The sequence below is a fragment of the Herpailurus yagouaroundi genome, unplaced genomic scaffold, assembly GCF_014898765.1.
Source record: "Herpailurus yagouaroundi ecotype Mexico unplaced genomic scaffold, PumYag 160, whole genome shotgun sequence".
Classification (NCBI taxonomy): Eukaryota; Metazoa; Chordata; class Mammalia; order Carnivora; family Felidae; genus Herpailurus; species Herpailurus yagouaroundi.
The window spans coordinates 36,671,697-36,743,286 of record NW_024412401.1 but is presented as its reverse complement, the minus strand read 5'-3'; the positions used below and the strand labels follow the sequence as shown (position 1 = coordinate 36,743,286).

Here is a 71,590-nt window from a genome sequence, read left to right as displayed (position 1 = left end):
CCCTATTCATTAAGTATCTGGCAGAAGTATAAGTTGCTTTTTCTTTCTTGAAAAAAAATTTTTTTAGTTTATTTATTTATTTTGAGAGAGTGAGAGAACACAAGCAGGTTAATAACAGAGAGAGTGGGAGAGAGAGAATCCCAGGCAGGCTCTGCACTGTCAGCACAGAGCCCAATGCGGGGCTTGAACTCATGAACCGTGAGCTCATGACCTGAGCCAAAATCAGGAGTCGTCGCTCAAGTGACTGAGCCATCCAAACTCCCCGCCTTTTAATTATTTCTTTTCTTCCTCTTCTTTCTGTTTTTTTTTTCTCCTCCTCCTCCTCCTTTTAAACTTGAAGACACATTCCTGGTACTCTTCCCCCGTCCAGTCAGGTACTTGCTTTTATGCTAACTTTGTCGCTGTTAGAACATTCCTTTGCCATTATTCCAAGAGTTCCCTTTGCTTCTCTCTTGTGTACCATCCCATTTCCACATCTTTCTTGTTCTTTGCTTCCTTCCTCATTTTATGACTCTCTTCTACCAGAAACTTCCCAATAAAGGATTTGTGGAAATGAAAATGTTCAACTTTTCCTATGTGAAACAGTGTTCATCCTATTCCTACATTTGATTGGCTGTATTTTGTAAACTCTAGGTTAAAAATGACTTTCAGACTTTTGAAGTTATTTTGCCATCATTTTTTAGCTTCTAATGTTTCTGTTTAAGAATGCCATCTGATTGGGGCACCTGGGTGGCTCAGTCAGTTGAGCACTTGACTTTGCCTTGGGGCATGATCTCACTGTTTGTGGGTTTAAACCCCCCCTGTTGGGCTCTGTGCCAACACTCAGAGCCTGGAGGCTGCTTTGGATTCTGTGTCTTCCTCTCTCTCTGCCCCTCCCCTGCTCCCGCTCTGTGTCTCTCTCACTCTCAAAAATAAACATTAAAAAATTAAAAAAAAATGCCATCCTATTTTGCATGTGACATTTTTTTCTTGTTTCCTTTTTTTAAAAAAAATTTTAATCCAAGGTAGTTAATCCAAGGTAGTGTAATAATGATTTCAGGAATAGAATTTAATGACTCATCACTTACATATGACACCAGTGCTCATCCCAACAAGTGCCCTCTTTAATTCCCATCACCCATTTAGTCCATCCCCCTCACCCACCTCCCCTCCAGCAGCCCTCAGAAAACCCCTCCAGAAAACCCTTGTTTTCTGTATTTAAGAGTCTCTTATGGCTTGTCTCCCTCTCTGTTTTTATCTTATTTTTACTTCCCTTACTGTATGTTCATCTGTTTTGTTTCTTAAATTCCACATATGAATGAAATCATGTGATATTTGTCTTTCTGTGATTGACTCATTTCGTTTAGCATAATACACTCTAGTTGTATCCACATTGTTGCGAATGGCAAGATTTCATTCTTTTTGACACACAAGTAATATTCCATATATATATGCACATATAGACATACATATACTACATCTTCTTTATCCATTCATTAGTCAATGGACATTTGGACTGTTTCCATAGTTTGGCTATTGTTGATAATGCTGCTTTAAACATTGGGGGAGGGTGTGTGTGCCCCTTCAAAACAACATTTTTGTATCCTTTGGATAAATACCTAGTAGTGCAATTGCTGGGTTGTAGGGTAGTTCTATTTTTAATTTTTTGAGGAACCTCCATACTGTTTTCCAGAGTGGCTGCACCAGTTTGCATTCCCACCAGCAGTGCAAAAGAGATCCTCTTTCTCTGCATCCTCGCCAATATCTGTTGTTACCTGAGTTGTTAATGTTAGCTATTCTGACAGGTGTGAGGTGGTAGCTCATTGTGGTTGTGATTTGTATTTCCCTTATGAGGAGTAATGTTGAGCATCTCTTTGTGTGTCTGGTAGCTATCTGGATGTCTTCTTTGGAGAAGTGTCTATTCATGTCTTTGCCTGTTTCTTCACTGGATTACTTGTTTTTTGGGTGTTGAGTTTGAGAAGTTCTTTGTAGATTTTGGATACTAACCCTTTATCTGATATGCCATTTGCAAATATCTTCTCCCATTCTGTTTGTTGCCTTTTAGTTTTGTTGATTGTTTCCTTCGCTGTGCAGAAGCTTTTTATCTTGATGAGGTCCCAGTAATTCATTTTTGCTTTTATTTCCCTTGCCTTTAGAGATGTGATGAGTAGGAAGTTGCTGTGGCTGAGGTCAAAGAGGTTGTTGCCTGTTTTCTCCTCTAGGATTTGATGGCTTCCTGTGTTTATGTCTTCAATCCATTTTGAGTTTTTTTTTTTTTCAACGTTTATTTATTTTTGGGTCAGAGAGAGACAGAGCATGAACAGGAGAGGGGCAGAGAGAGAGGGAGACACAGAATCGGAAACAGGCTCCAGGCTCTGAGCCATCAGCCCAGAGCCCGACGCAGGGCTCGAACTCACGGACTGCGAGATCGTGACCTGTCTGAAGTCGGACGCTTAACCGACTGCGCCACCCAGGCGCCCCGAGTTTATTTTTTGTGTATGGTATAAGAAAATAGTCCAGGTTCATTCTTCTGCATGTTGCTGTCTATTTTTCCCAACACCATTTGTTGAAGAGACTGTCTTATTTCCATTGTATATTCTTTTCTGCTTTGTCAAAGATTAGCTGGCCATACATTTGTGGGTTCATTTCTGGGTTCTCTTATTCTGTTCCATTGATCTATCTGTGTGTCTCTTTTTGTGCCAGTACGATAATGTCTTGACGATTACAGCTTTGTCATACAGCTAAATCCTAATTGTGGTGCCTCCAGCTTTGGTTTTCTTTTTCAACATTACTTTGACTATTCAGGGTCTTTTCTGGTTCCACGCAGATTTTAGAATTGTTTGTTCTAGCCCTGTAAAGAATGCTGGTGTTACTTTGATAGGGATTGCATTGAATATGTAGATTTCTTTGGGCAGTATCGACATTTTAACAATATTTGTTCTTCCAATCCATGAGCATGGATTGTTTTTCCATTTTTTTGTGTCTTCAATTTCTTTCATAAGCTTTCTTCTATAGTTTTCACTGTATAGATTTTTCGCCTCTTTGGTTAGGTTTATTCCTAGGTATTTTATGGTTTTTGGTGTCATTATAAATGGGACTGATTCCTTGATTTCTCTTTCTGCTTTGTTACTGATGTATAGAAATGTAACTGATTTCTGTACATTGATTTTATATCCTGTGACTTTGCTGAATTCATGGGTCAGTTTTAGCAGCTTTTTGGTGGAATCTATTGGGTTTCCCATATAGAGTATCATGTCATCTGCAAAGAGTGAAAGTTTGACCTCCTCCTGGCCGATTTGGATGCCTTTTATTTCTTTGTGTTGTCTGATTGCTGAGGCTAAGACTTCCAATACTATGTTGAATAACAGTGGTGAGAGTGGACATCCCTGTCTTGTTCCTGACCTTAGGGGGAAGCTCTCAGTTTTTCCCCATTGAGGATGATATTAACTATGGGTCTTTTGTATATGGCCTTTATGATCTTAAGGTATATTCCTTCTATTCCTACTTTCTTAAGGGTTTTGATCAAGAAAGGGTGCTATAGTTTTTCAAATGACATTTTTTTTATATAACTCTTAGATTCTTTTTCTCCAATGTTCTCATTTAAGTGTGGTATTCCTTGATTTTGGTTTCTTCCGTTCACTGTCCTATAAATCCATTGTTATCACTTTATTTTATTTTATTTTATTTTATTTTTTTTAATTTTTTTTTCAACGTTTATTTATTTTTGGGACAGAGAGAGACAGAGCATGAACGGGGGAGGGGCGGAGAGAGAGGGAGACACAGAATCGGAAACAGGCTCCAGGCTCTGAGCCATCAGCCCAGAGCCTGACGCGGGGCTCGAACTCCCGGACCGCGAGATCGTGACCTGGCTGAAGTCGGACGCCCAACCGACTGCGCCACCTAGGCGCCCCTTATTTTATTTTTTTAACTTAAAAATTTTTTTAAATGTTTATTTATAAAAAATTTTTTTAATGTTTATTCATTTTTGAAAGACAGAGACAGAGCACAAGCAGGAGTGGGGCAGAGAGAGAAGGGGACACAGAATCTGAAGCAGGCTCCAGGCTCTGAGCTGTCAGCACAGAGCCCAACGTGCGGCTCGAACTCACAAACTGCAAGATCATGACCTGAGCTGAAGTCGGATGCTCAACTGACTGAGCCACCCAGGTGCCCCTAAATGTTTGTTTATTTTTGAGAGAGAGAGAGAGAGAGAGAGAAAGCAGGGGAGGGGCAGAGAGAGAGGGGGACAGAGGATCCCAAGTGGGCTCTGCGCTGACAGCAGACAGCCCAACATGGGCTCATACTCACAAACCATGAGATCATGACCTGAGCTGAAGTTGGACACTTAACTGACTGAGCCACCCAGGTGCCCCATTGTATCATTTTACATTCTACCAACAACGTATGGAAATTATTCTGGTGTGTGTTGTTGTCAGGTGTTTAGTTTTGATTTTGTTCTTGCCATTCTCGTTAGTGTATAGAAATAGGTCATTGTAGTTTTCATTTTAAAATGTAAACAAACAGGGGCTCCTGGGTGGCTCAGTCAGTTGAGCATCCAGCTTCGGCTCAGGTCATGGTCTCACAGTTGGTGAGTTTGAGTCCCATGTCAGGCTCTGTGCTGACAGCTCAGAGCCTGGAGCCTGTTTCGGATTCTGTGTCTCCCTCTCTCTCTCTTCCTCCCCCGCTCGTGCTCTGTCTCTCTCAAAAATAAATAAACATTAAAAAGAATTTTTAAACGTGAACAACAAAAATATCAAAATGTCATTTAGGTTCACTTCCTCCCCGTACGAAAAAGAGTAGTAATATCCTTTTTGGTTGAGGAATTTGGAAACGAGACTTTTATATATTGTTGCTAAAGTATCTATCTGTGCAGGCCTTTTGGATGGGAATTATCTATTAAATAAATCTTCACTTCCTGTCTACTATGCCAGGCACTGTCCTAAGCACTAAGTAAAATGGGGGATAAGACAAAGTCAGTCTTAATGAGAAAAACAGATGATAAAATAAAACACAAGATCTTCTATATCGTCGTCACTGCTAAGAATGGTATGCCACAAAGTAAAGATTGGAGGTTGGCAAACCATGATGGCAGGGTCATAGAAGGCCCTTCAAGAAGGTGATATATAAGCAATTTGGATTCTTAACTAAAAGTAAAATGTGTTTACCTCTTTTTTTTTTTTTTTTTTAATTTACATCCAAATTAGTTACCATATAGTGCAACAATGATTTCAGGAGTAGATTCCTTAGTGCCCCTTATCCATTTAGCCCATCCCCCCTCCCACAACCCCTCCGGTAACCCTGAGTTTGTTCTCCATATTTATGAGTCTCTTCTGTTTTGTCCCCATCCCTGTTTTTGTATTATTTTTGTTTCTCTTCCCTTATGTTCATCTGTTTTCTCTCTTAAAGTCCTCACATGAGTGAAGTCATATGATTTTTGTCTTTCTCTAATTTCACTTAGCATAATACCCTCCAGTTCCATCCACATAGTTGTAAATGGCAAGATTTCATTCTTTTTGATTGCCAGAATATGTATGTATACATACACACACGTATATACACATATATATACACGTATATATGTGTGTGTGTGTGTGTATATATATATATATATATATATATATATATACACACATACACACATACATACATACACACACACCACATTTTCTTTATCCATTCATCCATCGATGGACATTTGGGCTCTTTCCATACTGTGGCTATTGTCGATAGTGCTGCTGTAAACATGGGGATGCAGGTGTCCCTTCAAAACAGCACACCTGTACCCCTTGGATAAATGCCTAGTAGTGTAATTGCTGGGTTATAGGGTAGTTCTATTTTTAGTTTTTTGAGGCACCTCCATACTGTTTTCCAGAGTGGATGCACCAGCTTGCATTCCCACCAACAGTGCAAAAGGGTTCCCCTTTCTCTGCATCCTAGCCAACATCTGTTGTTGCCTGAGTTGTTAATGTTAGCCATTCTGACAGGTGTGAGGTGGTATCTCATTGTGGTTTTGATTTGTATTTCCCTGATGATGTGTGATGTTGAGCATGTTTTCATGTGTCGGTTGGCCATCTGGATGTCTTCGATATGTTTACCTCTTGATCAAGAGATTTCTCCTGTAGAAATCCAGATTACAGAAATATACACACCTACACACATACACACAAGTGTGCAAGGGTTTCACAAGTGTTTCCTCTCTTGTCCCACTGCAGTGCATTCTAGTTCACAGCAGCCAGGGGTCACCTCTGAAAACTCAAATCCCATCATATCACTTCCCTGCTTATAAAACCCTTCAATGACTTGTACTTGAGGTAAAATCTAAACTCCTCGTCTTATAAAACCCATTCCCTATTTCTAGCTTAATTTTGTTTCATACCCTTTACCCCCTCTCTTTAGCATCCAGCCACCCTGGTCTGTTTTTTCTTCTTCACATAAGCTAAGCCTTTGCACTTACTCCTCCCTCTGTCTGAAAGCTGTTGCCTACATACTTCCTGTGTTTGGCACATTCTCAGCCTTCTGGTCTCAGCCCAGGACTTGACCTGAGTCGTCTTCTTGACCACATGGTGGCTGGTGTTCCATCAACTTGGTTAAACCGAGAACCAGATTACTCAGCAATGCTTCCTTTATATAGTTCCAGTTAGAGTTGGCCAAAAGAAGAGCTTGCATGACATTTGGAAGGCAGTAGTAAAGCAATGGCCATTACTCTCTGAAGTTCATTATAGTCAGATGAGGTGGTGGACAGATAGATGCAGACACACCCAGCTTGTACTTGACCTCCCTACCCTTGCTGTACTTCTGCCATTTTTGGCATGGAATAACCTGGGAATTGCTGAAATGTTTTAAAATAAAGTATACTTTAAGTAAAACAGGCCTTTGTAGTGCAGCTGTGATCACCCATCCTTTGGGAAAAAACACCAGAGAAACATCAATTTGTTGTTAGATGGTGAAATTTGCCAAGTCCTATAGAGATCATTCAGTGCTTCCTAATGGGGGTGCTATTGATATGTTGGATGAAATAGTTCTGTGGGGGACCAGCCTAGGTATGGCAGAAGGGTTAGCATCCCTGGATTCTGGTCACCAAATGTCAGTAGCACTCTCCAGTTACTGTAAAAAACAAAAATGTCACACTCCTCCCCTGTTTCCAAAACCTCCCAGGACTAGTGCCCTCCATAGTTATGAACTACTGAATCTTTGCATTTTTATCCCAGGTAAAGGGAGGCCAGAGAGGGGGAAGAACTTGCCTAAGTCACAGACAAGACATATATAAAATAATCAGAGAAGATTTATTGATAACTTGCTACACGGAGCCCAGGCATTCTACTAGAAGCTGGCTGGGGTGGGGAAGGAGAAGAACACAAAGAAATACAAAACGTGGTCTCTAGCCTCAGAAGAGAGGAAGAGAGTGCAAAGACTAATTTTTATTAGGAACTTATTGCATTCTAGCACTTTCAAACCTTTTCTGTTATCTTTGCAACAATTCTTTGAGGAAACCAAAGGCTCACAGGGCTTAATTGTAGTCAGAATTTGAACCCAGTTTTTTTATAACTCCAAAGTCACTATTATCTTTTCAATGGAAAGATGGCCTTCTGGGTAACCTGGAGCCATATGTACATAATTACTTGCTGAATTTCAATGGGTGGATCTGGAGGCAACTATCACTGGATTCTTGGTTTGCTTACCTACAGGGAGTCCTCATGTTGTGGTAGAAACTTTAAATTAGAAAAGAAGGTAAAGGCTTATGTTTTCACCCCTGCTCCTACTCTAAGTGGGAAGAGAACTCTGGACTTCTTTTGAGAAGACTACTTATTTCTAGATATTAGGATGGTGTGCCAGACATAAAGATGTATTACTCAGATTCTCCTTCCAAGAAAGTGCTCATGGCTGAGCTGTGAGAGTGAGGTTAGCTAATAGCCTCCACTGTTAACTCATTCAGATTTGCCTCAGTTCTTGAGCTAAGGTACTGGTCTTCTTGGGGTGGCCCAGCCAATGACTGAGCACTACTGTGGTACAGGTCCTATCTGTGTCTGCCTAATGCAGGATGCTTCTAACATGCTTCAGAGCTTCCCACTGGCCTGACAGAGACGTTGTCAGCTCTATGTCATCTTTTCCTAATCCTTCCATAGTCTTGCTGCCTCCTTTTTCCTTTCACAAATGTTATTCCCTGATAAGCCTTTTATACCACTAAATCTGTTTCAGCATCTGCTTTTTGAGGACCCAGCTACCACAGATGGATTGTAGTTAGCTCCAAACAACCTTTCATCAGTGAAGGGAGTGGATATTTTAGAACTGGATTTGAGCTGGTACCGGCAGAATGGGTGCTGGGAACCAAGAAATACTTCTACTCTGGCACATGAATTAAATAAACTTGTGTTTCTTCCTATTCTTCTTGGCACTGGTAATGTCTTGGTAATGTCAATAACATGGCTTGAATGTTCCCACTGGCTTTCTCAATGAGTGATTTGTTCAATTAGTGAAGAGTGTGACTGAAGACAAGGTCACTAAGTCCATTTCCAGCCAGCCAGTTGGCGTGAGTCAAGTTGCTGGGCTATAAATTGACGGTTATCTATTTATATATGGATTCCATAAGCCCCAGTCATTTGTGGGCTTGTATGCCAATCATTTCTCAACCACCTGGCAGACTGTCCCCCTTCCTTTGGGTCACTTATAAAATGCCCTATATTTGGCATTGAGTGAGGAAGTCTTAATGTGGTTAGTGACCAAGTTAACTTAACTTGAAGCCATGAATGGAAAAGAATAGTTTTTGCTTTTTGGTATGGAAGTATCTCCTAATTCCTTATGAGAAGAACAATATCTCCAAATCATCAATCCAACCATTCATCTTTCAAATATTTGTTTACTAAAAAGAGTTGTTACTTGTCCTTCACTTGATCAGGCTCTTGGCAGCTACAACTACAGAACTGTATTTTTGAGGAATCTACACGCAGCTTCTTCAGTAGTAACTACAAAGCAGACGCCTCTGAGGGTCTAAAGCATTACTGTTTCCTGTTCCATTGGTCCTTCATGTCAGAAACATTAAGCTTTGACCTGTGCAGTGAAGTCATGAGAGTAGGGAGTCTGGAGTCAGACAGTCTTGGGTTCAAATATGGGTTCTCCCACAGACTGGCTGTGTGATCTTGGTTGGTTTACTTAACCTCTCAAGTCTTAGTTCATACCTCTGTGAAACAGGAAACCTATCATATAGAGGTATTATGAGGCTTATATGAAAGACTATTTGTAAAGCACTTAATCTAGTATGGAGCTCTTTATTTCTGACATTAAAATATTATTTTTACATATCAGGCCCTTGGACAGAGGATACTTGTACTGCTGTATCCTCATTGTAACTATTTGCCTTAGTAAGTGGATTCTGGCACAGTCCAATCCTTGAACTTTTAAAAGTGACTTTGAACAAGGCCTTCTTTCTTTGATTACCAAATTGTTCCCAAGTTTGATGAACTCTAAAAGCTTTAAATATAACAGTTGCTGATGCAACTTGACTGTAATGTAGCAGTTTGGATTCAGGTGTCATGTTTGAAATGTGGCTATATGATTGCATATTAGCTCTCTGGTCTTAAGAGGTTGGTAGATATTTGGGGCCTAGGAAGTTCAGCCCTGGAATAACTGGCTACCCTTAACAAGAATGAGGACCATCTCAGCTGATCCCATAGAAGAGAAGGTGCAAAGGTCAGCTCCCCAGGACAGCAGCAGAGGCCATGAGGTACACTTAGTCCATCTGCTGCTGTTGTGCTGACTGAGACCGGCTCATCAGAAGTGCTGTTTGTCCGCTAGCAGAGAGGAAGGAGTCCATTTCCTTGGGGCTCATCGGCTAGCAAACCAAGTGAATTCTCACCCCTTTCTCCACAAAACCTTTACTTCCCAGAGACCCTCTCTACCCCTCTTCACTGGACTGGGAGAGGGCTGAAGTCTTTTAAAGCGTGTGTTCCTTAGATGAAGCTTCAGTCATCTGGAGGGAAAAAATTCTGGCTCTGTACCTGAAATTAAGTGATTGGTTTTTAATTGAATCACATTATGTTTTTTTTCTCCTTTTATTCATCTTCATTACTATTGGCTTCTCTGTTTTTATATATGTCTATATGTGTGTGTGCATATATATACATTTTATACACACGTGTGTGTGTGTATATATATATATATATATTTTTTTTTTTTTTTTTGCCAGTATTTTCTCCCAGTCTGTGGCTTGTCTTTGGTCTTCATTACAGTAGGCTTCTGTTTTTATGTGTGTGTGTGTGTGTAAATATATATATGTATATATATTTGCCAGTATTTTCTCCTGGTCTGTGGCTTGTCTTTCATTCTTTTTAAAGAATGACTTTTAAAGAACAGAACTATTTGATTTTGATGATATCCAATTTATGACTCATGCTTTTGGTATTGTATCTAGGATATCTTTGCCTAACGTAGGGTCACAGAGGTTTTCTTCTCTGTTTTTGAAAAGTTTTGTAGGAGCACCTGGGTGGCTCAGTTGGTTAAGTGTCCGACCTTGGCTCAGGTCACCATGTACGGTTTGTGGGTTCAAGCCTCATGTCAGGCTCTGCGCTGACAGCTCAGAGCCTGGAGCCTGCTTCAGATTCTGTCTCTCTCTCTCTCTCTGCCCCTCCCCTGCTTGTGCTCTCAAAAATAGACATTAAAAAAAGTTTTGTAGCTTTAGATTTTTCAATTTGTGTCTATGATCCATTTTGAGTTAATTTTTGTATACAACATAAGGATTGAACTCCCCAGCATCATTTGTTGAGAATATATCCTTTGTCAAAAATCAGTCATTAATACAACACTGTCTTTATTATGGTAGCTTTATTTTAAAAATCTTGAAATAGAACAATGTTTATCTGCCAACTTGTTCATCAATTTCAAATTTATTTTAGCTATTCTAGACCCTTTGCATTTTCAAATTTTTAAAATATATTTGCCAATTTCTCACAAAAAATGACTACAGGGATATTGATTTTTGGTTAATCAAACGGAGGGAATAAAGTACACAGACTTTGCCACCAATTGAAGGTCAGTTCTCCCATCTCAAGGGATAGAAAACCCATAACCAGCCCATAATGGCTAAAATTATATAGACCTCAAAATACCAGTGCCTGGATATCAGTTGAACATAAATTAGGAATGGCCACACAGGAGCTGGCAAGACTTTTTAAAGCGAGCCACAGAGTGAATGCCACAACCCCTAGGTTCACTGCTCTCTACCCAGCTCCTTCTTTGATACCAACCTCTTTCTGTTTGGGGGAAGTGAAAAAGGGGACAAGGCACAAGGCAGAAATGAACCATAACTTTAACAAGCCCCTTTCTAACTTTCAAGACCTATGCTAAGTCCCACCTTCTCCAGAAATAATTCTCTGACCCTACCAGCCCAATATGTGCTAAACATGATGAGGGTTCTTTCTATACACATCTCATTGAATCCCTTTAGTAATCTATGAGGCATGTATAAGGAAACTAAGTATCACAGGAAGTTAAATCTGTCCTCATGGCTTCAAAATGACAGAAATAGGAAGGAAGCCCAGATCTACATAACTCCAAAGTCATGCTCCCTCTTTTTTTAAATGTTCATTTATTTATTGGGGGGGTGGGTGGGGAGGGGGAGAGAGAGAGAATGAATGAATCCTAACCAAGCTCCATGATGTCAGTGCAGAGCCAGAACTCATGAACTGTGAGATCATGACCGGAGTCGAAATCAAGAGTCAGATGCTTAACCAACTGAGCCACTCAGGCACCCCCAAAGCCGTGCTCTTAAGCCCTTTCTACGTGATACCACCTCTCTAGTGTCACTCCTTTTCTGACCTACAATGGTATGGACTTAATCCCACTCAGTTGGGTTATTTCATATGCTTGTAGTGTTAAGTTTTTATTGATTATATGAAGTATTTCCCCAACTCCATTGATAGTTACTTGAAGCAAGGGATGATATCTTGTACTTCTCCATTTCTCTTATGGGGCATATGGTATAGTGAGGTATACTCAGTGATTAAACACTTGTCCATTCATTGTGGGGAAAGAAAAAAACGTAGTGATTGAGTTCAGAGAATAAGGAAAAGAAATTTAAATATACTGAATAGAAGCCATATTTCATTATTTTATTCAAACCTGTTTTGCATCAACTCTATTTTACTGCTTTGTGGAAGGTACTATCTTTGGTAGAGGCAGTGTCTTTGCTTCTGAAATTAGTAAAATTGAAGTGATGCACCCAATTCTGCACACCATCTGAACAATGGAACATAGATTTCCTACACATTCCCTTTCCAAGTTTTATTCCATTCCTGCCTCACATAATTGGCTGATTCCAAGCCAGATCCACAGTTAAATCTGGTTCCAAAAGGCAGGGTTTTTTCCACCATTTTTCTTGAGTGTGTGTTTTGAGAAATTTAAGGTCATTAAGTAGATCTAAAAGAGAGGAGATTGCCAAGTTTCAAAAGGGCAAGAACAGTCTTTGGCCTCACACCAGTGAATGATATACCGTTTCGTGGAGTGGGAGGAGGGAAGGTGGTGTCCAATGGACGAAAAAACTGGACCCAGAACAGATATAAAAACAGAGGAGCCAGGGACTGGAGCCACCATCAGGGAGAGACTCGCTCCCAGTGACTGTAGGGAAGACCGTGCTATTTCCTGCCAAGATGAAGCTGCTGTTGCTGTGTCTAGGGCTGACTCTAGTCTGTGCCCATGAGGAAGAAAATGTTGTGAGAAGCAACATCGATATTTCAAAGGTAGAGTCTGTAGAGTATAGTAGCGTCTGCCCTTGTGGGGTAGCGTGGAGGATTCTGAAGTAACGTGGCCCTACCAGAGAACAGGAGTTCCTTGATGTATTAGACCAAAGGGGTGGTTTCAGACTTTTGACTAAGAGCAATTGTACCGTATTAAAAGAGAACACTTGGGGACCTCTGTTCTTGCTTTAGGGATGGTGGAAAGAGCCCTAGATGTAGTACCAATTGACCTGAGTTCTACTTCCATCTTCACATCATTATTATGAGTCCTGGCACACAGGCCAGGTTCAAGGAGACAAGTATTCCTATGGAGTTCCCTCTCCCCTTTATCTTACCCAATCATGTTACTGATTTATTGCAGATTTCAGGAGAGTGGTATTCCATTCTCTTGGCCTCAGATGTTAAGGAAAAGATAGAAGAAAATGGTAGCATGAGGGTTTTTGTCGAACACATCAAAGCCCTGGACAACTCTTCTCTGGCCTTTGTATTGCATACAAAGTAAGTGTGGTCTTTGTCACTTGGGAGAGGAAACATGGGAGTCTGAATATGGTGTTGGAATTCTGTGTGTGTGAGGGTACACATACCTTCTGGGTTTGTATTAAGAGTCCATTATCTGACACTGATCCAGGACCTGAAGAACCTGGGCCTTTTCTAGATTCAAAGATAAGAATTATGACAGAAACAAATTCAAATAGGAGTAGAGGAAGTACGGACGGGGTAGAGGGTATCAGAATCATAAGTAATGTAACAGTACAGCATAAGTTTGGAGCACAGGACTTGGAATTGACAGCCTGTCTCTCTCTTGAATGTCTTATGTATGACCAAGAAACTTCATCTGTTTCCACCCCAATTTTCCCTTGGGTAAAGAGGATGATAATTCTCTTTAATGGTTTTTTTTGCAAGGACCATGTGAGGTAATGTGAGAGGCTGGCACATGGTGAACACTAAGCTAATTATCTAGACAGGTAGTTGTAGTGATAATAGTGGGAGGTAGTGGCAGAGTGACAGTAATGGAAGTAGTTGACTCATTCTTAAAGTATCACAAAGTAAAATAATGTAAATAAAAGCTCTTTGGAAACTGTACCCCAAAAATGTTCAACAGTGAAGTGGAATCAGAAACGCAAATTATAGGTAGAGTGTGAGGGAGCTGGGGCATCAATATCTCTTGGACATCAGCTTATTCTGTTTTACAGAGAGAATGGAAAGTGTACTGAAATATTTCTGGTTGCTGACAAAACAAAGGATGGTGTATATAGTGTTATGTGTAAGTATATTAAAAAGTCTTTCTAAATTCTACTTCCACTCCAAGAATTTAATAAACACCAATATCTTCAAGATCTTGACCAATTCCTGATCAGTAGCTTATGTACATTATATAATGAGGGGCCATCTAATAGCCAAATCCTGAATCTGGAAGAACCTTGGGTAAAAAAAGTCAATGCCTGGCACATAATACCATCAGATAAAGAAGGTAGTTTGCTTATATGTACCTCCAGCAAGAAAATTGACAAAATAAGTGGTGGGACAGCTTCTCATTCCCTGCCTACTTTCTGATGATGTCTGCTGGTCATTGCTATAGCACATCATCGCTCAGGATATAGAGCACTGGGTATGTAATGCCAGTGGGCCTATAGAGAGGATAGACACATAGTTGGCAGAAATGGTCAAGGGAGGTGGGTGAGTCTCAGGGAGGATGATAGAGCATAAGTTGCTGCTATGGCTGAATTTTTCTACTAGTAGTCAAATACCAGTATCCCTTGGATGTCGCCTCATGAAGCCCAGGGAGATGTAAATGAAGGCATTAAGTATTACTCTATTACTCTCTATATCTTCCAGGATATGCACTTGAATTTGTTTCGTGGTTGAAAATAAGTAAAGGGGTTTCCTTACTTCCTGTGGATCTAACAAGCTCTGACCTATCAAGCTCTGAGAGGCCAGCACACGGTGGCACAAGTTCTGAACTGTGTTCTGTTTCCTCCACAGATGATGGATACAATGTATTTAGCATAGTTGAAACGGTCTATGATGAGTATATCCTGTTACATCTTCTGAATTTTGACAAGAGACCATTCCAACTGGTAGAGTTCTATGGTACGGTATTTTCATGCTGCCACTCATCTTGGGGTGGGGAAGGAGGGGAAGGAAGGTAAACCTGGAGACAAAGTGGTCCTCCCAATTTTTATCCTGGAATGTCTCTCCTCCTCTGAAGACAGATGCTCACCTTTGGTAATCTGTCTTCCTGCCAGAACCATATCCTAAAGATGTCAAATTCAAGACAGGTTATAACTCATCCCCAAGACTTCTGCCTAAGCACCCAATCAGTGCTGTCCATTTTCCATCCATCTGGAGCCACCCCCTTATGAGCCTCAGTGACAAATACATAAGACACAGCAGTTACTGTCACTCTCCCCACAGCCCGAGAACCAGATGTGAGTCAAAAACTCAAGGAAAAGTTTGTGAAATACTGCCAAGAACATGGGATTGTTAAAGAAAACATACTTGACCTGACTGAAGTTGGTAAGTATTGTTATTTTCTAGTTTTCTCTTCTTAAATTCCCATGTTACTGAAGGGGGAAAAAACAATAACAACAACAACAACAAAAAAAAAGAGAAGGCAGTACCCCCAATTAGTCCCCTTTGCCTTAACCTAGAGAATCATTTGGTTTCTCTCTGGCAAATAAACTGGGTTCGGTGTTTGTATGTGTTCTGTCTCTACAGATCGCTGTTTACAGGCCCGAGGAAGTGAAGCGGCCCAGGACTCCAGGTTGGTGATCTCTGATGGAAAGGGGGTGGCCCTGGGATCAGTGCCTTCCAAAAGCATTAGGAGTTTGTGTCCAAAGATGACAATAAAAATAATTTGGTAAGGAAGCTTGTGAGGAGAGCTTGAGATGTGGAATTGGAGGAGCTGGGTTCAGGACTCATTCCTACCATGAACTTTTGAACAAATGACCTAAGCATTTACCAAGGGAATAATGATGTCTACCCTGCAGAGTTACCATGTGGACATAATGCTGGCAAAAGACATCAGTAATTGATGACATGCTAAAAATCTTTAAGACTTAAAATTTGAAATGGAGAAAGGGTAATAGGACACGAGTATGAAACTCACATCCATTTCTGTGTTTATGGTTGGTCTTCCAAGCCCAGAAGGCATTTCACCCTCCCAATTTACAACAAACATTTCTTCCTTTGATCTTTGTACATCCTTAACTTTTCACCTGGGAATAGAGCTGTCTGAACTTCCAGTTGTCTTTTAAGCTGGAAAACAGACACTGAATCTTCTCATCAGTTTCCTACCTTAGATTTATTGTGGAGCTTCATTCAGATAATGTAGCTTGCGTAAAGCAGACATTTAATAAAAGGTAGCTATGGCTTTGCCGTTATCTCTCAATTTATCTAAAACTCTTCAAAACTTCTAGTGCTGAAGGTGGCAGAACAAGCCTCGGATCCTTCATTGCTTTCTTTTTTTCATAGATTCAGTTTGGGGACAATAAATATGAGATCAGCAGTAGAAAAAAGGGGGGGCATTTATTCATTGCCCTCCCTCCCCTATTCTGGCAAATAACATGTTACAATACAGCTTGACATCTACTATTCACCATTTGTCTCTATAACAGAAGTTCTTTTTGCTTCAATTCAATCCAAGGAATGCTTAATAAGTTTCTGTGTTCTCTTTTTCATTTGCTTATTTAGTGTTGAGTGAATGCTTCCTTACCTGAGCTCCAGGATCTTCCCTTCTGTGGTCCCCACACCATCTAGTGACAAGTGCTGTGACCTGATTTCCATCATAATCACATAGGAAAGCATTATCTCTGCATCTTCAGAATCTTCCTTAATTGTCTAGGAAAACATCAACCAACCAAGATTTCAAGATTTTCTCCAAATTTTCCAGCTGTCTTTCCCATACCCAGGAGAACTCTGTCATGAATAAGAACTTCCTATACCTGGTCAATAAATGATTAGCCTTGCAGTCTTGTGGTTTGTGTATATGGGAGTGTGGGGCCGACAAAAAGCAAATGGGGGGACCTCCTTGGCTCTGCACCCATAATCCTTCTCTAGCTTCTCAGAATCTTTCCTGAGTTTCTCCCTCTGCAGTAATTCTCTGTCCCCATGAGTGCTGGTTGCCCTTTGATTTGCCTGTTTCTTGGTGATCTGATAAGATAAACTTTCCCATAATTTGCCCCGTCTTAGAATTTTCTTTCTCCATGGACTGTTGCTGAGGCTGGTACCAGCTCAACATGTTTCAGGACATGTCCCCATATTTTAGCTTCTCTGTGTCATCCGTCCTATTAGATGGTTAGTGTCCTTCCATACTCTTGGAAAAGTTCCTTCAATCACCACTGTTATCTGTTGTGAACATATTAAGTGAGATCCCATTAAGTGTGAGCAATACCTACCTTCAATAATCTGGGCTTGGTACAGTCAGGAGGCATCAAGGAGGCAAAATGCTATCAGCCTCTTCTTTTGGGAGCTTACAGGGAAAGGGAAAAGGAAAGTAATGATCTTCCACTTACAATCCTTTTGCAACAGTGTAAAACTTATACATGGGTGTTGGGGCAGAGCAAGACCTGGGTGGGAGTTGTCATACAAAAAGAATGACTCAGTCATTATGAATGTACGGTTAATTAGGGAGAGCTTTATAGGCATGTGACCCTCCCCACATCTTACTCTGCCTCCAGGTCAGAAGAATAAGTTAGGTTCAGACTTAATTGCTCCAGACTTAAGCATTTGGTCTTACTGGCTGAAATATGTCAGTAGACTTTGTAGAAAGTCAACCTGTCATGCATGCGAAGATCCTTTTTTTTTTTGTTTAATTGAAGTGTGGTTGACAGACAATGCTGTTATTAGTATCAGGTATACAACACAGTGATTAAACAAGTCTACCAAAATGGAGTAGCCATCTCCCCGATGCCAGAACTCAAGAAAATCTAGGACCCCTCATTTTTAAATGTTAGCACTTAAGGGATAGAACAGCTGTTACCCAGAGGGGCATGGCCCAACATAACCCTGAGGAGTGCTTAAGACATTGCCAACAATAACAGTGCAAGGAGGGCCACAGTGATGATCGATGAGGGAAGATGGCTGGGTGTACCACATGTCAGTCAAGAGGGAAGCACAAAAAGACCCTCTGTTCCTAGGTCAAGATGGCAGCTGGAGCTCACACTGAAACTCTTACCTGTACTTCCCAACTCCCACAAAGTTATTTTCATCCATGAGTGGTTGCTAAAATAGGTGTTTCTGTTGGGGTATGCGATGAGGGGTCACACCGCCTATTCCACCATCTTGCTGATGTCAACCCAGATTAGCTCACCAAAAAGACACAGAGAGAAGGACATTGAGTTTTCAAACCTGTTTTCTAGAGTATCAAATGAATCCGGCATCAGATGAAATTTATGGTGGAAGCAGCCATCGCAGGGAGCTATGCTATTGTTTCTTCGTACACTGTTCAGGAACTGGAGGGCCAATCTCCTTGGGAATTTTCCACCATCATATTTAAATTCTTAGTTGTTTTTTAATAGTTTCTTATCTCATTGCCCATCAGCACATTCTTGGGTCTGAAAACAAATTGAGCTGATTAAAGGAAGGGAAATACATCTACTGCAACAAGCACCACACAATAATACTCCAAATGCAGGCAAATGTGAATTAAGATTACTCTGTAGATCATATGTACCACGTTTCCTTCCAAGAGTTAAAAGTATATGCGAGGAAACTCTGCTTGTGCATCAAATGCAGTGAGGACTCTTCTTTGGCATTCAGCTGGACAGGAGAAATGGGTCCCAGATTGATTTTCTGTTCACTGTAACAAATCACTACAAATTTAGTGGCTTCAAACCGCACAAGTTTTGGAGGTCAGAAGACTGACACAGGACCCACTGGGCCAAAACCAAGTGAACCCCAAGTCTGTCAATTTATTCAGATAATCTTCTATGTCCTTCCTTAGAGTTTTTACGTTTTCTCCTCAGTAATGTTTTTTATTTATTTTTGAGAAAGAGTGAGCAAGCAGGGGAGGAACAGAGGGAGACAGAGGATCCCAAGCAGGCTCTGTGCTGACAACAGAGAGCCTGATGTGGGGCTCGAACTCACGAATTGTGTGATCATGCCGTGAGCCAGTCAGAGGCTTAACCGACTGAGCCACCCAGGCGCCCTTCTCCTTAGTAATTTTCTAATTTTCTTGTGTGTTCTTGGTTGTTGGTTCCCATATACTTTCACTGTTTGTTTTGTTTTCTGGGTTTTTTAACCATTAGTTATTATCATGAGTTTTTGCTGGTATAGAGAAATGTTATTGATTTTTGTAAGTTGATCTCTTTAGCAACCTTGATGGCATTTTTTTATTACAATAAAATCAATCTAATACTTTGTGGATTCTGTTGGTTTTATAGATATGGTCATATTATCTGCAAATACATGTTAATGTAGGTCTTCCAATCCTTACATGTCTCTTTCTCTTTTTTCTCTTTTCTCCCTGTAACATTAGCCAGAACCTCAGGAATACTTTAAACATTGAAACCACACTTTCTTTACTAGGGGTTGGCAAACTGTAGCCCACAGGCCAATCCTTCCCTCTGCCTATTTTTGGATAGCCCGTGAGCCAAGAACATTTGCAATCTATGTGATATTAGAAACAGTACTTTTCAACCCCAATTAAGCAAAATGTTATTCCCTCCTCCAATTCCATTATTCTAATAGACCTATATTAAAATAAATTATACTCAATATATTTTAAATTTCATCAGAAATATGAAAATATGTTTTCTGTGTTATTATATTGGTACCTACATAATATTTTTGATTTTCACCTCTTGGCCTGCAAAGCCTAAAATATTTATTATGTGGTCTTTTAGAGAAAGAAGTTTGCCGGTCCTCTTTTCTATACATGGCCTCTTCCCCCCCCCCCCAAAATAAACAGGTTTGCCAAACTGAACCCCTCAGAGTGCTTTCAGTAAGATGGGCATTCGATTATACATGACTGTAGGATGAAAGAGATATTTATAAGCTGTCCCATTACTGCTCTTCTTCAAATATCATGACTTACTTAAACCTGAATGGAGGAAATTTAGATAAATGTCAAATAAACTCCCAGAGTAAATATCAAACTAGGACACCCTGAGGTTATTTGGGGATTTCAAGGACAAGGATAAAGATTCCAAATCTCTATTCTTGGCTTAGAGGACTTTGTCATTTGATTTCTCCTGTCCCAGAACTTTAGTTGAAACTGTCTGTTCCTGGAAGCAAGCCCATTAAGATACTAGCTGTTGTTAAAAATTAGCATTTCAGAAACACTGTTCTGTTGGTTTCAAGAAATTTATGATGGATATGTTTTGGTTATTAGAATAGACAATTTTGGTAAAGAAAGAGGGCTGGAGTGCCAGATTGTTCAGGAGAGCCTGGCCAGGAAATAAGACCTGGTCAACAGCACAGACAACGATTATCCAGTGCCAGGATTCCCACAACCTAACATAGCTACCTTCATTCTCCATGTTTCTGTCAAGGCTGAATTAGTTACGCACATAATTTTTTTTAATTTTTTTTTACGTTTATTTATTTTTGAGACAGAGACAGAGCATGAACGGGGGAGGGTCAGAGAGAGGGAGACACAGAATCTGAAACAGGCTCCAGGCTCTGAGCCGTCAGCCCAGAGCCCTCGAACACGGGACTCGAACTCACGGACTGTGAGATCGTGACCTGAGCCGAAGTCGGCCGCTCAACCGACTGAGCCACCCAGGCGCCCCAGTTATGCACATAATTTTTTGCATTTTCTAGAGATTTATGTCAATGCTGTCACCGGTATGTATGCTTCTTTTGTTCTGGCTAATTTCAGCTGGCGTAATTATTTTGAGGCTCATTGATTTTGTGCTCGTCAGTAGTCTGTTCCTTTTTATTGCTGAATAGTGTCCTGTTTTACAATGTACTAAAATTTTTAATCTAGTCATCTGTTACTGGACACTTGGCTTTAATAACTAAAGCACAATGAACATTCACGTATAAGTCTATCTATGGACATGCTTCTTTTGGGTCATACCTAGGAGTGGAATAGCTGGGCCATTTACTAGGTGTGTGTTTAAGTTTTTAAAGAAATTGACAGACTAGAGTGGCTGCATCATTTTACGTTTCCATCAGCAGTGTATGAGATTTCCAGTTCTTCCATATCCTCACCAACACCTGGTATTTTAACGTTTATTTTTGAGAGAGACAGAACGCTAGTGGGGAAGGGCCAGAGAGAGAGGGAGACACAGAATCCGAAGTAGGCTTCAGGCTCTGAGCTGTCAGCATAGAGCCTGACACAGGGCTAGATCTCACGAACTGTGTGACTCTGACCTGAAGTCAGAAATTTAGCCAACTGGGCCACCCAGGCGCCCCCACTTGGTATTTTAGGTAGGAAAAATTAATAATGTGTTACACAGAACCCCAAACTTCCCAACATTCCCTAAAATCCAAGGAAAACACATGAAGTGCCTGTATGGAAATGAAACTGGTAACCAGAGGGTTAACAGATGTACTAAGTACCTTTGCAACTTATTACCCAGACCTTTTTTTTTTTTTCTCCTTTGCCTTTAAATATCTCTGACTACAGGAAAGAATATCCAATGGAAAGAAGATGGTCTCTTTAGCAAGTGGTGCTGGGAGAACCGGATAGCAACATGAAGGGGAATGAAACTGGACCACTCTCTTACACCATATACAAAAATAAACTCAAAATGGATGAAAGACCTAAATGTGAGACAGGAACCATCAAAACCCTAGAAGACAAAACAGGCAACAATCTTTTTGACCTCAGCTGCAGCAATTTCTTACTCCACATGTCTCCCAAGGCAAGGAATATAAAAGCAAAAATGAACTATTGGGACCTCATCAAGATAAAAAGCTTCTGCACAGCAAAGGAAACAGTCAGCAAAACTAAAAGGCAACCAACGGAATGAGAGAAGATGTTTGCAAATGACATACCGGATAAAGGGTTAGTATTCAAAATCTATAAAGAACTTACCAAACTCAACACCTAAAAAAAATAATCCAGTGAAGAAATGGGTACAAGACATGAATAGACACTTTTCCAAAGAAGACATCCAGATGGCCAACAGACACATGAAAAGATGCTCAACAGCACTCACCATCAGAAATACAAATCAAAACCACAATGAGATACCACCTCACATTGGTCAGAATGGCTAAAATGAACAACCCAGGCAACAACAGATGGTGGTGAGGATGTGGAGAAATGGGAACCCTCTTGCACTGTTGGTGGGAATGCAAACTGGTACATCCACTCCGGAAAACAGTGTGGAGTTTCCTCAAAAAATTAAAAATAGAATTACCCTACAACCCAGCAATAGCACTACTAGGAATTATCTAAAGGATACAGGAGTGCTGATTCATAGGGGCCCATGTACCCCAATGTTTATAGCAGCACTTTCAACAATAGTCAAATTATGGAAAGAGCCCAAATGTCCATCAACTGATGAACGGATAAAGAAGATGTGGTTTATAGACACAATGGAATATCACTTGGCAACGAGAAAGAATGAAATCTTGCCATTTGCAACAGTGTGGATGGAACTGGAGGGTATTATGCTAAGTGAAAGAAACCAGTCAGAGAAAGACATGTTTTCACTCCTATGTGGAATTTGAGAAACTTAACAGAAGACCATGGGAGAAGGGAAGGGAAAAAATAGTCTCAAAGAAAGAGGGAGGCAAACCATAAGAGACTCTTAAATGCAGAGAACAAACTGAGGGTTGATGGGGCGGGGGGGGGTGGTGCGGGGAGGGGATACAGGGGAAAATGGATGACGGGCATTGAGGAGGGAATTTGTTGGGATGAGCACTGGGTGTTGTATGTAAGTGATGAATCATGGGAATCTACTCTCGAAGCCAAGAGTACGCTGTATATACTGTATGTTTGCTAGCTTGACAATAAATTATACTTAAAAATAAAAAAATATTAACTAGCTAGCTATCCCTGACTGTCCTGCTTCTGGGAGACAGATTTGAGGCTTGTTCTCCCATCTCCTCATTTGACTGCCTTGGTATCCCACAGTCTGGCTTTGCTGTGTGTCAGGCTCACAAAGCCAGGGTCAGTTACAAATTAGGCAAGCCCCAGCCACACGCTCTTTGCCTGTGGTTCATGGGTCCCCAGCTGTAACACAAGTCCCATGAGGAAGGCAAGCAGCTGCCTAGGCTCTTTGTCCTAGGGACTGTCCCCAGGACTCCACCCTGACAGAGGGCCACCGACCTTCTTTGATGCTTAATTTAATTCTTGTGGCAAAGAAACCTGTTTCTGGGTCTTTTTTAGTTTCCATTTGGCGAGTACCCCGTGAGGGTAAGTTCTCCTTCCTCCCATGTGGGTTGGCTCTCTTACCCTCTTTTTTCTTGCTCCTTAATGGAGCAAGAAGGGGTTAACTAGAAAGCCATTTGGTTCAATTGATGAAACCCTGACTTTCAGAGAGGAACACATGAATGCTCACAGAGGTACTCTAAGCTTTGGTTTGTTGCCACAGCTTTTGGTATCTTTAGATAAAACCAGCCATGTTCTAACTAGAAAACGGGAAATGACAATTCATTTCCTGCCTGCAGCCCCTTTGGGCTGTATTTTCCAAAACTGGGCAATTTTTTTTTATAACATTGTTTGACAGAAATATTCATTTGACTCTGGAGAAAAATGGCCAATAATGGATGTATAAATTACACCATCTTGTGATTTTGTAAAAGGGAGATATTTGGAAATTGGGCCTTTAAGATTTTGTTTGCACCTGATTTGCATATTTGTATGTGGTCATGTACGTTGTCAGTGTGAGATATTTTCTCTAACCTTCGGTGGTATTGCTGAGATCAGCTTGTAAAAAGAGATTTATTTCCTTGGTTTAAAGGCAAGCACTTGTAAGAATTAGCCATTGAGGCATGCTCTCCAGACTCTTAATTTGACTGCCCTTTCTTTCTGCATCCTTGAAGTCTCCAGGGTTGGCTTTGCTGCCCGTCGGGCAGATGAACGTGGGTTCAGTTACAAAACCAGTAAATTGTAATATTGGCATGTAAAAAGCTTAAAACATTGCTTCATCATCACCAGAAATGAACGTGGTTGCTTTGTATTCAGTAAGACTGGGATGCTTTTCCTAGAACATCAAAGATGTGTATCCCTTTTGTTGATTCTGAAGTTCTACCAATTGTATTTGGAATATAATTCAATCTTTCCCCACAGATTAAAAATGTGGGTTTTTTTTTTTTTTTTTTTTTGCTTTTTCTCATATTTTAGTTTACAGTGTAATGATTTCAGGAACAGAATTTAGTGATTCATCACTTACATATAACACCCAGAGCTCATCCCAACAAGTGCCCTCCTTGATGCCCCTTGTCCATTTAGCCCATCCCCCCACCCAACACCCCTCTAGCAACCCTCAGTTTGTTCTCTGCATTTAAGAGTCTCTTATGGTTTGCCTCCCTGTTTTTATCTTATTTTTACTTGCCTTTCCTTATGTTCATCTGTTTATTAAATTCCACAAGTGAAATCATGATATTTCTCTTTATTTTGCTTAGTTCCATCCATGTTATTGCAAATGGCAAGATCTCATTCTTTTGATCACGGAGTAATATTCCCTTGTATATATCTATACCACATCTTCTTTACCCATTCATCAGTTGGACATTTGGGCTGTTGATAGCACTGCTATAAACATTGGAGTGCATGTGCCCCTTCAAAACAGCATTTTTTAGCCTTTGGATAAATACCTAGTAGTGCAATTTCGCCTTCTACCCTTCTGTCTTCCCAGTCGGACACCCAGGCACATGAAAAAATCCAGATGTAAGTGATCACGACACATACGGAAATGCCATTGAAGATTGGCTGCTCCCCTCCCCAATGTTCACTCCTCATTTCTATATTGTCTTGGCTTCTGGCAAGTTTTCCTATGAAAAATCATAATGGTTCACTGACTGGCATAGTTAAGCCAACAGGAGTCAAGACCAGATCCATTCAATTTGTACTCTAACAATATCAGAATCTGCAATATTGTCCTCAGGTATACCCCAGGGTTCCAGCTGAAGCAAGCCCACGAAGCCATTAGTGTCCATCTACACAAGTGGCTCTTTCTTTAGGTTTCTGTAGCAACTAAAGCATTAATCCACAAGGTACAGGATGTATTAACAATTGCAGTTACCTTGGCCCCCAAGGGGGAAGTCTAGGGTAATTTCCTCATCCATAACAACCCAAGCCAGAGAATTAAGGCTGACCTGGGTGCCCACTAGGACCAAGGAGGTGCCTCCTTAAACACTTCCAGGTGACCTCTTCAGGTGTAAGCCACTGTTTTAGGAGAGAGAAAAGCTGATGTGTAGCTTCCACATAAGCCATACAATCCCAGGAGAGAATATAGTGCCCTTGGAAGAGTTTAGTTTTGGGAAGTTCCCTGAACTAGGATCTACGTTCTGCAGAAAGCGCAGGTTGACAGCAGCTCCAACATGGCCTCCTAGCCGATGGAAAGTCTTTGGGTCTCCGGCTCATCCATTTGGAAGGTCTTAAGACCGTTTAGTTTGTCCCAGTGCTAGCTGGGTCACATCTATCTACGTCATAGAATGGTCAGAGCCATCTGACCGAGGAGGGCAGACTCAGCCAGTAAATTTCTTTCACCCATTTGGGAGGGACCTACCGTGGACTTTCCCCTACAACACAGCTGAGGACAGTTCTGAAAGACAGGTCATTAATGCCCTTCCTCCCCCCACCTGAGCTGCTTTGTTGTTCCCCGCCACCCAGTTCTTCTGTCCCATGCCAGTGGCTATAGCCACTTTCTGTCCAGTCATCCCTTACTCATTCGAGCTTTTCATCAAGAATCAGGTGAGAGACAGACCTTTTTATAAAACTTGATACTTAAGTTGGAATCCCTTGGGCATCCCTTTCAGGGAAGAGGCTGATAAACAACCTGAAGTACTATCAGGGGCGAGACAGGCCCTGACTGCCACAGGTGGGGGTGGTCAAAGGGCTGCTGAAATCCATCTGTAAAGCAGGAGAAGGGGAAACCTCCCTTGCAATATGGCCATCTCCACTGTGGGACAAGCAGGTCAACTTACGGCTCAAGTCACAGGCTGACATGCAACAGTAGCCTCTGCATCAAGAGCAGAGTTAGGTTCGATCAGACAGTTGATCCCAGTAGGTCTCAGATGCCTGGGCATAAGCCAGTTCTGAGTGACCCAGACAGTTCAATCAGCAAGCGTAACATCTTTGATTGTTCTTCCACTTGGAGAAGTACAGCCTGCCCAGCCAGCCAGGCCATTGACAACAGGCCACACGTCTGTGTTCTGCCCAATGGGGTGACCACATCTACTTCTACTGCAGGGCTGGCTCTGAGGGGGAACAGCTATACCAGCTCAGTGGACACTGCTAGGTTTCAACTTCTCTAAAGCTTTATCAAGCCAGTGAGTGGTAGGCTCAGAAGATGGCCCCACTGGGCTAGGGTCTTTGGCTCCAGCTGGGGACAAACGGGGTGTATGCAGTAACTGAAGCTTCCATAAGGAATTGTGTGCTTTTCCCCCCAAGAAAAGACAAGATACTGCTGGGGTCAAGACGGCAATGTTCTTGAATAGAGGAGGCCATTTCTTGACAAGACTTTTGGGCTTTTTCTCCCTTGTTAGTCTCAGAGTCCAAGTTAACCAACCCCAGAATGGCAATTTGAGAACTGAGCATCACAAGGCCTTCACAGATCAATTATTCCAACTCACTAAGAGCTAAGAGCAGCTTTCCAAAAGGAGTCCCTCTGATGTGGCTACAAGTCTTAAAACCCCAAGGGCAAGTCCAGGTAAAATCTGTCTCCCTTTGTTAAAGGCTCTAATCTGCAGAGTCAAACTTGTTCGGTCTCAAATGCTTGAAGAATCTAAGGTGTTAGGGGTCCTTTGTTTGTGGGGTTAGGATGTAGAAGTTAGGGCAAAGATAGCCCCTTTTCCCCTTTGAGTGCTAGAGAGATGGAATATCCTGAACCCACCCATACGAACAGAAGAAATTTTACTTGGCACCCAGCCCCTCGGATTTTTTCAGGTTTGTCAACCACCCCTGCTGACAGAAGTGTGTAACACTGGTCAGGGCCATGGAGACAGAGGTCTTGTTGGTTGGCAGTCAGAAGCCTATGTAGCGAGAACTTCGGACATCAGAGGGTAGAGGCTCCCATGATGAATTCTGACCCGCATACTGGCAGCAAATGGCAGTGGAGTTAGTCCTACTAAGCCCTTTTCCATATAGAGCTCTTCCCCTAGCAGGCTAATCCCCTCTGGAATGGGGAAAGGCAAGCATATAACAACTCTTACAGGATGCAGCAAAAGTGGTTCTAAGAGGGACGTTTATAGCAATACAGGTCTACCTCAAGAAAAATTGCGACCTAACCTTACACCTACATCTGAAGGGCTGGGGGGGGGGGGGGGGGGACACACACACAACCATAGGCCAATATCTCACAAATATAGATGCGAAAATCCTCAAAATTTAAGCAAACCAAATCCAAGTAAACATTTAAAAAATCCTACAGCACGATCAAGTGGGATTTATTCCTGGGATGCAAGACTGGTTCAGTTTTCACTTAACATGATACATTACATCAATAAGACAAAGCATGAAAACCACATGATCAAATAGATGCAGAAAAGGCATTTGACAAAGTATAACATGTATTCACGTTAAAAACTCTGCCAAGTTTAGAGAAAACATACCTCAACATAACAAAGGCCATGTATGAAAAACCCACAGTGAACATCATACTCAATAGTGAAAAACAGTTTTCCCCTAAGGTCAGGAATAAGACAAGGAGGTCTACTTTTATTCAACATAGTGCTGTAAGTCCTAGCCATAGCAGTCAGACAACGTAAATCAAAGGCATCCAAATTAGCAAAGAAATAAAACTACTTGTAGATGACCTACTGTATGTAAAAAACCTTAAAGCTCCAACAAAAACCATTAGAACTGATTATTGTATTCTGTAAAGTCACAGGATATAAAATCAGTATACAGGGGCACCTGGCTGGCTCAGTCAGTAGTACATGCAACTCTTGATCTTGGGGTGGTGAATTTGAGCCCCATATGGGAGGTAGGAGGAGTTTAAAGAAAAACAATTTTAAACATCAGCGTACAGAAATTTGTATTCGTCTCCACTAATAACGAAGCAGCAGAAAGTGAAATTAAGCAGACAATCCCATTCATGGGGTGCCTGAGTGGCTCAGTTAAGCATCCAACTTCATCTCAGGTCATGATCACACAGTTTGGGAGTTAGAGCCTTGCATTGGGCTCTGACAGCTCAGAGCTGAGCTTGCTTCAGAGTCTGGGTCTCCTATGTGCCCCTCCCCCGCTCATACTCTCAAAAATAAGCATTAAAAGATGTACAAAGAAAACCATCCCATTCACAACTGCACCAAAGACAGTAAATTATTGAATAAACTTATCCAAAGAGGTGAAAGACCTGTACTCCAAAAGCTAACAGATGAAATTCAAGATGCAAAGAAATGGAAAGACATTCCATACTTGAGTTGAAAGAATATCATTAAGAGGTCTATACTACACAAAACAATCTGCAGATTTAATACAATCCCTGTCAAAAATACCAACAGAATTTTTCACAAAACTAGAACAATCCTGAAGTATATGGAAACCCTAAGATTTGTATGGAACCATAGAAGACCTCAAGTAGCCAAAGAAATCTTGGAAAAGAAAAACCAAACGAGAAGTGTCAATTCCAGATTAAGTTATAGATTATAAAACAGTAATAATTAGAACAGTATGGAACTGGCACAAAAGTAAACAGATCAATGGAATAGGGCAGAAAAACCTAGAAATAACCCACAATTCAATTAATCTTTAATAAGGAGGTATGAACATACAATGGGAAAAAGTCTCAAATGGTACTGGGAAACTGGACAGCTACATGCAAAAGAATGAAACTGGACCACTCTTTCACCATGAACAAGAACTCAGTAACGGATTAAAGACCTAAGTGGGAGACCTAAAACCACAAAAATCCTTGAGAGCACAGGCAGTAATTTGACATCAGCTACAGCAATATTTTTCTAGATCAGTCTCCTAAGGCAAAAACAAAAATACAACACGACTATTGTGACTACCCCAAAATAAAGAGTTCCTGCACAGTGAAGGAAAAGAAGATATTTGCAAGTGATGTATCCAACAAAGAGTAACAAAAATATATAAAGAACAGCGACAACTTAACACCCAAAAAACAGTCCATTTAACAAGTGGGCAGATGTCAACATTTACTCCAAAGAGGACCTAGAGATGGCCAACAGACATGAAAATATGTTCAACTCACTCATATGGAAAACGCAAATCAAAACAGTAAGATATCACCTCAGTCCTATCAGGATGGCAAACACACACACACGAAGAAAGTGTTAGCAAGGATGTGGAGACAAAGGAACCATTGTGTATTTGTGGGAATACAGACTGGTGTAACAGCTCTGGAAAACTGCATGAAGCTTCCTCAAAAAGTTAAAAATCTAACTACCTTAGTTCCAGTAATTGCACTACTGGGTATTTACCCAGAGAAGTAACACACACACACACACACACACACACACAAATTCGAAGGGATACATACACTCCAATGTTTATTGCATTATTTACAATAGCCAGGATATGTAAGGTGTCAGTGTCCATCGATGGATGAACGGATAAATATGTGGTATGTGATTATTCAGCCATAATGAAGTCTTGCCATTTGTAACATGGCTAGAGCTACAGAGTACAATGCTATGTGAGAAGTCAGAGAAAGACAAATACCAGATGATCTCACTCATGTGGAATTTAAACAAATGAGCGAAGAAAAAAAAAAAAAAGACTTACTAAAGAGAACTGATGGTTACCAGAAGGGGGGGATGGGGATGGGTCAGATAAGTGAAGGGGATTAAGCAGTACACTTATGATGAATAAAAAATGAAATTTAAACTCCCACAGTCGGATGTAGACACAACAAAGAAAGCATATTGGGTCAGCCCAAAGGATCCCATAACCCAAGATCACATTAGTTTTTCTCCTCACCAGGACCTTGAGCCCCATCCAGGCATCCCTTCCTGCCTGGATCCAAGTAGGATGGAGACTTTGGCGCCTGTGTCCCCACCCTGCCCCCATCCAGTATTCCCTAGATGTGGCTTTTTCCTTACAGTGGCTGGTGGGAGGGATACAGGAGCAGCGGAGAGGGAGAGACCAGCTCTGCACCAGCAAGCAAGGCCTATGTACTGTTTCCAACAGCCCATCAACTGCTCATAGCATCTCCCAGTGGAAGAGTGAGCCACCACCAACAGGACTATTTGGGTTTCAGGTTTCAATCCCACCTTGCACCGGTCAGTCTCCTTCACGGGTAGGCCAGAGAAATGCTCTTAGCCCACCACCACTTGAGCCAAGAGCACTTGCTACCAGATCCCAGGGTATTTGCTTCTCCTATGCCCTAACCCAGGCTGCAACGGGTCTTGTCCTTTCTTTCCCAGAAAGCCACATTTCATTCAGCATCCCACTCTATCAAAACGATCAAGAACTGTGGAGAGTCTGAGACTATCTTGCTTGCAAGCTAAGGAGACCTGCCACGTTCTACATGCTTCCCAGCAGACGGCAGGAGCTTCACATTTGGAGTCCCTTTGCCCACCTCCCCCCCACCCACCCACCCCAAGTACCCAGGCAGCAACGTGGAACAGGCTTAGGTTGATGCTTATGCACACAGTGGCTGTCACAGGAACCCTAATCTCCGGAAACCCCACCAGTTTAAAGAGGCTGCCAACAAAATGGCGGATTTCAGCCACCTATCAAAAGAACATTTCCTCAGGAGTATTCAGGAAAAAACCAGCTTAGTTTTCAGGGACTTAAAAGTGGAATTCCGGCGAGATACGGATCTCTGCAATAGAGGTACCGGTGCCTACCAGTTCCTACTGCTCTCCTCCCACATCTTGCTAGATCCTCCAACACCAGCCCTCAGCTTGGGTCTGGCTGAAATCCAAAGCCCATTTTGTTCTCCATCCGCTCCATGCTGTGGTTCTGACAACATGGCCTGGCCTCCTCCTTGTATAGGAGATTCCATTTTTTTCTTTGAGGATGTGGTCCCTTGACTTGCTCAGTGCTGTGGGTGGGACCTGTGGAAGCAAACTTACATCACACAGGGGACACTCCTTCCCCTTTCCCAGGGGGTGTTCTCTTGGGAAGAACGGGGGGACCTACCTTGTCCTGACAGGAGGGCTCTCTTCCCATTCCCTCCAAATGAAGATTACTTTTTAGTGGTCTTCGCGGTCCCCCATTAGTATTTAACTTCCTCAAATTCCAGGTTTGAGGCCTTCGGAGTCTGGGGTCTGTCAGGAAAGTCTGCTGGTTTGGGGAGAGCGAAGAGGGTCGCAGGGGCCTGGTATTTCGGCTGGCAGAATGGGACTGGGGGATATGGAGAAGTCCGAGTTTTAACTCAGGCCTACACTGCCCTCATTTTTCAGGAGAGGCTCTCCGATGACAAAGGCTGCCCTAGGGAATCATTGAATTCGAAGCCAATTAGGAGAGTGAAGAAGAAAAGTGGAGGTGTTTGTTAAAAAAGAAAACCATTTAAGTTTCAAGAGAGCTAGAGCAAGCACACGAGCAAGCAGAGGAGAGGCAGGGAGAGCAGATCCCAAGCAGGCTTTGCGCTGAGTGTGGAGCCTACTTGGGATTCTGTCTCTCTTCCTCTCTGCCCCTCACGTCCTCTCTCAAAATGAACTTAAAACCACCCCCCACCCGGAAGTGAACAGGTGAAACTTGCCACGTGCTCGACCTCAGCATACAGCCAGGCCTCATCATCCTCACACTTCCTACTTGGGTCCAGGCTCCAGGTGTTTTCCTTTGTGTCCCTGGTCCCAACCCAACGAATGGGAGAAGACAGCCTTAGCAAAGTGGCTCTCCATGGGGAGTGATTTCTGCCCCCAGGGGACGCTTGGCAATAGATACATGTTTTGGTTATTGCAGCTAGGAAGGGGATGCTACTGACATCTAGTGGGTGGAGGCCAGAGTTGTTGTTAAACATCCCAAGTGCGTAAGATAGTCCACCTGCCCCCCACAGTAAAGAATTACACAGTCCCAAGGATCAGTAGTGCCGAGGAGGAGAAACCTTGCAAGGGGTGAGTGTAAGTCTACCCTCAGATGAGCTCGGTTGGTGTTTAAGGCACAGAAATCCCTCATTGAGACACTTCATACAGGTGCACTGAGTTTTTTAGATATATATTTTTTTAGTTTTTTTTCCAACGTTTATTTTTGGGACAGAGAGAGACAGAGCATGAACGGGGGAGGGGCAGAGAGAGAGGGAGACACAGAATCGGAAACAGGCTCCAGGCTCTGAGCCATCAGCCCAGAGCCCGACGCGGGGCTCGAACTCACGGACCACGAGATCGTGACCTGGCTGAAGTCGGACGCTTAACCGACTGCGCCACCCAGGCGCCCCTAGATGTATTTTTAAAAGCTTGTTATTTTTGAGAGGAGGCAGGAGGAGAGAAGCAGAGGGAGAGAGGGGGACAGAAGTTCGGAAGCAGCCTCTGCACTGACAAACCATGAGATCATGGCCTGAGCCGAAGTGGGATGCTCAACCAACCGAGCCACCCAGGTGCCCTGGGTGCACGGAACATCCCCTATTAGGCTCAAAGAGAATTATTTTACGTAATTTTCTCTGAAGCTCCAGTGTCTGCCTCCAGCAGAAAATAGTCTTCCTGATTTCAAAAGACTTTGACCCTTTCTATTTGAGATTGAATCTCTTTTGGATTAGTACCCCCATGCTTTCAGGATTTCTCCCTTATTTTGTTTTTCACTCCCTGAAGAAAATTCCTAGGGGGGATTGTTCTCACTTTGGGGAGACGGCAGTAACAGCCATCAAGTGCCCGCTGGCTTGTGCTGACTTTCAGAGGCATCCGGCCCCTGCTGCCCCCAATGCTAAAGCCCTTCCCAGCCCCGTGTCCTCTCCCCTCCACTTCCCTGGTCTCTTCTCAGCTGCTCTTCCTAAGAAGGGGGCCAGTGCAGGTACCCCGCTCCTCTTTCTGGGAGGATTACCATTCCCAAGCAGTGAGGAATGGTCTCCCGCTCGCCCTACAACACTCCAGAGCCCAGAGGACTGCTGGGGGGGGGTGGGTGGGGGGGAGTGGGTTTCTCTCACCTCTCACCCCCCCCACCTCCGGCCACCACCCCGCTCTGCTGCGGTGGCCCAGCTGGAGGCGCTTTCCGTACAAGTCACCTTCATTCTCTGCCTCTCCCCACACTCCCCTGGAAATCTGGTCTGGGGCTTCTGTTGTGACCCCACTCCATAGTTCTGGGGGGCACCAGAAAGAGGTAGCTCAGGGTCACCCAGAAACACTCACCAACACAGAACGCTCTTAACATTCCCTTCCAATTCTCAGGCCAACTCGCGTTCTCCTTCTGTGGATAGAAGCAGCTTTCTTCCAGGTCCTTGGTTATTCGTAAGGCAACAGACCCCTAGGCCAGGGCACCTGGGGGCGTACAGAATCCAGAACAAGTGGTCACACTCTGGCCTCAGTTTCAGGCCTCCATAATTGGAAGCCCTGAGGGGAAAAGCAGCCCCTTGGGTGTTGAGCTGTGACGGCGGTAAGAGGGAGGGGAAGAAAAGGACACAAATAGGGAGGAAAAGTTACCTTGGTGGTTACAGCTGACAATTGAGGGGAAGGGGACTGGTGCTGGGATCCTGCTGACCACTGGGAGCTGTCACGTACTAACTCTGCCAGAGCTTCATACTTTTCCAAGAAAAGCCAGCAACCTGGAGATGTACGTGAAATGTCTTGGTTTTAAGTAATGCCAAGATCTTGTAGACCAAGGGAGACTGGCTTGGTGGCCTGATCTGTCCTGTGTGCTGTAGGCTGGTCTCAGCCTGCCCTCTGGCAACCACAGGAGGTACGTGGGAGGGAGAGAGAGAGAGAGAGAGAGAGAGCGCCATTCTTCCAAACCCCGGGACAGAGCTTACCATCTGAAGTTCCCCCCAAGACAAGAATCTCACTGCCAGCAGCTTGAAGTCCATGTTCACTGTTGTCCGAACCGCCAAGACCAAAAGTTTCAACGTCCTAGCAGGGGCAGGCTCCTGTGCTTAAATACTTTCCCTCAGATGAGCCCCAAGCTGGAGCGGGGCTGGACTGCAGGCTACAGGTGAGTCAACTGACCCCAGCTGTGCAGACGGGAGGCAGCAATCCCTGACCCATGGCTGATTGGTTCAGGAGCCTTCTAGGAGCCAACCTACAAGTGAGGATGATTCTGTCTCTCTCAGTAAGATACTGGTGCACCTGGGCTTAAATTGTAAGTCCCTTGTGCATGAAAAAAGGATTTTTTTTTCTCTTAAAGGAAAATATGTCCCATTCATATGTTAAGCCTTTTGCTGCATATACATAAGCCTTTTGCTCCTTGAAAAATAGCGTGTTTTGCATGAATTAAAACTTTATGTCGATGTGGCATCACACTTTTCCTTCTGCAACTGCTTTTTCCCATTCACATCCTGGTTGTAAGATCTAAATAAACAGAAATGGGTAAAATCGTAACCATAAGGAAATTTTTCTTTTTTTATTGTGGTAAAACACACATGATATAAACTTTACCCTCTTACCTATTTTCAAATGTACCATTTTAGCAGATGTTAAGTACATTCACAGGGTTGCGCAACCATCATTACCACCCACCTCCAAAATGTTTTCCAGCTTATAATATTAAAACTCTATACCCATAACTATAGAATATTTTAATTTGGAAAATTCCAGATTAAATAACAAAATATAAGGATATAGAAAATTTAGATAATCATTATTAATAATCCAAATATTATATATATACATATATAGAGAGAGAGAGAGGACTATGAAAATAGCATATATTCACTATTTTCGGGGGTATAATACCTGTGGTCATGGGTTTATTTTATTTTATTTTTTTAAATTTACATCCAAGTTAGTTAGCATATAATACAACAATGATTTCAGGAGTAGATTCCTTAGTGTCCCTTACCCATTTAGCCCATCCCCCCCCACAACCCCTCCAGGAACCCTGTTTGTTCTCCATATTTATGAGTCTCTTCTGTTCTGTCCCCCTCCCTGTTTTTTATATATTTTTTTGTTTCCCTTCCCTTATGTTCATCTGTTTTGTCTCTTAAAGTCCTCATATGAATGAAATCATATGATATTTGTCTTTCTCTGACTAATTTCACTTAGCATAATACCTTCCAGTTCCATCCACATAGTTGTAAATGGCAAGATTTCATTCTTTTTGATTGCCAAGTAATACTCCATCATATATATATGTATATACATATATATATGTATATACATATATATATATACATATATATATATCACATTTTCTTTATCCATTCATCCATCAATGGACATTTGGGTGCTTTCCATACTTTGGCTATTGTCGATAGTGCTGCTGCAAACATTGGGGTGCATGTGTCCCTTCGAAACAGCATACCTCTATTCCTTGCATAAATACCTAGTAGTGCAATTGCTGGGTCCTAGGGTAGTTCTATTTTTAGTTTTTTTGAGGAACCTCCATAATGTTTTCCAGAGCGGCTGCACCAGCTTGCACTCCCAACCTGTGGTCATCTTTTAGGCCACAAGGAAATTATTCATTAATTCCGTGGTTATAGAAAATTTAAAACTTTGATTTAATCTTTTAAAACTCTTTTTAAATGTTAGTTTATTTATTTATTTATTTATTTATTTACTTTGATAGAGAGTGTGCATGTGAGCAGGGGAGGGGAAGTGAGAGAAGGAGACAAAGAATCCCAAGCAGGCTCCGTGCTCAGTGCAGAGCCTGACCTGGGGATTGATCTTACGAACTCAAGATCATGACCTGAGCCAAAATCAAGAGTCAGACACTTAACCAACTGAGTCACCCAGACACCCCTAAAAAAAAATCTTTAAAAATTTTTTTTGATGTTTACTTATTTTTGAGAGAGAGAGTGAACAGGGAAGGGGCAGAAAGAGATAGAGACATAGAATCCGAAGCAGGCTCCAGGCTCTGAGCTGTCAGCACAGAGCCCGATGCAGGGCTCAAACTCACAGATGAGGGGCTTGAACTCACAGACCAGGAGATCATGACCTGGGCCAAAGTTGCACACTTAACCAACTGAGTCACGTAGGCACCCCCGAATAAAATCTTTTAAAACTCTAGATGTTAAGTCACAGTGCTATTAAATGGGAAACCTTGAGACATTATAGCCTTGTTCATACAAGTACTTTAAGAATTAAGAGTTCAGTGACACTTCCTGGTGCTAAACATGTCTTTTGCACATCATGCTCTGAGGTGACTGTCCCCACAAATAACAGGGCTCAGGAGGGGAGTGTTGAAAGCCTGCCTATCCAAATGTCTGTAAGCTAAGAACTGACTGCAAACTTCCTGCTCCTCATGGGATGTGACCTTCCGGTTCATAAAAGGGACCAATTGTTTATAGGAATGCAGTCTGTTCAGTTGGACTAATCAAGCATCGACCAAAAAACAGGCGAATCACTAAACAGAAAGGCCAATGGAGAAAACAAAACAGAAAATCCAGATATGTAACCAAGTGCATATGGGAATTTTATATAAAATAAGGCAGTATATCCCGTCACCAGGGAAAGGGTAGACTTTTAATAAGTGGTGTTGCCATGACTGACTAGGTCCATGGAAAAATAGAACACTAGGATATGCTTCAAAATGGCTCAGAGAGCTACAGATAAGGGGGGAGAAACCAGAAGAACGAGAAGCAATAAGAGAAAATATTGATAAAATTGACTACACAAATCAGAAAGCTTTTGCATGACAAAATATACTCTATGGAACAATCAAAAGATAACTGACAAACTGAGAAAAAAATGTTGGTAACATATCACAAAGTGTGAATATCCCTAATTTTCTTAAAAGCTTTTAAAATTCAAAAAGAAAATAATGTCAGGATGAGAAAAAATGGGGAAAAAATAGGAACAGACCACAGAAGCATAGATGCAGATGACCCTTAAATATGAAGAGATAATGCACCTCACTCAGAGGAGAAAAACAAGTTAAAATTATACCGAGATACAATTTCTTACCCATCCAATTGGCAGAAACTCCCCAGTCCGACCATCTGCTGTGTTGGTGAGGCAATGGGCAGACAGGTGCTCTCAGAAGCCGCCAGTGGTCTTCTGGGGGGTCTTTCTCTGGAGGTTCATGTAAACCAGCCAGCAGGACTATAGCACCACCTGCTGCAAATGTCAAATTAAAAAAAAAAAAAAAAAAGCAGATGACCTTTTTTTTAAAAGTTGAAACAACTGGTAGAAAGGATTTGAAATCCCCCCCCCCACACTTTTTGTCTTCTTTAAATCACTGGAGATAATGTGTGTTTTAAGCCTTTTAAATTATTTTTGCTGAATTTTACTTTTCTAAAACATTCATCCCTTTCCTCTAAAACCATTGCCTGATTTATGTTTCCAACTGTGACAGGCCTCATTCCGTTAAGAAAGTCATACGTGCACACACTACCAGCTTTTATTGATAATAATAAATCTTCAGTGATCTTTAAATGTAAATATATTGCTGAGGAGCACCAAAAGAAATGATGACTGTAATGAACTGAACATGGCAACATGAAAATCCATGCATTAGGTGTCTAACATAATGCTGTGCCTTTTGTTTTCTATATGTTTGAGTCACAGATGAACAGAGCGCTGCATCAAGATGACAAGAGAGCTCCAAATCCATTACAGTATGGGGTCAAGAGTATTTGTCAATGAGAATACTTTTCAAGCAACCCCACTGGTCGCTTTAGAATTCCAAAATGAAAACTGTTACAATGGCGACATCTGGTGGTCACCCTCTTAACCAAACGACTAAATGAAGCACCACCAACAGTGGAACAATCTGAGATGATGTGTCTCCTTGTGTGATATACTAGGAAGCACACTGCATCACCTGTGACAAATTCTTGCCCGAAATGTTTAACTTGAAGTTAACCGGGCCTTTAGCCCTAGGCTCCAGTTTACAGGACATGCAAGGGATACAGGAACAGGTTAAATAGCACAATGGGGAAACAGACCATTCCAGAAGGTAGAGTATTAAAACACAAAACAAAACAAAAAACAAACACCTGGCCTATTCTCCTCAAAAAGTCAAAATCGTGGTGGCAAAAAGTCAATGATGTAGGGAAAACAGTAGGAGGATTGTTCTCAGGGTACTATTGATCACTGATCTGTTACTTGAAGTTTCTGATAAAGGTTCACTGTAGCCAATAGAGTCACATTTTTTGGTAGATGAGGTAAAGAACTGCATGGTGCCTACATTTGACAAAATCCCAGAAAGCTGCAAGACGTTACTAATAAGTTGTGGAGTTGAAAGGAAATTTTCTAAACCATCAGTTATAAAACTACTGTCCCGTCAAAAAGTGATCAGTGTGCAACAAACCTGAAGGGGAAAAAAAAACAATATTACAGAGATGTGTCAGGCAGTTAATACAATTTGTGATATTTGAGGTATGTTTTAGCTTTGTGATATTTGAGGTACAGTTTAGCTTTGTGACATTTGCAATTTGTTGTGATTTATTTTCCCATTTTTTTTAAAGCTCCATGCTCAGCAGGACTTGAACTCACAACCCTGAGATCAAGAGTCACATGCTTAACCAACTGAGCCACCCAAGCACCCCTATTTTCTCATTCTTAATAAGTACTCATTTTGGGGTCTAATTTTGTTTGAGTAATTTTAAATTTTGTTAAGAAGGTCCCCAAAGTTATATAAGCTCAGGTCCCACAAAACTTGGGTCTGAATGTGATGTCAGACAAGGTGCTTTCCCTCCAAGCCTGGAGAGTGGGAAGGGGCGGTGGGAAAGGGACAGTAATGAAGCTGGAGAAGGGAACCGAGGGCAAGCCACAAAAGGTCTTGATGCTAAGGGGCTTTTCTCTTGCAGAAAACAGGGAGCCAAGAAGAGCCCTAGGCAAGGGAGTAACGTGATCAGAGATCAGAACTTCCACGAGCCTTGTAGGGGAGCCCCGGATCAGGGAGACCCAGGGCCGCCTAATGCAAGAGTCCAAGTGGGAAAAGGTGAGGACAGGTTTTCAAGAGCTAGGGATCCAGCCGTGAGCTTTACCCAAACTTCAGGAGAGACCGCAATGAGAAGGGTTGTTTAAAACCTGATAGAACATTCCCCTTTAAGACAGTTCTTTAGGGGCACCTGGGTGGCTCCAGTCGGTAAGTGTCTGACTCTTGATTTCGCCTCAGGTCATGATCTCACGGTTTCCTGAATTCAAGCCCTGAGTCAGGCTCTGTGCTGACAGTGTGGAACCTGCTTGGGATTCTCTCTCCCTCTCTCTCTGCTCCTCCCCCTTCCTCCCTCCCTTCTCCCCCTCTCAAAATAAATAAATAAACTTAAAAAAATTTTTCATGTTTATTTAGTCATATACTTGGATTTCCTGTCCCTTTAAGCTATCTCCGCAGAAACGATTCATTATATGATTCCACAACTTAATCGGTTTGCTAACAGTTTTTCGATCACGTGTTTACACACAGGGGTTTACTTCATTTCACTTATAAGCGATACTATAAAGGTGCCTTAACTCAAGCATCAGACCACCTTTTGGCATAACATACAGCAAAAAACATTTTTTAAAAATGCTGGCAGTACAGCTTGTAAATCAAATTAGCTCACAATGTGCACACGTGTTTCCCGTAGGGGAGCAGCATTGTTGCTATACCACAGTCAACCTGGGCCCACCCCCTATATTACAAAACAAAAAACTACCTAGCACTATTGATTTAAAATGCCTTTTTGTTCTGAGATTGCCCCAAATCGCCACTGTTTGTGACAGCAAGTTCAGCCATTTACTGTTTTTCTTCAGAGAGAAACAGACACTCTTCTTTTAAGTAAGCTCCACACCCAGCAGGGGGCTTGAACTCATGGCCCCGAGATCAACAGTCACAGGCTCCACCAGCTGAACCAGCCAGGCATCCTGAGAAACAGACACTCTCAATAACCATCTTTGCCCTCTGTCTACCAGATGGGCCTGCGTTGGCAGCAGCTGTTTGGGGCAGCACAGATTAGAAAACAATCACTTTAAAAGGATCATCCACGGGGCGCCTGGGTGACTGCGGCTCAGGGCATGACCTTGCAGTTTGTGAGTTCGAGCCCCGAGATGGGCTCTGTGCTGACAGCTCAGAGCCTGCTTCAGATTCCGTGTCTCCCTCTCTCTCTGCCCCTCCTCCCCCACACATGTTCTCTCTCTCTCTCTCTCTCTCTCTCACTGTCTCAGAAATAACATTCTTTTAAAATATTATTAAAATTTATATTTTAATATGATATTAATTATTGAATTAAAAAAATAAATAATACTGTGTATTATCTATTACACAGTAGTGTTGTGTAATACTTTGATTCAGCAGCTAAACTAATATGTCTCTGGCCTTAATTTCCCAAATGCCAGAATCCTTAAAGGTTTTGATTAGGCATGAGCAAATGAGAAAGATAAGGAACTCTTCTTACACAGAAAAGCTGAACTTGAGGGACTTTTCTGTTGATTCTCAGATCATGTTTACTTATTTGTTTATTTATTTATTGAAAGTGTATTCATCTATTTTTGAGAGAGAGAGAGCACGAGAGAGCACGAGCACGAACAGGGGAGGAGCAGAGAGAGAGGGAGAGAGACAGAAAATCCCTAACAGGCTCTACGATATCAGCACAGAGCCCAGTGCAGGGCTCAAACTCACAAACCGCGAGATCATGACCTGAGCCAAAATCAAGAGTCAGACATTTAAATCACTGAGTCACCAGGCGCCCCTCAGATCATGTTTTTATTTTTATTTTTATTTTATTTTATTTTATTTAAAAAAAAATTTTTTTTCAACGTTTTTTATTTATTTTTGGGACAGAGAGAGACAAAGCATGAACGGGGGAGGGGCAGAGAGAGAGGGAGACACAGAATCGGAAACAGGCTCCAGGCTCTGAGCCATCAGCCCAGAGCCTGACGCGGGGCTCGAACCCACGGACCGCGAGATTGCGACCTGGCTGAAGTCGGACGCTTAACCGACTGCGCCACCCAGGCGCCCCTCAGATCATGTTTTTAAATAAAAAGCCTTTTATACTAATTCACCTGTTAAAGTACGAATAAAGAAATTATTCTTTTCAAATATTTGATCAGAAAGTGAGCACACATATTTAACAGAATTCCTGATATATAATAATACATTGTGAGATGCTAAATCATATGCTATTTTAATCATGTAGACAACATCTAGACTGATCAAAACTCTGAGAAATTTCTATATGGCTTTACATGGGGGGAGCTCAAATGTTAATAAACTTGTATTTTATACATACTCACCCCAAATAAAGTGGATTCTCGTGAGATGTGCAAAGCTGGAAATAGACAATGCTGGCAGGACGCTCCTGGCTGATCAGGCTGAGGACGCCGGTCCAAGACCTCAAAAGCATGTGAGAGGCAGGGGTGGCTGCAGGCCAAGGAAGAGAAGATCAAACCTTTATGCAAGGAGGGAGAGAGGTAGAATTAAGTCTCTGCCCCTCTCCTGTTTGCACAGTGCCCTCATCAAAAATGGAGCATTAAATAAAACACATTTTTATATACCAGGGGTTACTTTAGGTCACATAGTCTTAAACCTGAAATTAGAATGTCCCCTTCAATATATTCATTGACATTTTGATGTCCGTTGCACAAATAGGTCTTCTCCCTTCTCCTAGGGCTGAGGCCAGCTGCAGACTTCAGGGAAATGCCTTTTACTCTTTTTTCCTGCTACTGGTCCCTCAGATTGGGGGACTCGTCCCTCACCTTGGCAGGTGGTTAAAGCTGACGCTTTCTTGCGTGGGTGCCAACGAGGGGTTGTCCTAACTGCTACCCCATGCTGTAGCCAGGGCTCCTTTGACTTGTTTCTTCCTGTCCATACCTCCATCTCTAGCATCTTCCTATAATATATCCCAGAATCTTCCCTGGAAGGTCATCCTCTTGGATTAATCATGGTCAATATTTTCTGTAACCATTTCTGAGAATCTGTGGGTTTTGTCCTGCCTTTTGTGGGGAATACGGTTGTTTTCCAAGTGCACACTCTACTGTGTTCCGTGGCCACTTTGGCATATTCAGCTCTGGATCAGACACCGGTTCCCTGGGTCCCCAACAGCAGAGAACAGGTGTTCAGATCCATCAGATGGACAGGATCCCTGAAGGAGGCCTTTGCCCCCAGTTACTGAGAGGTGACCGCTAGGCCCTTAGAATATCCCACCTGATAGGAGTGCTTTGGTTTACCTATGGGCCTTGGGCTATACCAGATAGTCTAACAGTGTGGCTTATGATGGGGGGTTGAGGCCATACAGTTTCAGCTGGACCTCCAAGGGACTAGAGAGTAAAGAAAGTTCAGCCACACAGGCTCCCAACTCTGTCTGCATGATGGAGTTCTAATAATAACTCTGAATACCGAGGCTCAGGTGAGTTTCTCCGGTTGGCAATACTCCACGCATATTGTCACACATTTTTTTCCAGAAGAGTAGAACCGGTGTTGTCCATGGCTCCCCTGGGAGAAGACAGCTGTAGGCTCTGTCCTATGCACTGTTTCCCTTGGATGACTTCAATCTGTATCCTTCTGCTGTAATCAAGCATAACTGTGAGTATCACAGCTTTCATTGAATTCTGCGAGTCTTTTGAATGAATTATCAGACCTGCAGGTCATCTTGGGAACTCTCCAAACTCACCATTGGTGTCAAAAGTGAAGGTCTTGGAGACAGTCTCCCTTACATTGCAAGTATCTTGCACAAGCAGATGTTCAATAAACGTTTTTTCCTTCTTTTTTTTTTTTAAGTTTATTTCTTTACTTTGAGAGAGAGAGAGAGAGAGAGAGCACAAGTGGGGGAGGGGCAGTGAGGAGAGACAGAATCCCAAGCAGGCTCCCCCCTGCCAGCACAGGACCCGATGTGGGGCCCGAACTCATCAACTGTGAGATCATGACCTGAGCTGTGATCAAGAGTCAGACTGCTTAACCGACGGAGCCACCCAGGCGCTCCAGTATTTTTTGAATGAAGGAGAAATGAAGCAATCTGTATATACTAACAGAGGAGGCCAGGCCAGTTACCTAAGGGTAGTGTTTTCTCAAATACAGTATGATAAAATTTTGTGTTCACATGACTTGCATGACAAAATTAAACTTTTTAATCCTGTGGGTTTTCTTCGCAAGTACACTTGGACTTTTCCGGTCAAATCTCAAACATACTTCCATTGCTACACGACTTTAAAATCGAAACACCAAGCCGTTTTCTGCCTGAAGAGGGGGAATAACAGCGATATTAGAAAGTTCTGTACAGGTCACGATCTCGCGGTCCGTGAGTTCGAGCCCCGCGTCAGGCTCTGGGCTGATGGCTCAGAGCCTGGAGCTTCCGATTCTGTGTCTCTCTCTCTCTCTCTGCCCCTCCCCCGTTCATGCTCTGTCTCTCTCTGTCCCAAAAATAAATAAACGTTGAAAAAAAATTTAAAAAAAAAACACTAAAAAAAAAAAGAAAGCTCTGTACAGATCATAGGAGGGTTTGAGGCTGGCCCCGCAGCAAGGTGTACTTTCCTCCAGAGCTACTCCAGTGTGGACACCCAGAGGGCAGCTGGCCGCAGGAGAGACAGACCTTCCACTGATACCTGGCAAGTGCTTCACACAGTCAGGAATGACCATGCCAAGAAGCCTCAGGAGTACAAAGCTGCTGGCTGTGGACAAAGTGAGGTCTCCTCTCAGTATGAGACCATACTATTTGTGACCCCAGAGAAGGATAAAGCCTAGAGATGTAACTTTGAGGGCTTCCTCCCTGCTCTCCTTCCTTTGGGAACACCAGGAAAGCTCTCTGTCTCCTTTGGCACCTTTGACCTCAGGGACAGGTTACTTTCCATAGACATTTCAGGGCCATCATTTCCTTCTACAGTATTTTCCAGAGTGAATAGCTGTGAGGCAGTTGCCATAGAATCATATGAGAGAACAGAGCATTCATATGACAACGAAGCCCAGACGTGGAGAAAAGAACTTCACATTCTTGATTCCTATCAGCTTTGTGATGGTGTGAATCCTTCCAGAAAGCAATTCTGGCCTCGGAAATCACCAAAGGAATATTGGCTACATTACCCAAGACCTGGGATCACTGCCCTTTCAACTTTCGGGTTTCCAATTGAGGGATAAAATTTTGATCAGATCTCCTTAGGTAATGCAAAATTTTACTTCACATTCCCATACTGTCCTTTGAAGAATTCTCACTTCAACTCTAGAAATTTAAAGTCATCTTCCACTTTCAAACTTCAGTGGGTCAGTTCTTCATTAATGTAATCCAGGTGTGAGGTGGTGCCTCCTAGCCCTTTAATTTCTAGAGAACATTGGCTTGCACCCCCCTCAACAGTCTATAGAAGTCCAAAGCTTTCTCAACATTCCCTATAAGTTCCCAGGGGGTCCTCAAGTTTTCCTGGCTTCCAGCCTCGTTGTGGGCTGCTTTTCTCTGCTCAGCCTCTTCTACAATTTTCACAGAATTCCCATGTTCACCAACAATTTTAAGTGTTTTATATTTTCTCAAACATTTGGCGCAAGTTCAGTAGTGGAAGCAACCTCATATTGAACTTGAGATATCACCATTCTCAAAAATATCCACCTGGGTGGCTGTCAGTTAAGCATCTGACTCTTGATTTTGGCTCAGGTCATGATCTCATGGTTCATGGGATCAAGCCCCGCATCAGGCTCCATGCTGATGGCATGGAGCCTGCTTGGGATTCTCTCTCCCTCGCTCTCTGCCCCTCCCCTGCTCATGCCCACTCTTTATCTTTCTCAAAAGAAATAAATAAACCTTAAAAACTATATATACTTTAAATCCCCACACAAATCACCCATCTAATCGTACTATCTCTCTCCATCCTTTCTTCTCCAACCTATCCCAACATGTTTCATCATTGTAGCAGAGTCATTTAATCATCCTACTTTGTCACCATCGTTCTTGCTCTTGAGTCCTATTCTCTATTAATCAGTTTATCAAGACATTTGCCTAAACAACCGACAGTTCTCTGAGTGAAAAGAACCCTGTGTAAACAATTAAAGTGTTTTTTCTTCATTTGATAAAGAACTCTTTGGGCACTGCTGGGTTCAACCAATCCATGATTATCCCTGCAGACCGTTCATTCATGGAAACAGACACTGTTTTATACTGGGTTCCCTCAGGACAGACTCTGAAACAGAGTATGTAGAAGGTCCGTCAAGGAGTGTTCTTGGAGGTACCCCTGTGAGGAAATCAGGAAGGCAGGATTGGGCAGAAGCAGAGAGATTGCAGTAGGATTGCAACGGACACCATAGCTCTGGAGCTGTGCTTTCCTGGGAATGACATGGAAATTCGGGCAAAATGGTTCATTGTGCTGAGTGTGATTATGTGATTACTAGGGAGAAATACAGCTATGGGCCGGCAATATTGCCCAGCAGCCAGTATTAGATGCATTTGCCCTGAAGAAGGGATCTGAGTAAATTCTACAATATCCACTGAAGCTCATGCTTTGCCTCTCAGATGGATCTGGGAATGACTTCTCCATAATTCTGGTTGGCTTGGTTTGCTGGGAAACTTACAAAACAAGGCTAGTGAGACAAACTATAGACCCTCCCTCCCCCCCCCCACACACACTGCCACAGCTAAATTGAGGGTATAAATGATACTCATCATCCCCTCTCCACCTCCCATTACATATTCCCCTCAGCCCCCGCTGATCTGCGTAAGTTACCTGGAGAGATGACCAAGACCAACATCCCTAAGGTGGCTGTGCCTAAATCTACTGTCTTTCCCAGGCTTTGGCTACTACCCTTGTCCACTTACCATTAAAACTGGCCCTTCATGGATCTTTCGAGCACTAAACATATCCTTCCCTGCCCCACTGAGTAGCAGCAGCGCTAATTACTCCTGAATTTCCTTTCTTGCCTGCTAGTCTCTTGACACACGAGGCTAGAAGTGCCCGAGCAAGAGCCATAGCTTAAAGTTCGATGGAATTCTTACTGTGTTCCCTGATGGAAGCGGTCCCTTCCAGACCCGCAAAGTGAAAGCTACAGGGACGGGAAGCACAAATTCCCCCAAGGGGGTCACTTGGAGTGATGGTAAGTGGAGCCATTTCTACTTCCATCTTTTGGTTTCCAGAGCTATACATTCTGCCTTCTGGGAACAGGGAACAGCACCTTCTAATGGTCACTGATTTAGGATGTCCTGGATATGGTACCTCATCCTGATAGGATGTTAACTCTAAACCGAGATCTTGGCTGGTCTTACAAAGACTATTCCACCGCTCTACCAGGCTGGTGACCTCTAGGTGATGAAATATGTGATAGAACTAGCGGATCCCATGACCGTGCACCAGCTACCATGTTTCTTTTGCTGCAAAGTAGGACCCTTAGCTTTGATCACTTGCTGATACCAAACAGTCTATAAGGTCTCAGGGGGTGGTGCTGGCTGAGACCCCACATCAGGGAAGATAGACCCATATAAAGAATATGTATTGATCCTGGTCAAGGCGATAGCTGCCCCTTCTAGTGCACAAGGGACATATTACAGTCAAGTAATATAGGAGGGCACACGATGGGACGCATCGACAGTGATGGATGGGGAAGGGAGCTCCCTCTGCTCACTAGGTGGCGCTCAGGCAGTTTTCAACTGCAAGATGTGCCGATGGTTCAGAGATTGACTAAACCGATTTGGTGAGTTTGTTACCATTTTTTAAGTCAAGTAACCCTCTATTACAAGGGTCCTGGGACTATAGACTCAGATTCTTTATTTTATTTTTATTATTATTATATTTTTTTATTTGAGAAAAAGGGAGCATAAGCGGGGGACAGGGGCAGAGGGAGAGAGAGAGAATTCCAAGCAGGCTCCACGCTCAGCGCAGAGCCTGATGTGGGGCTCGATTCCACAATCTTGACATCATGACTGAGAGGAAATAAAGAGACGCTCAACTGACCGAGCCACCCAGTCATCCCTAGACTCAGTCTTTAAAAAAGTTTTGAGTTTGCATATCCTCAGCTTTAAACATCTCTAGTAGTATAATTCCTACTAAAACAGCTTATCTGCTGTTCAGTCATTTGCCTGTACATTCATTCAAGAAGCATTTACTGAGCACCTACTATGTATCAGGCACTGTGCTCTATAATGAGGATTCGGGTGAGGATAAAAAAAAAAAAAGCATGATGTCTACACTCATGGACCTTGCAGGCATTAATCAAAAATTCATACAAATACCATTAAACTGTAACAGTGGAAAGAACTGCAGATGAGAGGTACATGATGCTATGAGAACACTTAATTGCTCAAGACATGAAGTCCAGGGAAGGCTTCCTTGAGAATGGATGACTGAGTTAACATCTGAAGGGAGAGTAGGCATTGATGAGATAAAATGGAAGTGGAATGTCATGAGCAGAGATAAAAGCATGAGGGGAGTTTGAGGACGCAAATGATGAAGACCAGTGTGGGTGGACCACTGTGAGCAAAGGAGTGTTGAGTGGGGGTGAGGGCAGACAGGAGCAGTAGGGAGAGCCAGACCCAATAAGCCTTCCAGGCCATGACACAGACTGTGGTCTTTATTCCGAGAATAATTGGAAACCGCTGAAAGGTAATAAGTAGGAAAATGATTTGATCATGTCTGCACTTTACAAAAAGAACTTCGGCTGCAGCATGGCTAACATAGTGGAGGGGCCTTACTGATGTGGAAAATAATTTATAAGATTATTGTAGTAGATTGGGAGAGAGAAGTTGGTGGCTTGGACCGAGGTAGGTGTTTGCAAGGAATTCTTGCCTTAGAGCAAAGCAAAACTTACCTCTAGTGGCCCCGGCAATTTCTTCTGGGATCACAAAGAACAAGCCAACTCCCCATCAACATGGCGGTCCTTTAAATAGATTCAGGAATGGGCTGTCCCACCTCCTTTTCACTTGAGCTCATTGAGGGATTTGGTCTTTTTTGGCCAACTGAGACTGTTCCATCTCGCCCTCATCACTTCGACCTCCTTTCTTCCTGTTTAAGAAAGTATGATTCTTCTTCCAGGTCCTCAGATGTACTAAATATTAACTCACTGTCTTCACTGCCCCTTTTGGAACAATCTTAGTCGGCCAATAAAGACCAAATCCCTCAATGGGCCCAAGCTTCTGGAAGATTAATATGAACGCAAAAGATGGCACTGAGATGGTGCCCTGATTACAGTACGAAGACAAACAAGAAAGAGTTAAACCTACAACCTGGCAGCTAGAAAACCAGAAATTAACACCCTACTCTCCATCAGGCTGACAATAACAAAAATCAACAGTTATTGAGACTCTTTTTTTTTTTTTTTTTCAACGTTTATTTATTTTTGGGACAGAGAGAGACAGAGCATGAACGGGCGAGGGGCAGAGAGAGAGGGAGACACAGAATTGGAAACAGGCTCCGGGCTCTGAGCCATCAGCCCAGAGCCCGACGCGGGGCTCGAACTCACGGACCGTGAGATTGTGACCTGGTTGAAGTCGGACGCTTAACCGACTGCGCCACCCAGGCGCCCCATTGAGACTCTTTTAAACATATTACATACTTTAACTCACTTTGTCCTCACGACAACCCTTAGGGTAGGTCCTAACATTGTTCCCATTCTACTAATGAGGAAAAAAGGTAGGGGAGACTAAAATCACACGGCCGGTAGGCATCAGAGCCAGGACACAAAGACTAGCCTGACTTCAAGGGCCTGTGCTCTGAGCGACCACACTACCCTGCCTTCCTGGACAAGGAAAATTATCTTCAAACTTGAAAGGGAAAAATAAATATGATGAAAAGGAATTAACCCGAAATGGCTTAGAGAAGAAGATAACCAAAGAATTCAGAATCACTTGATTAAATTCCAATATAACGCCCAAATGAAAAATATTTTAAGACAACAAACGAAGAGTCAGATATAAATCCAAAATAAGTCGCTCATCTTTAAGAAATATTGGAAGATGGCTGGAGATGCTCAACAAATTAAAAAGACAAATTTCCAAAACAGAGAAAGGATCGCTTTTAAGGAACTGACTTCCTTTATATTTCTCTCCATCTTACCTCACTTCCCTACTAGTATCTTTTATCATTGTCCGGGAAGTGCCAAATAGCTTTAGAAAAGGCTCTGAAATTCTGGCTCTTTTAACCAGTTACCCACTCATTTTTCACAAATATTTCTTGAAAATCTGCTCTAAGCCACACAGACTGCTTGGTGCTGGAGAGTTGAAACAGGGTTCCTATCCTCAAGCAACTTTCTAGTGAGTCATATCATTACTGATACAGTAATTACAAAAATGGGGGCATAATTATCAACTGAGTCATAAACCGAATGTGCTATAGTTATTTAAGAAATTGGTCCCAGAGAAGTTTCTGGTTTTTTAGTGAAAAGCCAGACTGCAAATGGCTCTTCTATTATATTATTTTAATGAAATGTACACAATGGAAATCCATACTTAAAATCTTCCAATGCCATTAAAAGTTGGAGCGTAGTCTTATAGGAAGATTATGCCTCAAATTAGAATAAAAATTAAGGTTCTAAAATTATACTACACAAATCATTGAAACATCGTTAAAAACCTTAATTTAAAAACTGAAAGTGAAGAGTGTGCTTTACAAGTCAGTTTTAAGACTTACTGAGATATACTTCATATGTCATAAAATTCATTCTCTTTAATGGTACAATGTAGTGGATTTTAGTATATTCACAAGGTTCTGCAGCCACTGCCACAAATTCAGCACCCTTTCTATTGCCACCTCCCTACAGGCCCCGGTGACCACAGATCTATTTCCTGTCTGTATGGATTTGCCCAACCTGGATATTGCATATAAACGAAATCACAGAATATGAGGCCTTTTCTGTCTGACTTCTTTCACTTAGAATACGTTCAAGGTTCATCCATGGTATAGCATGTGCGCGCACTTCATTGCTTTTTATGATGGAATAATATCCTATTGTAGGGACATGTCACATTTTATCTGTTCATCAGTTGATGGAAATTTGGGTTGTTCCCACTTTTTGGCTATTATACATAATGCTGCTACGAACTTTTATGTTCCAGTTTTTGTGTGGACATATGCTTTCTATCTTCTGGGGTATATACCTAGGAGTAGAACTCCTGGATCACATGCTGAGTCTATGTCTAGCCTTTTGAGGATTTGCCAGAATGTTTTCCAAAGTGGCTACACCATTTTCCACTCCACCAGCAGTATGCAAGGCAACATTTATTATTGTCTTTCTTTTTCTTATTATAGCCATCCTAGGGGGTGTGAAGTGATATCTCATGTAGTTTTAATTTGCATTTCCCTGACGGATAATGATGTTGAGCATATTTTCATGTGCTGATTGGTCATTTGTATATGTGCTCTGGAGAAACATCTATTGGTATCCTTTGCCCATATATATATATATATATATATATTTTTTTTTTTTTTTCTGAGAGAGAGAGAAAGAACATATGAGTGAGGGGCAGAGAGAGAGAGAGAAAGAGAAGGAAAGAAAGAAAGAAACAAAGAAAGAAAGAGAGAAAGAAAGAAGAAAGAAAGAAGGAAAGAGAAAGAAAGAAAAGAAAGAAAGAAGAAGGAAGGAAAGAAAGAAAAAGAAGGAAAGAAAGAAAAAGAAACAAAGAAACAAGGAAAGAAAGAGAAAGAAACAAAGAAGGAAAGAAAGAGAAAGAAAGAGAGAGAGAGAGAGAGAGAAGTGGGGCTTACCTGAAGTGGGGCTCAAGCTCACCCGATGTGGGACTCAAACTCATGAAGCATAAGATTGTTACCTGAGCTGAAGTCAGATGCTTAACACCTGAGCCACCCAGGTGCCCATCCTTTGCCAATTTTTAAACTGGGTCATCTATCCTTTTATTACTGAGTTGTAGGCATTCTTTATATATACTAGATACAAGTCCTTTATTATATATATGATTTGTAAACATTTTCTCTCATTCTGTGAGTTGTTTTTTAATTTTCTTGAAGGTGTTCTTTAGAACACAAAAGTTTCTGATCTGGATGAAATCCAATTGGCCAGTGAGTTTTGAGCGTAAGTGGTGGATGGATGTCACTTCCTGGGCCAACTATTTAATTGCCAATGTGAGTATCTCTAGAACTCTCTTTAAATGGTGACCAGAAGTGTTTTAGTTGGTGGTGGTCCTGAAGGATTACAGTGGGCAGAGTCCTCCTGCTAACCCATGGTAATAGAAATGTAGCCTGAGAGAGAAATAAATCTTTGTCATTTTAAGTCACTGAGATTTGGAAATTATTTGTTACCACAGCATAACCAAGCCAATCATGACTGATACACATGTCTTTTGTAATTCATTAGTTATCAGAATATTATCAAATATGAACCAAAAGACTTTTAGCTCTATGAACTATCGAGTACTTTATATTTCTTTCCATATTCAATCAAGAATTTCATATAGTCATTTCATGATATGGGAAAATGCCCTTGATATATTAAGTGAGAATACAAACTTTCAAATTTAAACTTTTTACAAGTTTATTTATTTTTGAGAGAACAAGAGAGTGAGAGAGAAAGAGACCATGAGCAGGGGAGGGGCAGAGAGAGAGAGAGAGAGAGGAAGAGAGAGAGAGAATTCCAAGCAGACTCTATGCTGTCAGCACTGAGCCCGATGTGGGGCTCGAACTCATGAACCATGAGATCATGACCTGAGCCGAAGTCAAGAGTCAGACCTTTGACTGAGCCACCCAAGCACCCCAAAAACTTTTAAATTTAAAAACAAAGTGCTAGAGTGTTGACAGTGGTCATGTCTCTCTGTTGGATTGGATTTTTATTTTTTCTTCAGAGCTTGTCTATATGTTGACATTTATTTTTATAATTTTATATTCAATATTCACCTATTTAAAACATACATCTACCTTAGAAATGGCATTTATATGTTTATTATTAGAAGAAAATCTAGGGGTGTTAGGGTGGCTCAGTTGGTTGAGCATGAGACTCTTGATTTCAGCTCAGGTCATGATCCCAGGGTTAAGGGATCGAGCCTCATGTAAGGCTCCTTGCTGAGAACTTAAGGTTCTCTCTCTCTCTCCCTCTACCCTTGGCTTGTGTGCTCTCTCTCTCTCTTCTAAGGAAGAAGAAGAAGAAGAGCGGTCCCTGGGTGGCTCAGTCACTTAGACTTCGGCTCAGGTCATGACATCCCAGTTTGTGAGTTCGAGCGCCATGTCGGGCTCTGTCCTGACAGCTCAGAGCCTGAAGCCTGCTTCAGATTCTGTGTCTCCCTCTCTGTGCCCCTCCCTGCCTTACACTCTGTCTCTCTCAAAAATAAATAAGCATTAAAAAAATGTTTTTAGGGACACTTAGGTGGCTCAGTGGGTTAAGCGTCCGACTTCAGTTCAGGTCATGATTTCACAGTTAATGGGTTTGAGCCCCGCATCGGGCTCTGTGCTGACAGCTCAGAGCCTGGAGCCTGCTTCGAGTTCTCTGTGCCCCTCCTCCACTCGCACTCTGTCTCTCTCTCTCTCTCTCAAAAATAAATAAATGTTAAAAAAATTAAAAATGTTTTCGCAGTCGGTTAAGCGTCCGACTTCAGCCAGGTCACGATCTCACGGTCCGTGAGTTTGAGCCCCGCGTCGGGCTCTGGGCTGATGGCTCAGAGCCTGGAGCCTGTTTCCGATTCTGTGTCTCCCTCTCTCTCTGCCCCTCCCCCATTCATGCTCTGTCTCTCTCTATCCCAAAAATAAATAAACGTTGAAAAAAAATTTAAAAAAAAAATTAAAAATGTTTTTAATAAAAAGAAGAAGAAAATTGAGCATGAAAGATGTCAACCATTCTGTATATTTTTATCTCGCCGTCTAACATTTATAGAAAATTATGACAAGAATTGTTACCTCATATCAACAGAATACATCTCCTACACATTTAAGTGATCAGCCAGAGGACACAATTTTACATGCACTGAGTACCAGTGCAATGGATCATACTAATTTCATATTTTTCATTTAATGTTCTGGAATTGGGAGTTACATAACATAATCACAAATATAGGTTTATGTCAAATGAGCTGCAGATTATCTTTATTATATGAAAGCTTGTCCAAGATATAATATGGCTTTTATCTCAAGATGATGAATGGATATACACATTACCCCTTCTTCCACTCAAAATATTATTGAATGCAGAGGGAATATAAGCATAAATAAGAATAGCTCCATTGAGTCAAAAACAAACAGGATAGAGGCCATCAGTGACCCAGGATGATCAAGGAACATCTGAAAAAATGCTGAGCAGATAGAATCCGATTGAAGGCAAAACCCATGGAGCAGAGAAGTCCCCAAAAGCAAACCAGTCGAAAGAGGAGAGAGAGAGCGCACCATTCTGCCCCTTTATTAAAGGGAAGTCATGTGACAAACTCCCACTGCAGTGACTCAACCCAAATGTTCAACACACTGACCTGACTTCTGGAAGGGGAAGCAGAGGCATATTATTTTCTTCTTGGCCCTTCTGTGATTCTGCAAGTTTCACAATATCTACATGTGGGAAATCCCCTTAACTGTTCCATTTCTTCCTCAGCCTTTTACACCAGCTTTGTGTGTCCCTGACACTTTCACTCCCTGAAATCAGAAAGTGACTATGTGCCTAATCAGCTACAGAGCTGTTTCCAGGACAGCGTGATGGCCATGCTTCTCCACGATCTACTTTTTGTATTTCACAAAGCGAGATCTGACTGAGAAAATAATAGTTCAGGCAAGCAGATACTGAGTCAGGGTGACTCATATGCACACATATTTCAGTTTTAAAATAGAAGGAATGTTGCCCTTTTTTTCTTGCTTTCTGTCTTCCCTAAATAACACGACATGGTTTTTGAGACAGGGCTTAGGTCCTTAGGAACGGAAACTCTATTCTCATTTCTTATTTTTTTTTTTTTTTAACATTGTGAGCATTTTTCACTTCGAGGTAGCTGATCACGTGTTGGGTGAGGAGTAGAGCTCAGAGCCCCACTCCCTAAATTAGGGAAGTTCAAGTCTCCATCAGCACCTGACAGGTGGGATCTTTCATCCTGGAGAATCCCTGTGGTGAAGCTCCTGAGGGGATAGAAGTTGGGGGGGGGGGGCGGTGGTTAGGGTGGTTAGGCTGAGCTGAGAAGCACAATTGTGTGTGTATGTGTGAAGAGTTGTTATATCCCGACCAAAGAGGATCAGCCAGAGCTGGTTAGCTGAGGTGGATGTGATCTCAAAGGCTCCTTTGCCAGAAAGGTTTCTTGGTGTATATATATGAGGAGCTGCCAGGAGGTAACGAGACAGGAAATATGGAAATGTGGGCTGTAGCTCCTGGCTGTACATCCGGCCCCACTGCAAAGCTTTCAATAAATCGGGGCTTGGAGAAATTTAGCAGAATTCTGAGTTGACCTTTGTAGATTTTACTGAGCAGTGACAATCTGTCCAAAGTGAGTACTGATGAGGCTAAGAGTCTCATCCCAAAGGATGTTAAACTTAGCCCCATGGCCACATGCTACTCTGCTGCAAATCCATGCTAAGATGCCGGAGGGTTAAGTTTAGTGTTATCCACCATCACTGCTGGAGACAGGGCGAGTAATGCTATGGAAGGTCTGAGTCAGAGAACTTAAAGACTAGTCCTTACTAATGAGGACTTGGGGCCTCAGCTTTTTCAGGAGGCTGGTCTAAATAAAAACTAACATTTCGCCTTCCTGTCTCTAAAAGTCTGAACCCATGGGTTCCCCAGATAAGATCAATGGAGTATATTTATTCACTTATTTGACAAACACGAATTGCATGCTGCTAGGTGCCAGATGATGTGTTTTCGCTTTGATGGCAACAAGAACGTGGTCCCAGCCCTCATTGATTTTACAGTCCAATGGCACCAAATATATTAATCAAATTTATCACCAGAGCCACTGTAAAAATTTCAACTGTGGCAAGAAAAGGAGTTATATAGTACCAAGGACCCCTATAAGGGGGGGAGGGGAACAATGACTTATCTAGAAAAGTCAGCAAATGCTTTCCTGAGGAAGTGGGACTGGAGCTGAGGCCCAAACGGTAAGTAGATGGTAGCTAGGCAAAACACAGGACATTAGCCGGTTCTAGATAGAAATAACAGCATGTGCAAAGGCCTGTGGTAGGAAGAGCAAAGAACATTTGGGAAGCCAATATGGCTGGAGTAAAGACAACAAGAAGGGAACATGGTACAAGATGAAGGGGGAAAAGTAAGTAATGACCAGACTATGCAAGGCTGGCAGGCCACTGGTATGGGGACTCAGCTTTAGAACAGAATGTGTATTGTGTAGAGACAAATCTGGTTTTAGTCCTGGAGAGGAATGAAAATGGATACAGATAAACCAATTAGTAGTTTATTGTGTTGGGCCAAGCAGGAGATGACAACTCAAAGTAGGGTGCTGCGCTAAAAACAGAAAGAAGTGGCCAGAATCTAGAGATATTTAGGAGGTTAAATCAATATGCTTTTGTAAGGGATTGTGTCAAGAAGGCTAGAGAAAGACATCAAGTGTATCTTTCATCTTCTAGCTTATACATCTGGATGAATGACAGTGCTGTCACAGTGATAGGGAACGCTGTAATGGGGGTGAGTTTGGTCTTATGTTGAGAAGACATCCAGCAGGTAGTTCGTGGGTGTCTCTTGGAGACAACTTAAGTCATCTACATACACACGGTAGTTAAAGCTACATGTGTGGATGAGATTATTTAGAGGAGAGACTAAGGAGAAAGCCTATGAAAGGAGCCTGAGGAATTCTAACTTTAAAGACTGATTAGAGTTTGAGGAATCTCCAAAAGTGAAAGAGAAGAGTGGTCATAGAGATAAGCCAGGAGGGTGTGGTGTCACCTAAACAAGAGAATAAACTCAAAGGTCTAGGAAAGAGGTCAAAATGCTGAAGGTTTGCTCAGAGTCAAGTAGGGTGATGTGGGATCACTGGTGACCTCAGAAAACCTGTTTTCTGACACGAAAGAGCTGGAAGTAAAGTAGAATATGGTAGAAGGGCTTGAAAGCTTGAGAAGAACGGCTAAAGTCTGAATGTGTGATTTTGGAGATTGGAAGGCTGAGGGTTGGTTGGAGAAACAAGGTAGGACTGTGGGCTCTGAAACAGTTGGACTGTCCTTGGAGTTAGTGAAGGTATCATTCAAATCTGCCCTACAGTGACACTTCCCCCAACAGTCCTCAGTTACTTGAATGCCGGCAGGTCATTGGGTTCATCAAGGGGTTGATGTGAGTTGAAAAGACTGAAGCACCAGAGAGTTTGATCTATTTTAGAGGGTGTTGCTGAAATAATGTTCCAAGAAATCAAAGATAAATAGTAGAGGAAGGGAAGAGAAGGAAAAGGCTATGGTTTGGAAAATCATACATTAGTATAGGGTTATGTGGCTCCTGATTGGACCATACAATCACGGACGTGAAAGCAGTTGAACAAGCAACACAGAAGAAGAGGCTGTAGTCAGAGTGGGATCTTTGCATGGATGGTTTTAGAGGTGACACAGCTATAGCTGATGAACAGATCCAGAATCCAAGGGGGTCTGTGACTCACGAAGGGGTAAGTTCACTAGAGATGAGAGGCCATGGGTTTGACTCCATCAAATCTCTGCCATTTGCAATTGATAGAAAACCGGAATCGAACTGGCAATTACAAAAGAGAATGCAGAAGATTTGTTACTAAAAAGGAGAGGGAGTGGTTTAGCCTCAGGCATAGCTCAATGTGCTCTGCTCAAGCTCTCCTCGGGACAGGTTCCCATCTCTGGCAAACTCTTCTCTGGTAGCTGCAAAACAGCTGCCAGCACCAGGCTTTTATCCTCACCAGTCTGAGACCAGAGGAGAATAATCCTCTCTTCCCTACCTATTTAAGCCAAAGTCCTGGGCCTCAGTCTTATTGGTCTGAATCTGGGTCACATCTCCTTCTCTAAACCAATCACTGTGATCCCAAGACACTCACTGTGATGGGCCGGAGCTGAGTGTTGTTACCAGAGTAAGAGTCAATGTATCCTGACCAGCAAAACCAGCAGATGTCTTTCTTCTTCTGTGGTGTTGAACAGGTTGTTCAAGAAGCTATTCAGGTTGGAAGTATAGCCTGGGGTAGAGAGGAATCCTATAAAACCAGAGTCTGTGATGAAAGAAGAGCCTGGTCTGGCCTGGCATCAGTGACTTCATGCGTGAAACAGAACTGGAGTATTAGTACAAGTACCTTTTGATAACTCTACAGACTGAAACATCTTTGAGGACAAAGGATCTTGCATCCCTGGTACTTTCTAGTGGGCTTGATATTTAAAAAATGCTTGTATATGGATGGATGGATGGATGGATGGATAGGTAGATGGGTGGGTGGATGGATGGTTAATGAATGAATGAGCAAATGAAGCACTGAGTTTGAAAATATCCTCAGCAGGAACAGGTTCACAGTATTTGATGGAAGTGTTCAACAAAGAAATTCATTTTTAAAACATCTCTCTTCTATTCAATTATGTCAGAAATGGAGCACCATGAAAATAACAGACTCCGAAGTCACACAAACCCAGGTGCGAAATTCTGGCTCTGTATGAGCTTGTGCAAATGACAAGCTCCCTCAGTCTCTGTTTTCTCACCTATAAAATTGGGCAGCACAACGGGGCCGCCTCCAGCAGAAAGGCCGATGAGACAATCTCCCAAGAGGTGTCACTCATTATGTTGATACATTGATTACAGACGGGGCCCAGCTCTCAGCCTGACACTATAAAAAAAAAACCTCCATTTCGTCGGCACATGGAGAGGAAGCCATTTCCAGATAGAGTCCCACGTGAACCAACTTACAAAGGCGGATAGATGAGGGGCGCCTGGGTGGCTCAGTCGGTTAAGCGGCCGACTTTGGCTCAGGTCATGATCTCACGGTCCGTGAGTTCGAGCCCCGTGTCGGGCTCTGTGCTGCCAGCTCAGAGCCTGGAGCCTGTTTCAGATTCTGTGTCTCCCTCTCTCTGACCCTCCCCTGTTCATGCTCTGTCTCTCCCTGTCTCAAAAATAAATAAAATGTTAAAAAAATTTTTTTAAATAAAAAAATAAAAAAAAACAAAAAACAAAGGCAGATAGATGAACCAGAATGCCAACTTACTAATTTACCACAGGAAATTATTTGGAGTAACTATTCAAATCACTAGCACTTTCTCCCTGTGTGTGCAGCTATATTTGTTAAGTAAAAACCATGGCCAGAAGATTGCTCGTGGTCATGCAAGGGGACTGAGGCTGCCTCTTGCTGGGGGTGATGGACTGGCCACTGGGAAACCCTTCACAGACAGGGCTTGGATGGTCACTGACAGGGCTTGTCTCTGCCTCCTAGGATGAGTTGGTACATCTTCCCTTAGTTCCATTACATTTTTGTGTCCGTGAGGGCATCTGATTTTCCTCATTTGCAATGTCTGGGGGAAAGACTGAACTCAGCCCCTGAAATATTAACAACAGAGAATAACACCTCAAGGGTGTCCCTGGTCCTCAAGATCTGGATCAATGGCCTAACTCCCCAAGTCCATAGCCTATTAAGTCCTAAGCCTTGTTCCAGATTCCAGCAAATCCCTGGGAGATCGATGTTCTTGTGGTGTCCTCCTCCTCCTCCTCCTGCTGCTCAGCATTGTGTCCGCCCAGACACCAACCGCAGCTTTTTTACTCATTTCCACCAAAACACAGCACTCACTCCACCAAAACATTCCCGAGTAGACTTTTCTAAAGAACTGAGGGAGCAGGGAGCAGCCTCAGGAAGGGTTCACATACGCACAAGAAGACAACGAACGATCTGCTTAAAACCCTTATTAGACATTTCTATTGTTCTAAAGTCCTGACCACCCAGACATGGGGGATTCCTGTCCTGGCCCATCCCACCAATGCCCCAGACTTACTCACTTCACTTCCTCCCCACACCTCTTTTTCCTTGCCCCGCCCCCGCGCCGGGGGGGCGGGGCCCGCGTCTCTCCCCACCCCTCCCTCTGGAGAGCACCAGACGAGTCCCTGTCCTCAACTCACTCACAGAGCTTCCACCCCCTCTCAGGAGCCTCGCCCATAGCTGAAACCCAGGCCTGGGGATTTCACCTTCTAACCGATCTAAGGTGTTTTCCCAACAAACACCGTTCCTTTCTAAAATGAATTTTGGAGCCATCCGTTAAGAAAACAGAAGTGTTTCCTAACTTGATTGTAAAGTGCCTGGGATATACATTTGATGAATAAAGTTCCATCCACTCCTTTGTTCCTCTCCATTTATGTAATACACTGTTGATCAATAATAATTACATGATGACTAAGGCGTTTCTGCTCCTTTCCACATTCCTGTGCTGGTTGAGAGGGCACCCTCAAATAAAGTCCCTAGTGCTTGTATTTTCCCAATAGCTATAGGCTTGCAAAGACTAGTGCCAAATACTGACTTCCCAACTTACTAGCTGTGTGGCCTTGTGCAAATTACTTAACCTCGCTGGCCCCAGTTTCTCCAACCATAAAATGAAGTGATAGACTAGCTTATGGACTTCTTGGGAGGACTACATTCATTCATTCCTGTAAAGTGCTTAGAACACAGTAAGGGCTCAGTAAATATTAGCTGCTCCTTTTTTTTTTTTTAGTATCATTTTTTTTTCAACGTTTATTTATTTTTGGGACAGAGAGAGACAGAGCATGAACGGGAGAGGGTCAGAGAGAGAGGGAGACTCAGAATCGGAAACAGGCTCCAGGCTCCGAGCCATCAGCCCAGAGCCTGACGCGGGGCTCGAACTCACGGACCGCGAGATCGCGACCTGGCTGAAGTCGGACGCTTAACCGACTGCGCCACCCAGGCGCCCCTCCTTTTTTTTTTTTAAGTCCCTTTCTCCTTAAATAGTGTGACTTTTGTACTTTAATAAAGTCAACCTTGAGCTAGAGACTAAAGTGGCAGGGTCAGGGTTCACCTTGGCTCAAGGCCATACCCTGCTAATAGTCTAGGATGGCCAGGCACTAACTCAGCTGGAGCCTACAGTCAGAGATGGAGGGGGTAGTGGGACATGATGAAAATATAATCCAAACTAGAGTGGCCGAAACTGGCAGAAATACAGACTGCCCCGGGTCTAGTTCATTTCCGGGTCAGAGGACGAGGTCCAAGGTTGGAGGGTCCCGGGGCTGGCTAGCATCATGATGACCTGTCCTAGATCCGGGGGGAATCTCTCAGAGGCCCCTCAAATTTCCTTAGTTTCACAAGAGGATGAGAAGAATTGAGACAACATGGACCCTCCCAGGGAGGATAAAGTCTACCCTGTAGAGTCTGCAACCCCAAGAGTAGACAGATTGCTTGACGAAATGGCCAAAGTGGCCCATACAGTTCAGGTTGCCATTCTCATGGCCATATCTGACTGCTGAATACCATTTCCCTGTAACCTACCCATCCCCTGGAGCCTCTGCCCCACATAGGGACAGGCTGGCTTGAACTGGTTCGCTGCAGCCTCTGAAAAAACAGGGTTAGGAATGGAGTGGGAGAGCCAGGCATGGGCTGGGTGAAACCGGCACCTCCCCAGGTGGGCCTAGGCAAGGGGAGGAAGAAGGGAGTGAGAAAGCTTTGAGGGGGACTGCAGGGCACATCTTGATGGGAGATGGGTCTATTTGCAGAAGGCAGAGTTGTCTGGGTCGGACACAAAGGGCTGAGCAGTGACCGGGAGGGGAACAGAAGATTATAGCTCAGTTACAAGGCAAACATATCTGCACAAACTCATTTGGAGTTCAGTCCCTCCTTCCATGAATACATTATCTGTTTGACTTTATAAATGCTCCCTGCACACCTGAGTCTCCCTTGTGCGGCTTCGGGGTCCTGCTGGTCCATGCTGCCATGGCTGTGTCGGGGCCAAACAGACAAGGAGACAGGTTGTGTGTTTTGACTCTCCATCCCTGCAGTGACCCTGAAGAAGCGTCTTTCTTCTTGGGGCATTAAAAAAAATTTTTTTTTTCAACGTTTATTTATTTTTGGGACAGAGAGAGACAGAGCATGAACGGGGGAGGGGCAGAGAGAGAGGGAGACACAGAATCGGAAACAGGCTCCAGGCTCTGAGCCATCAGCCCAGAGCCCGACGCGGGGCTCGAACTCACGGACCGCGAGATCGTGACCTGGCTGAAGTCGGACGCTCAACCGACTGCGCCACCCAGGCGCCCCCCAAAAAAATTTTTTTTAATGTTTATTTATTTTTGAGAGAGAGAGAGAGAGAGAAAGAGAGAACAATGGGGGAAGGTCAGAGAGAGGGAGACACAGAATCCAAAGCAGGCTCCAGGCTGTCAGCTCAGAGACTGACGTGGGGCTTGAACCCATGAGCCGTAAGATCATGACCTGAGCTGACACTGGACGCTTAACCGACTGAGCCACCCAGGCGCTCCCTTCTTGGTACATTTTTGCCCCTGCACCACCCATCAGCCTGATCCTTTTTGCAGAAGTGTGTACTTAAAGGAGGAAGCAAGGCAGCCAGAGTAGCAGAGGGCTCAGGCCAATCCAGGGCAGCGAGCCTGTGAAACGGAAGAGCAATTGCAAGGAAACAGAAAGGGTCCTGGGGATTTTATTCGGGAGCAGATGACTCTGGCGACTCTCTTCTTTCTGGTGGGATCTACCCCCTGCCAGAGAGTTTTGTCATCTGGAGGGACACCTAGGGCTGGCAGGACCTCTCTGTCTGTCCCTTGGTCCTGAGGTTTGAGGCTGGATCCTGCAGGCTGGGGCACATGCTAACTCCAGGCCCGCCAGTGCAGGCACTCGAAGCGGGACTGTTCTCCCAGAGGCCTTTGTCTTGGTCAAAGGGCTGAGCCTAGCTTCTCCTGAGGTTTTGTTTGTTTGGATTTTTTGTTTGCTTGCTTGCTTGCTTGTTAATTGTGGTAAGAACACTTAGCATGAGAGTTTTAACACACTTTTAAGTATATAACATATTGTACAATGTTGTACAGCAGACCTCTGGAGATTCTTTATTTGCTTAACAGAAACTTTATGCCATTGATTAGTGATTCCTCCACCTCTGAAACCACCATTCCACTCTTTGACTCTATGAATTTGACTATTTTAGATACCTCATGTAAGTGACATCACGCAGTATTTTTCTATGACTTGCTTATTTCACTTAGCATAATGTCCTCAAGTTTCATAAATGTCACCAATTGCACAATTTCCTTCTTTTTAAAGGCTGAATAGTATTCCATTGTATGCACACATATCACATTTTGTTTATCCATTCATCCATTGGTGGACATTCAGGTTATTTCCACATCTTGGCTATTGTGAACAATACTGCAGTGAACACAGGAGTATGGACATCTCTTCGAGATCCTGAAAATAAACAAGTGGGACTCCATCAAACTAAAAAGCATCTACACAGCAAAGGAAACATCAGAGTGAAACACAACCCACAAAATGGGAGAAAATATTGCACACTTTCCAACTGATAAGAGGCTAATCTCCAGAATATATAGAGAACACCTACAATTTAATTGTAAGAACAAAAACAAAAACAAACTAATAGCCCAATTATTAGTTGGGTTATTAGCCCATTGAAAATGAGTTAATGACCTGAATAGATAGTTCTCCAAAGAAGACACACAGGTGGCCAACCAGCCTGAAAACATACTCAACATCACTCATCATCAGAGAAATGCAAATCAAAACCACAACGAGAAATCACTCACACCTGTCGGGATGGTTATCCTATCATTAAAAAAAGAAAGAAGATAACAAGACAACAAGTATTAGTGAGGGTGTGAGAAATTGGAAGCCTTGTGCACTGTTGGTGGGAATCCAAAATGGTGCAGCTTCTATGGAAAATAGCATGGGAGTTCCTCAAAAAATTAAACCTAGACGGACCCTATGATCCTGGGATCCCACTGCTGAGTTTTCATCCAAAAGAGCTGCAATCAACATCTCAAAGAGATAGTGGTGCTTCTCTCAAAGTCTTGCTGCCCAGATCCCTACAGCAAGCAACACGGGTCCCCTGTTGCTTTTAAACCCAATAAAATAAAACCTCACACCGAAGCCCCGAACCCAGGCAGAATCCTAGGCCCTCCCCACCGCGCGCCCAGACCTGCCCTCCAGGAACAGTGGAATCTTGCTCCCCTGCCGGGGGGGGGGGGGGGGGGCCCCACCCCCCCGGCCGCCGGGACAAGCTAGGGGAAGGTCGGGGCACGCCTGGCTGTGGGGCAATCGGCCCTCGTCAGGCGGCCGCGCTCGCCGGAGCAGCGTGACGCGGCGACCGGAGGGCGGCGACGCGGGGGGCCGAAACGGGCGGTGCGCTCCCCGGCGCCCGGCTTCCTGGGCGGCCGCTAGCCAAGCTCGGCCGGCGGGGGCGGGGGCGGGGCGCGGCCTTAAAAGGCCGGGAGGAGTGACCGTGCCCGGGGGTCACCGGCACAGGGTCGGCCGCTGTCACACGCGCCCCAGCTCGGCCCCGTCCCGCGCGCACCCGGGAGCACGGCGCACAGTCGCGCTCGCACCGAGTCCGGCCAGCCCTTCCGGCCCGTCTCCGAGAGCCCTCATGGGCCCCGAGGCCACCTGCCCGTGGAGCGGCCCCCTGCCTCGCCTCCGGGTGAGGACCTTGATCGAGCCCGTGGTGGCGTCCACGCAGGTGGCCGCCTCCCTCTACGAGGCGGGGCTGCTCCTCGTGGTGAAGGCGTCCTTCGGAGCCGGGGCCTCCTCCAACCACAGCGCCAGCCCGTCGCCCCGGGACGCTCTGGAGGACGAACAGCAGAGGGCCATCTCCAACTTCTACATCGTCTACAACCTGGTGGCGGGCCTGACGCCCCTGCTGTCCGCCTACGGGCTGGGCTGGCTCAGCGACCGCTACCACCGCAAGATCTCCATCTGCGTGTCCCTGCTGGGCTTCCTGCTCTCCCGCCTGGGGCTGCTGCTCAAGGTGCTGCTGGACTGGCCCGTGGAGGTGCTGTACGGGGCGGCGGCGCTGAACGGGCTGTGCGGCGGCTTCTCCGCCTTCTGGTCGGGCGTCATGGCCCTGGGATCCCTCGGCTCCTCCGAGGACCGCCGCTCCCTGCGCCTCATCCTCCTCGACCTGATCCTGGGCCTGGCGGGATTCTGCGGGAGCATGGCCTCGGGGCACCTCTTCAAGCAGATGACTGGGCACCACTCGGGGCAGGGCCTGGTGCTGACGGCCTGCAGCGTGAGCTGTGCCACTTTTGCACTTGTGTACAGCCTCTTGATACTGAAGGTCCCCGAGTCGACGGCCAGTCCCAGGACGGCACTCCCCGCTGTGGATACGGTGTCAGGCACAATTGGCACGTATCGTACCCTGGATCCCGATCAGTCAGACAAGCAGGGTGTGGAGGGGTACCCTCCATCTCCCGGGAAAGCAGTGCCCAAAAAGACTGTCATCGCCCTGCTCTTTGTGGGTGCCGTCATATATGACCTGGCAGTGGTGGGCACCGTGGACGTGATGCCCCTTTTTGTGCTCAGGGAGCCTCTCAGGTGGAATCAAGTGCAGGTGGGCTATGGTATGGCAGCCGGGTACACCATCTTCATCACCAGCTTCCTGGGCGTCCTGCTCTTCTCCCGCTGCTTCCGGGACACCACTATGATCGTGATTGGGATGGTCTCCTTTGGGTCGGGAGCCCTCCTCTTGGCTTTCGTGAAAGAGACATACATGTTCTACATCGGTGAGTCTGGCATTCTCGGGGAGGCAGGACGAGGGCACGGCCGGCCCCTTGAGTCGTGGGGCCGACACCAGGGATGCTGTGGTCCGGGTGTCCCTGGCTCAGCAGCAGAGACCATACCCCCTGCCTAGGAAGTTACGAGGGAGACAGGATCATGTGCAGTTGAGTTCATCTGAGTTGTACTGTCTACTGGGCCATCTGTGTTACCCGCCGAAGTGGCCTCAGAGTGATGCCTGTGGCTCTAGGAGGTCAGCGGAGGTTGGTTGGTGGGGCCCGTGGTCAGGAGGGAAGGTTTCAGGTTGGCCTTCGGAGACGGGGTTGGATTTCCTCTCTCCAATTTTAGCAGTTTTTTTTTTTTAATTTTTTTTTCAATGTTTTTTTTATTTATTTTTGGGACAGAGAGAGACAGAGCATGAACGGGGGAGGGGCAGAGAGAGAGAGGGAGACACAGAATCGGAAACAGGCTCCAGGCTCTGAGCCATCAGCCCAGAGCCCGACGCGGGGCTCGAACTCCCGGACCGCGAGATCGTGACCTGGCTGAAGTCGGACGCTTAACCGACTGCGCCACCCAGGCGCCCCTCTTCTCTCCAATTTTAAAGGGATAAAACATTAAGGTAATCAGGCTGAAAAGGTCCCTTAATTAAAGTCATTTGGGGCCAAGCATGGGCTATTCAAAAATGGATAAAAAAAAAAGGCACAAATGCCTTCCACAACCAATGTAATAAATTCTTTCAAGGAAGCAGAATGAAGTTTCCACCTGAGGACACAGGTCGGACAACCACAAGCAGAGAGCTCTTTAGACCAATGTTGGAATAGAACTTTCTACACTGATAGAAATGTCCTAAATCTGGTCTGTCTGATAAAAGCAGCCGCACGCCATGTGTGGCTATTGAGCACTTGAAATGGGGCTGGCACAACTGAGGACCAGAGTTTTCAATTTGACTTGATTTGATTTTAATTAACTCATATAGTCACACGTGGCCAGTGGCTAACACATTAGAAAAAAACAACTCTACACGGTTATCAGAGGCTCTCCCTTGGCTGAGGTCACACATCTCAGAAGACACCTAACAAAACGGCAACTTAGGTTTGGCCGACTCCCGGATAAACGGGCCACGTGCAAAAGCCAGAGTACCCCTCTCCCCTTCCCCTCCCCCCCCCTCTACCTTTGTCCCCCCCCCCCCCCCCCCCCCACACTTAAACACACAGCACATTGGGATTAGGAATAAGGCATGTGAGAAGGAAAGGTGGTGGCGGCTGTATGTGTGCTATACACTCCTGGATGCAGTTTGCCAAAGTTCCTGGCACTGTCTACCAGAGGGCTCCATGAATGGCGACAGAAGACACCTCTGTCCCAGGGACAAGGAGAGGAGCCTAAAGTCACTCCCGTGACATCAGCTCTACTTCCCTAGATGCCACGTAACTCTGCCGACGAAGACACCCTTCACTACCCGTCACCGTGCCAGCTGTGCCCTGCCACCTCGCAGATGGGTCTGCGGCATCTATGGCACCGTCAGAGCTCAGGGACTCAGCCCGCCCCGGAGAGGGTGTCAGCCTGCAGGCAGAGAAACCACTCCCTGCGGGGCAAGCCCGTGGGGATTGTGGGGAGAGGGGGAGGTTCCTGGTGAGGCTTTTGCTTTTTCTGATTGAGTCCTTGGCCAAGCCTGGGCACGACGAGGAGTGTTCTCTTGTGATTTCTTTCCAGCTCGAGCTGTCATGCTGTTCGCTCTCATCCCCGTCACAACCATCCGATCGGCAATGTCCAAACTCATAAAGGACTCCTCTTATGGTGAGTGAAAGGAATCTCTCAGAAGTTCTCTGCCCGGCCGGTTTCAGAGCTGCTTGGCTTGAGGCATAGGGTCCGGACTTGCAAAAGGCCCATGAGACGGTGCCAGAAGCAGCCTTGAATACTCTAGGAACACTCCGGTGTCCATTAGAGCAGAGGGGGTGAAAACAGGAGGGTGGGAGAGACTCAGAAAGTCGGTCACTGAAAAGCCACCGTCAAAGGAGGACACTGCTACCCGCAGGCTGCAGGAAGATGCAGCCGACGGAGCCAGGAGTCCCGCTGGAACGAGCCAAGACTGAGAGGCGGCCCTGGGAAGGATGCGGAGTCTCCTGAGAGCTCCCTAGAGACTCGGCTAGCAGCTAAAATGGAAGGGACAGCAACATATCTTCTTGGTAACCTCTGTCCCTTCCACAGGAAAGGTGTTCGTCATCCTGCAGCTGTCCCTGGCTCTGACTGGGGTGGTGACGTCCACGGTGTACAACAAGATCTATCAGCTCACCATGGAGAAGTTCGTGGGCACCTGTTTTGCTCTCTCCTCCTTTCTCTCCTTCCTGGCCATCATCCCGATTGGGTAAGAAAGGAGAGTCTGGTTTGGGCTGGGGCTTTTGGGCTTAGGTCAGGGCCTCTTGGACCCTCTCCAGTCTATTATCATAAAGAATTATTTATTTGCAGCATTTATGCAGTGGGTTCTGAGGGGGCTCTCCCATAAATAAGAAGTCCTCCTGTTCTCCCAAGCTAATAATCTGCCAATCTGGGAAAACCCCGAACTCGTAAATAATGAATAGAGGGCCACAATCAGCTGGTTACTTCCTGACAGTTTTATACTTCCTTTTGATTAGAGGCTGGGATTAGATATCCTCTTGAACCACTCCAACGTCTTTTCTGAGGTCCTTTTAGAGGAGAATCATCCTGCCTCACTTCCTAGTATTCTCTCCACGCCCTCCAAGAGCTGGGCACCTGGCAGTGCCCCGGAATCTCACATGCCCCTGGACTGTGGGAGCTCCTGGTAGGACTTGAGCAATTCCTTTAATCTCTGTGCGGGAGTCGTCTCATTTGTAAAATAAGAACACTCAGGTCAGGGAGATAACAAGCAGGAGGAAGGCTGGAGAAGCCCAAGAGAGGCAGTCTGCGGGGTGCCTGGGTGGCTCAGTCGGTTAAGCGTCCGACTTCAGCCAGGTCACGATCTCGCGGTCCGGGAGTTCGAGCCCCGCGTCAGGCTCTGGGCTGATGGCTCAGAGCCTGGAGCCTGCTTCCGATTCTGTGTCTCCCTCTCTCTCTGCCCCTCCCCCGTTCATGCTGTGTGTCTCTCTCTGTCTCAAAAATAAATAAACGTAAAACAAAAAACAAAAAAAAAAAAAAAGAGGCAGTCTGGTTCCACAGTAAGAGCACTAGCCTAGGACATCACCAAGATGATCTTTGACCAGCCCTGTGCAGCGTGAGTCCTAAGAGCAAGCCATGTATGTGATTTTAAACTGTCTCATAACGTTTAAAAATGGGAAGACGGGTGAAATTAATTTTTGTAACACATTGGACTTGACCCAGCATATCCAAAATACCGCTCCAACATGTCATCAATTTACAAAATTAATCAATGAGTTTTTTTTTTGTTTTTTGTTTTTTGTTTTTTTTTTAACTAAGTCTCTGAAATCTGGTACGTGTTTTATGCTGATGGCACATCTCAGTTTGGACCCAGGTTGAACACATTTCAGGTGTTAAGCGGCTGGCATAGCTAGTGACCGCTACATTAGACAGCACAGCTTCAATCTGTTTAGGCCTGTTTACCCCTTCTCATTTAGTGAGGTCCTCTCAGGCTTGTATCACTCCCACCAGAGGAGAAAGGAATACAATAAACCTACCCACCATAACATGTGAGGGATTTGATAAAGATTTGCATTTTGTTTTATTTAATTTTTTAAATTTTTTTAATGTCTATTATTTTTGAGAGCGAGAGAGACAGAGAGCAAGCAGGGAAGTGGCAGAGAGAGAGGGAGACACAGAATCGGAAGCAGGCTCCAGGCTCCGAGCTGTCAGCACAGAGCCCGACGAGGGGCTCGAACTCAGACTATGAGGTCATGACCTGAGCTGAAGTCGGACGCTTAAGCTTAACCTACTGACCTACCCAGGCGTCCCATAGATTTGCATTTTTAAAGGGTCTGCCTGGTAGCACAGAGAAGTCTACACATCAGTAATGGTGGCATTACAGGCAGCAGAATAGAAAATAACTGAAGGCAGGTTGAAAGAAGTGGGAAGTGGATGGGGGGAAGACCCTTGTTGGAATTCTCACATCACATCATAATGTGGGTCCCTGCCTACATAGAAGGTTGAGCCTCCTTAGACAGAAGCCATCAATAATGAAGGCTCTTTGCTCTATTTCGTAGTTGAGAAAAGAAAGATTTGAAGTGAAGGAAGGGAAGGAGGGAGGGAGGGGGATGGAGGGAAGGAAGGGAGGAAGGAAGGCAGGCAAGCAGCTGAGAATCTGTGTAAGCAGCGGCATGATTATGAGGGCCTTCTTGGCCCAGTTCTCATTTTTTCAAGGTGTGGGACTGAGCCAGACCTGTCCTCAGACTGCCCAGCCCTTAGGCCTTTTCCTGTGCCCCTATTTTCATGCGAGTCTTGGCTGAATGGGTTGGGCTTAGCTACCAAGACTTAGCACGCAATGCAAATCTGTCAGGAGCCCCAGTTTTTTGTCCAAGTGAGTAATGGATCAGTAGCTGTGCCACTTGGAAGTTTACCCAGCCCTATTTGGCACACGGGCGAAATATTCTCATTAACCTAAACAAACAAACAAACAAAGGAAAACAAGAGAAAACCAGTCTGACTAATGGGTGGCACAGCTAGAGATATAAACGAACGAATGAAAGCCATGAGAAAATCGCACCAGTCATTTTCCTTCCCACAGTTTCGTTGCTTCGCGTGCGTACTAAGTGGGATCCTGTGCCTTTGTTAAGAGACTTCAGGGCACACGAAGGAGGTGGGCCGCCCTTGAACGTCTCACCCCAGCGCGCTGTGTAACACGCACTTGGACTTGGCCATACTTGCCGTGCACAGAGTCTTATATCACAGATGCAGGGACAGAATCTTGTATCAGTCGAGTAAGTACTTGAGTGCTTGTGTGAATGAGGCACGTTAAGTAATTGCTAATTATTTCCCTGTCTTGTGGCCATTCAGCAGTAAAGAGACACATGTGCAAATAAAACCTCATTCGCTGTATGCTGGAATCACCTAGAAAGGCTGAAAAAAATCACTGATGTCTGGATCCCACCCCCAGAGATTCTGACTCGGTTGATCGGGAGAGCAGCCTGGGGCCAGGCCTTTTTAAAAGCTCTCCGGGTTATTCGAATACACAACCAAGATTGAGGACTCTGGTATAAAGGGAGTGTTTCCATTACCTTTCCCTTCCGTGAAGTCACTAAATAAACGAGATCCTGAAAAACTCTTACAGCTAGAAGAGGCCAAGGCTGAGCCATCAATCATCAAGTGACAGCGACAGGGAAAACCAGTAGAGCTTTCTAACCACAGAAAGAAAAGCTACGTTCCAATGACATAAAAGCCCAGGGAGGCATGTCAGAGCAGGGAGGCAGAGGACACAGTGGAGGCAGAAGGCGGGGAGGAGGGGTCCCTGGGTCAGAGCTGCCAACAGCCTGCTTGCCAGAAGGGGCCGTGACCCAGGCCTGCCTGGTACCAGAGTGAGCCCATTTCACGTGACTGTGAGAACCTGCCCTCTCCTGCTTGCTCCTCTTTTTTTTTTAATGTTTATTTATTTTTTGAGAGACAAAGCACAAGTGGGGGAGGGGCAGAGAGCGAGGGAGCCACAGAATCCAAAGCAGGCTCCAGGCTCTGAGCTGTCAGCTCCGACGCGGAGCTCAAACCCACGGACGGCAAGATCATGACCTGTCCGAAGTCAGATGAGCAACCTACTGAGCCACCCAGGCGCCCCACCCTCTTGCTCTTCTTGCAGTTGGGAGATGCTGAAGAAAGAACTTTCTGGCTCTGCCCATCCTCAACCCGCTTGCCACTCTATCCCTCTCCTCCCTCCCCACCTGTTTCTTAGTAATAATAATAGCAACCCTGTAACTAGCTCTTATCATGTGCCAGCTACTACTTAAAATGTTTTAATAAATTTAATCTTCCCCCAAAGCCCTCTGACGTAATTACTATTACTGTTCTGCAAATAAGGATACAGAGGCGCTGAGGTATCACGTAACCTGCCAAAGGTTCAGAGCCCGTAGTAAGTGGCAGAGACAGGATTTGAACGCAGGCAGTCTCTGATCCTCTACACCGCACTGCTTCTTAGTAGAGTCACCAGGTGCCAGGGTGCCACCTGTGCCGTCTCCTTAGAGAGCTCCCTCCGCGGGCTAGCTGCGCTCTCCTGAATTCTTACCGGAACGGACACGCGAGCGGCCACCCTCTCTCTCCCCAACCTCCTCCTCACGGTCAGCTTCTGCAAAGGCTCGTGTGCACCTGCTGCCTGCGTCCTCACCGCCCACTCACTTCTCAGCCCAGACGTCCGAGGTCCCCCCTCGACCAGCAGCGCTCTTCTCACTAGGGCCGCCGACCACTCTTCAAAGCTGGATCCAGTGGACTCGCTCAGCCCTCATCTCACCCCACGTGATTTCTCCGCGGCCCCAGCACCCGTGCTCACTCTTGGCCATCACTGGGCTTTCTCAGCACCTCATCACTTCTTCTCTACACACCTCCAAATGGAAGATTCTTTGGGGCTCTGCTCTGGGTTCTCGCTTCATATGCTCTCTCGAAGCAATCTAAAGCACTTTCAAGACTTCAAATTACCACCTGAGTTTCCAAAATTGGGTTCTTGACGCCTTCCTGCGCCTGCTCCCCCTCCAGCCTTTGCCGCCTCGCTAAATGGCACCGCCACTCACCCGGGGGAGGAACCGTCACCGAAGTCTGCCCTCAACTTCACCTCCCACACCTCCAATCCATCATGCCTCACTGACTCTACCTTCAAAACGGTCCTCAAATTCATCCTTTTTTTTTTTTTTTTTTTTTTTTAAATCACTACTGCTACCACCCCTAGGCCAGAGCACTTGAACGACCGGATTAGCCTCTGGACCATTCCTCCCATGTCCACTCTTGTTCCCTCCCATCCTCTCTCCACCAGGTGCCCAGAGCAATTTCCTTCAAGTGTTTAAACAGATCACATCATCGCCTGCTCAGAGCTCTGCTCTTGGCTTTCACCGCTGTTAGGATACAAACCCAATGTCTTCCCATGGACCACAAGGTCCTCTGTAACCTGGCTTTGCCAACCTCCGTAATTTCTGTTTCTGTCACTAACCACCCTCCGCGACCCCAGGTGTCAGCCCCAGGAGCAACCCTCATGCTCTTCCCCCTTCTGCGCCCATGCCTCCTTCTTAACCCAACTAGATGTGGTCTTAAGCAGCATTTTCTCAAAAAGCTTTTGAGACAAATCCCTTTCTTAATCTAAATTAGGTCCTTTTGTCATATGCTCCCAAAGCTTCCTCCATTTTCCTTCATAGCCTGATAGTTGACGGTTAGGGGTTATCTTTTCATACGCTTGCCTACCAGACTGTAGGCTCCCTGAGGGGAGGAACCATGGCCGTTTGGCTCAGCACATATCATCTGTGTCCA

The 71,590-nt window shown here is 44.1% G+C and overlaps 2 protein-coding genes and 2 long non-coding RNA genes across 5 annotated transcripts in view; 2 read left to right on the top strand and 2 right to left on the bottom strand.

Moving 5' to 3' along the window:
* The first annotated feature begins 11,677 nt into the window (after positions 1–11,677).
* LOC121034848 (allergen Fel d 4) lies at positions 11,678–16,669 on the top strand. The gene is made up of 7 exons (XM_040481992.1): positions 11,678–12,704; positions 13,063–13,199; positions 13,895–13,965; positions 14,685–14,792; positions 15,117–15,218; positions 15,420–15,465; positions 16,395–16,669. Exons 1-7 carry the CDS (start codon positions 12,615–12,617, stop codon positions 16,402–16,404), a joined length of 564 nt encoding a protein of 187 aa, XP_040337926.1. The 5' UTR covers positions 11,678–12,614; the 3' UTR covers positions 16,405–16,669.
* LOC121034850 (uncharacterized) lies at positions 14,683–16,518 on the bottom strand. Its single transcript, XR_005792640.1, has 2 exons — positions 16,417–16,518; positions 14,683–14,956 (listed from the first exon to the last, which is right to left on the bottom strand). It is a non-coding gene; the product is annotated as an uncharacterized LOC121034850 (long non-coding RNA).
* Positions 16,670–16,777: 108 nt separating the features above from the next.
* Positions 16,778–33,807, bottom strand: LOC121034849 (uncharacterized). The gene is made up of 4 exons (XR_005792639.1): positions 33,309–33,807; positions 33,018–33,146; positions 18,051–18,256; positions 16,778–17,172 (listed from the first exon to the last, which is right to left on the bottom strand). It is a non-coding gene; the product is annotated as an uncharacterized LOC121034849 (long non-coding RNA).
* Positions 33,808–62,944: 29,137 nt separating this feature from the next.
* The window catches only part of SLC46A2 (solute carrier family 46 member 2), a 10,506-nt gene continuing 1,860 nt past the window's right edge, over positions 62,945–71,590 (top strand). Inside the window, exons 1-3 of one of the 2 annotated variants that reach the window (XM_040481983.1) lie at positions 63,069–64,200; positions 65,903–65,986; positions 66,398–66,554. In XM_040481983.1, the coding sequence (XP_040337917.1) occupies positions 63,069–64,200; positions 65,903–65,986; positions 66,398–66,554 (1,373 nt within the window). Of the gene's footprint in view, positions 64,201–65,902; positions 65,987–66,397; positions 66,555–71,590 lie in introns of both variants that reach the window. The other variant, XM_040481982.1, reaches the window with a different exon arrangement.

What these genes read in the sequence shown, in the direction of transcription:
- LOC121034848 (XM_040481992.1), top strand. Translation starts at nt 12,615, where the DNA reads ATGAAGCTGCTGTTGCTGTGTCTAGGGCTGACTCTAGTCTGTGCCCAT. An exon ending in GCCTTTGTATTGCATACAAA is followed by an intron (nt 13,200 to 13,894) that starts GTAAGTGTGGTC and finishes TCTGTTTTACAG; the next exon opens with AGAGAATGGAAAGTGTACTG. An exon ending in ACTTGACCTGACTGAAGTTG is followed by an intron (nt 15,219 to 15,419) that starts GTAAGTATTGTT and finishes CTGTCTCTACAG; the next exon opens with ATCGCTGTTTACAGGCCCGA.